The sequence below is a fragment of the Muntiacus reevesi genome, chromosome 5, assembly GCF_963930625.1.
Source record: "Muntiacus reevesi chromosome 5, mMunRee1.1, whole genome shotgun sequence".
Lineage (NCBI taxonomy): Eukaryota > Metazoa > Chordata > Mammalia > Artiodactyla > Cervidae > Muntiacus > Muntiacus reevesi.
Genome location: NC_089253.1, coordinates 31,864,406 through 31,935,886, shown reverse-complemented (window position 1 = coordinate 31,935,886; position 71,481 = coordinate 31,864,406). Strand labels below are relative to the sequence as shown.

Genomic DNA, 71,481 nt, shown 5'->3' with positions numbered 1-71,481 from the left:
GTTTGAACTTCTGACCTTGGCTGGGGCAGTTATAGGATAACCGAGGACCCCAGCCTCGTCCCAGGTGCGTAGGAATCAGACCCCCGGGGTGATGAGGATTTGTGTGGAGGAGTGTGCTCCTCGGGATAGTCAGAGGCTGGTGAGCAGTCAGGGAAGGGAGGGAAAGTGTGCCTTTCAGGCAAAGCCCCATCCCCAGCCTTAGCGGACCCTGGAGCGAAAGCCAGGAAGCCAGGAAGGGCAGGCTTCATCCTCCTGCAACAGAAGCCCCTCCCCACCAGGGACGGGCTGGCTCCCAGGCACCAGGTTCCCTGAGCAGGTGGAGAGTAGCCTGGGGGGTCCAGGCAGCCATCACCGGAAGGAGGAACCGAAGCTGGGGGAGGACAGAGCCGGCACCCCCTACTACTCACGGAAAGCTCCTGGCGTCAGACTGAAATGTTTCCTCCCCTTCGGTGTTCACAGTCCAGAAGAAAGACAACTGCATACCATTCACACCTATGTAAATAATGATAAGCTATGATAGACATTATTTAGAGCTTCCCGATGGCTCAGTGGGTAAAGAATCTGCCTGCAATGCAAGAGACACAGGAGACTCAGTTTCGATCCCTGGGTCAGAGAGATTCCCTTGAGGAGGAAATGGCAACTCACTCCAGTATTCTTGCCTAGAGAATCCCCTGCACAGAGATACCGCCAAGATGCTTTGGAATACAGGAGTAAGTGGTTAATTCTGCCCAGGGTGGGTGGGGAGGGTAAAGGTAGGACTCGCTCCCCTGTTAGAAAGCCTTCCTAAACTCATCTCCTTCCGGATGCATTAGGAAGCTCTGTCTGGCACCCGGTTTCTTTGCAGGGACCCCTTCACCTGCTCAATTGATCTGGAAGCCATGCACTTCTTTTAAGGAGCACCCTGAAGGTTCCAACTCCACGCTCTTAATTCCAAAAATCTAACTTTAATTTAAATGTTTGCTGTCCTCCCTATGCTCTAAGTTTCTTCTAACCATAGATTTTAATGTTACCAATGCCTAGCATTTTAGGTTTATTTTTCAAAACTCAACATGCTATGTTATTATTATCATCTGCTTTTAGAGCCAGTGGTTGCCTGCAGATTACCCACCTGCTCAGCAAGGTTTTTGCTCCTCTTTGCTTCTTTCACCCACAGCTTCCTTTTGTATCATTTTCTCCTTTTCTTTTAGATCATCCTGGAGTATTTCTTTCAACACATAAACAGCTGATCAGCTGTCACCTGTTTTTACCCTTACCCCTGAGCCCTGGTTTAGCGGGAGATGGAATCCTGGACTGTTCTCTCATTTCCTCAGCTCTTTGGAGCAGTTCTTTCCTTTTGTTCCAGCCTCTCTGACTGCTGTTGTTCCCTTGTAGATGTCCTGTCTTTTCAGTGTACCTAACTGTGGGATGTTTCTTCTAGTCTTGGTTCTGATACTTCACCATGCTGTGTCTAGAGTTGGGCTGTCAGGCTGGGCGACTAAAGGAAAGGAGTCATTTCTCTCTCCTGGGCACTCACACAGGATGCCTCCTCAAACTAAGGATCTGTACCTTTCATCCGTCCTGGGGCTTTCTGAGTCATTGTCTCCTCACTTACTGCTTTTTCCTTGTTCTTATTTTATTCCTCTACAGTTCTTATCCTCTCTGACAAGTCTTTTAACATCTTTTTCAAATTTTCATGTCTTTACCTCTCTGTGTCTGAACCTGCATAATTTCCTAAGATCTCTCACTTCATTAATTTTCTTTCAGTCAATTTTTTTAAAATTATGTTTTATTTATTTGGCTGCCCTGGGTCTTCGTGTTCAGCATGTGGGATATTTTGCTGTGGCGTGTGAACTCTCAGCTGTGGCAAGTGGGATCTAGTTCCCAGATCAAGGATGGAACCCAGGCCTTTTGCATCGGGAGTGCAGAGTCTTAGCCACTGGACCACCAGGGAAGTCCCCAGTCAACTCCATGGAGTTCTTTTTTTTTTTTTTCCTCCTAAAGGTTTCATTCCTACTAACTCTGCAAGTGCATGCATGCTAAGTCACTTCAGTCGTGTCTGACTCTTTGCAACCCCATGGACAGTAGCCCCAGGCTCCTCTGTCCAGGTAAGACTACTGGAGTGGGTAGCCATTCCCTCCTCCAGGGGATCTTCCCAACCCAGGGATCGAACCCAGGTTTCTCAGGTCTCCTGCACTGCAGGTGGGGTCTTTACCAATGAGCCACCACAGAAGCCCCTACTGACTCCCTGTGTAGCTCTTTCTTGTCTGCCTCATCTCTCCAGTGCCCTTGTGTTCCTCCATGTTTTCTAGCCCTCTTATCTCTGTGCGCTTTGTAAGGCAACTTATTCTGTTGTCCCTTTTAGATGATTTCGTTATCTCAGGGTTCAAGGCTGATTCCCCTGCTGGTCGCATGCTGCTTCTGTATGAGGCAGGCCGTCTCCTCCCAGGACTTGTAAATTATGATTTGCATCTTTGTGGGGTTGTTCCCTTCGTGGGGGCCTTTGTGCTCTCAGGACACACCAGGAACAGTTGTGGGTTTGCTTCAACTGATTGCCCACAGGTTTCCCCAGTGTGAGAACAATTTTTACATTAATTTGGGGCCTTGGGGATTCCCACACCCTGAGAGATAGTGTAAGTTCACACCCTACACCTGGAAATTTGAGTTTTTCACGGGAACCTTTTTTGTTTTTTTTTTTCCTTTTCCAGAGCCTACGGCAGAAAATGACGAATGGAGATTTTTCCTAGCCATCCTCCCACTGTTAGAGCCAGAATTTCAGGTCCAGAGTCCTGCTTCAGATGGGTCCTAGGCCTGTCCCCATCCTCGTGGGTCATGAGCTACTCCCCTGGCTTTGCATACCCTCCTCCTGTTCACTGTGCATTGGCTCCAGTTTGCAGACTTACTATTTTGGCTTTAAATTCCTTCCTTTTTCTGTCACTTGAGGATTTCTTTATTTCAAGCTCAATGTACATGTTAATTTTCATGTTATATTTTATTCAGAATCTCCCTGTGTGACGCAGCGGAGCAGTGGAGATCCACACTGGCTCATTCTGTGAGTTGCTAGACGCCTAAGGCACAATTATTTTTCCTTCTGTCTCTCCTACGGGACTGCAGGCTCCTGGAAGAAGGAAACTGTGCCTGAATTATCTCCAGTTCTTCGCTCAGTTCCAGGGACAAACACAGTACGAGAGTGACGTTTGCTGGACGGTTAGTTAAATGATGGAAGGTGATCATCAAAGGTCACGCAGGTCTTTTCACATCTCCAGGAAGAGTTCCTCAATCATTCCAAACACACAGGTATTATTTTATTCTGAAAAATCTTTACAGGTGATTCTGTAACATATGTTATGATTGTGACATCGATGTGCCTCAACACTCTTAACATGGCCATCACGCATGCAGCATGCCAGAGGCCCTCAGGAGATGTGACACAAGGCCAGCTCTGACCTGTGGCCTTCCAGCTACAGGCCGTGACGTGGAGGTGGTTTGCCGTGATTTCATTCACAGAAAGCACTGTGTGTTTGGTGGAGAACGTTCACCAGGCCTCCCTGGGAGAGCAGCTCGGGCTATGGGGACTTGAGGGGAAGAGGCTGCTGAGGCCTGAGGCCAGTAAGGGCAACCTTGTCCTCCTGGTGAAGCCTGAAGCGGTGGGGCGGGGAGGAGTGGAGGCTGAGGAGGGTGGAAGCCACAGGTTTGCTCCATGCTGTCCACCAGGATGGCACAACGCTCCCAAACCTGTGAGCTCATAGAAAATACAGAAACAAGATGATGAGAAATCCATAATCACGGCCTGATATTTAACCAAACTTTCCCAGATATTAATAGCTAAATTTAAAAAAAAAACCAAACAGAAAGTAAAGATATTGATGTTGTAAGTGGCACAAAAAATAAATTTAACTGTGTGAATATTCAAAACCTTAAAAGGGATTCCCAGGTGGCTCAGTGGTAAAAAACCCACCTGCAGTGCAGGAGACACAGGTTCGATCTCTGGGCCTGGAAGATTCCCTGGAGGAGGAAATAGCAACCCACTCCAGTATTCTTGCCTGGAGACTCCCATGGACAGAGGAGCGTGATGGGCTCTAGTCCATGGGGCTGCAGAGTGAGACACCAGGCAGGAACTAAACAACGACAATCCACAACCTTGCACCCAAGTGAGGCAGGAGACAGATGGGCCCCTGGAATCTGTCACCTGCGGACAGCTGCTGATGCTGCTAAGTGGCTTCAGTCGTGTCCAACTCTGTGCGACCCTACGGACAGCAGCCCAGCAGGCTCTTCTGTCCATAGGATTCTCTAGGCAGGAATACTGGAGTGGGTTGCCCTTTCCTTCTCCCACCTGTGGACAAAGACTCCCAAGACAAAGGGAATGACAGTGCAGGGGGAGCTGGGTCCCCTTTCCCAAGCCTTGAGTAGGTAGGAGTGTGCCCGGGAGGGAGTACGAGGCGCACAGGGGCCCGGCAGCACTGGCGAGGCCCTGGTCTCTCTCCGGAGCCTCCAGGAAGTAAACACTGGGAATACAACTCGAGTGAAGAGAAAACTAGCTCTCATTCGGAGGGCTGGGATAAAAATACCTCCAGTCTGTAAACACAGCAGCAGGACGGGTGTCTGGGAGGGAGCATCCAGGCTGCAGGTCCCGTCTGCCCTGGGTCTTCTCACCCTGGCGTGGCTCTAACCCAGATCACACGTGTCTCCAGTCTCGAAACATAGATTAGGAAAAGTGTCTTGCTTTCCCCAGAACAGTGGAAATATTCTTGAGGCCAAGGGGAGAGAAAGAGCGAGCTGGTCTGTAATATTTCTCAGCAGGTATCCTTCTGGGAGGCCATGGGGAGTGTTGTTTATCAGCCCCCCGCCCCCCATCCCTCTTCGTGCCCAAGCCCTGCTTCTCCACTTACTCAGAGAAGGCGCTGTGGCTGACACCCTGAGCCCTGACCGGGAGCTGGCATGCATCATCCTTAAGGCCCTCATCCTGGGAGAAGCCAATCCTACGTCAGGCTTTCATGTGGGCATGTCACAGTTTGTCCTTGGTGGTGGTGGTGTCATGGTTCCCTGTGTGCCAGTGAGCAAAGAGACCCTGGGTGATGCTGACCCCAGGCAGGGTGGAGAGGCTTCCTCTCTCACCCACGGCACATGTGATTCCTTTGCTTAAATACACACCCCACGCTGACACACTCTGGCTTGTGACGCTCAGCCTCCTTTGGGTGAAACATGAAAGTCCTGCTAAATAGCTTCTTACAAAGTTTCTCTCTAGGAAGCCACTTTAAGCCCAAATTTGGACATTCATATGACCTTTTTCAAGTGAACCACTGCAATGGAGAGGAATGTGCAAATAAATCAAGGTGCACAATTTTGCTACTTAATCCAACACAAGCAGCATGTCTGATTGTTAGCCCCCAAAACTGTGTTTGCCTCTAGGTGGGTGTGGAACCAAACGATACAACCCAGCCAGAGAGTGGGCAGAGGAAGGGTGTATTACTTTCAGGAAGTGAGGAGAACATGGGGGGTCTTTCCCGAAGCAGTTCCTCCCCAAAGAGCAAAATTGGGGAACTTTTATGCTGAAAGTTACATGCATCTTCATGAAGGGGCTTGAGCAGAGGAACTCAGCATAGAATTGGGGCAAAGTTCAGCAGAGTCCAAGCTGAGTTGATGGCAGCCACGAGAGTCTGCATCATCACACTGTCTCACACTGTCGTTCTCCTGGGTGGGTGCCTGAGTTCCTACAGAATTCAGAGGCTGTGTGAGATGGTTATGTATTTCCCTTGAAGAGGGACTGGGACTCTGTTTTATCACTAAACTGTTGAGTTTTGTTTGTTTTGCTTTTTGTAGATTTTTTTTTTAAGATTTTTTTTAATGTGGACCATTTTTAAAGTTTTTATTGAATTTGTTACAATATTGTTTGTATTTTATGTTTTGGTGTTTGGTTGCGAGGTGTGTGGGATCTAGTTCTCTGACCAGGATCCAACCCCGTCCTTGTGTATTGGAGGGTGAAGTGTTAACCACTGGACCACTGGGCAAGTCCCCTGCACTGTTGTTTCTTGGCTGCTTCACCTTTGTTTCTGCATTCCGTCTCTTCCCTTAAAAGCGTTGATTACTGAGACCTGTTCAAGGACAGGCACTGTGGCCAAGATTAGATCACAGAAAGGCTCAAGCCAAACACGGCTTCTTTTATGTCTAGAGGAGAAGGGGGCGACAGAGGATGAGATGGCCGGATGGCATCACCATCTCAATGAACATGAGTTTGAGCAAACTCTGCAAGATAGTGAAGGACGGGGGATCCAGGCGTGCTGCCGTTCATGGAGTCGCAGAGTTGGGACACGACTGAGTGACTGAACGATAACAATAACAATGCCTGGATTTCTTTCTCCAGGGACCACCTACCCTATCTGTTTACATTGTTAGAGGAAATGTCTGCTACTTGCTGACAAAAAAAAAATGTTGCCTGTCATTTGAGTAAACCGAGAACATTGCCCACCAGCAAGTCATCAGCCAGTGAAGCCCACTGGCAGTGAGCCTGAGAGGAGAGAGGAAACCAGTTCTCAGGCCCTCGATATATAAGGTACATGTCAAAGAAGTGATTCTGATGAGTGCAGACTCTTGCATCATCCCACATATAGAAAAGCACCAAAGTCATTAATTTGAGATGTCTGGTTTGTGTGTATGTATGTGTGTGATTAGCACTCATCTCTTGACATTTGACTACATGTGATTTTTTTCAGTAAAAACTGCTATACATCCTGACTCCCCTTGGCTCTCTGGAGCAATCCCTCAGACTATGAGAGGCTGTTTCCCTTGTTGTATCCTCAGTAAATCCCACCCCCCTGCAAAAAAAAAAAAAAAACCACAGTTTGCAACTTTTAAGTTGTATGCTTTTTTTTTTTTTTTTCAGTCTACATACTGTTTCCTGAGATTATGGGGAGGTGTCCTCCTACTCAAATAAAACTAAGGAAAGACATTGAAGAGAAAGAGAAGATGATAGTTAAGATAAAATGTGAGAAAACAGAGTTGGAAATATTGCAAGAGGGTAGGGCTTGAAGAGAGGGGGCCTGGAGCCAGTTACTGTTACTTTTTCAGAATTCAGTCACACTGAAGCCGAGCTGGACCCTGTGGGGCTCTGGGGCACAAAAGCCTTTCTGTGTCCTCCGTTCTCTTGTTTGTAGAAAATAGCTTCAATCAGCTTCCAGGAACCTTCCCTCATTTCTAATGGGCAGGTTCAAACAGTTGCTAATAGAGAAGGGAAGAGACGCAGAGAGGAGCGAGGAGAAGTCAAGGAACAATTAATTGTGCGGCCTTAGGTCAGGTCCTATTTCCTTCTCAAGGCAAAGCTGTTTTACAGGTACTGGAACCCCAGCCAGGTGGGAGAAGTTAACTGTGTGCTGCCCACACGCACTCAGATCCCTGACAGGTTGGATCTAGGTGGATGATGTTGACATCTGATTCAGTTCAGTTCAGTCACTCTGTCGTGTCCAACTCTGCAACCCCACAGACTGTAGCATGTCAGGTTTCCCTGTCCATCACCAACTCCTGGAGTTTGCTCAAACTCATGTCCATCAAGTTGGTGATGCCATCCAACCATCTCATCCTCTGTCATCCCCTTCTCCTCCTGCCTTCAATCTTTCCAGGCTTCACGGTCTTTTCTAATGAGTCATTTCTTTGCATCAGGTGGCCAAAGAATTGGAACTTCAGCATCAGTCCTTCCAGTGAATATTCAGGGTTGATTTTCTTTAGGATTGACTGGTTTGATTTTCCTGAAGTCCAAGGGATTCTCAAGAGTCTTCTCCAGCACCACAATTCGAAAGCATCAATTCTTTGATGCTCAGCCTTCTTTATGGTCCAACTCTCTTGTCTATATAAGAGCACCTAGTATGCTCAAAATCTTTCCTCACATGATCTCCAAAGTGACCATTTGAGGTGGATATTGTTATCCCTATTTTATAGACAAGGAATCCATGACTTACAGAAGCAACTTTCCCAAGTTTACAAAATCCAAGGTTTTGAATCATTGTCCATCAGATGCTAGAGCCCATGTTCCTCCCTTGGACATGCTACTTCCAGCATCTCTCCAGTCTGTTTGAAGGTGAATCTGTTTTTTAACATAAGTTCACGTGCTTGACTCACAGTGAGACCAAATCAACTGAAACATTGAAGTTTGGAGCAGAGAAAGGTTTATTGCAGAGACACACAAGGAGACAGGGCATTCATGCTCTAAAAAATCCTATGCTCCCTGATCATTTTGTAGGAAGAGTTTTTAAAGGCAAAGTTCGGGGTGAGCGCTGCAGTGTGTATGACTTCCTTCTATTTGGTTGGTGGGAAGATAACCACCAACCTTGTGCTGACCTTGTGCTCAGCCTGAAATTACCATCCTCTACCTGGGCAGGGGCCCTGGTTCTTGCTGAAGGATTCAAAGGTATGTTGTGCACTACCCGTAAGGAGGAACAAGGACCCTGTTTTATTGAGGTATTATTGTTTCTTGACTCCTCTTCCTTTGTTTCTGCATCCTCTCTCTTCCCTAGTTAGGAACTGTTTGAACCTGCCCTTTGGATTTCAGGGAAGGTCTAGACGGCTGAAGCCTTTTTCCTGCTTTGGATGAAGAATTTCCCTGCCATATCAGTAAACAAAGGATGTTTCAGCCATCAAGCTTTTGACCCATGCAGCCTCCCCAACTCTGAGGAGATTCAGGAGGGAGAAAAACAGGATACTGGCCCTAGATAGTTAAGAGACATATCAAAGGAATGATTTCAGTAAGTCAGGACTCTTCCCATATATAGAAAAGCCCAAAATTCATTAACTTGAGGTATTTGGCTTTTCTTTAATTAACAGTAATCTCCTGATGTTCTGACTATCTGGTCTTTGTTGCAGAAATGGCCTGCCAGAAATATCTGCCCTGGCTCCTCCCTGCCCTCTTTGGAAAGGTCCCTCAGAGCCATTAGAGGCTGCCTCCTGGGCTTAAGTCCTGAGCAAGTCCACCAAATGAAACCTAATTCTGAGCTTTAAGGTTGTGCTTTTTTTTTCCCCCAGTCAACACTACTGACAAGAAACGGGGGACATGGAAAGGCTTTTGTACCTGAGGAAACCTCATAGCATCCTGCTTGATTTCAAGTCTTGAATGAAAATTTGATTCCCCATTTACTACTTGATTTGCATTTTGTGTTGGTTTGAAAAATATTGCAAAGGCTGTTGTTCAAATTTAGCACAAATATATTTCATTCCCTGTGCTCTTTTTAAAAAAAATATTTATTTGTTTTTATTTTTGGCTGCATTAGGCCTTTGTTTGGAGAAGGAAATGGCAACCGACTCTAGTATTCTTGCCTGGAGAATCCCAGGGACAGAGGAGCCTGGTGAGCCGCCATCTATGGGGTCGCACAGAGTCGGACACAACTGAAGCGACTTAGCAGCAGCAGCAGCAGGCCTTTGCTGCTATAAGAAGGCTTTCTCTAGTTGCATTGCACAGGCTTCTCATTGCAGTGACTTCTCGTTGCAGAGCACAGGCTCTAGGGTGCACAGATTCAGTAGTTGTGGTGCGTGGGTCTAGTTGTCTCGTGGCATGTGGGATCTTCCTGAACCAGTGATCAAACCTGTGTCCAGGTAGATTGTCAGGTAGATTCTTAACCACTGGACCACCAGAGAAGCCCCTCCCTGAGCTCTTTTAAGACCCGTGTCTCTCCTTAGTAAGCCACCATTAGAAAGAAGCATAGTCAGTTGGATAATATGGTGATAGAAGCATAGACTCCACAGCCCTGTTCACTAAATGCTTCCAGAGCTCTGACACCCTTCTGCACAGGGTCAGAACTCTCCCAAGAACAGTGAAATCATCGGAGGAGATCATTTGACAGCCAAATGCATCCTACCATGTCACTAGTTAGTCTCCATTTCAGAATTCTGTCTCAGCCACTGGTCCCGACATGTAGACTCCATCTGTAGAGGAAAATCAATGTTTTACAATGAGGACCTGCATTCACTCTCATAGGAATCTCTGCTCCATGTAGAATATTCATTGAGCCTTTCTCTGTGATCTTGTTTTGAGTTTCAAAAGATTCCCTAAGACTGTTTAACAGACATAACAATTTCACAGTGCAAACACAGGAAATTCAGCAGTAGAGAAGAGGCATTGATTCTCAAAACTGTTGTTTTCACAATCAGATACTTTGTCATAGTTCGTAGGTCACCAAAATGGCAAATATGCTTGAGTGTATAATTAGGACTAAAGGGAATGGCAGAACAGAGAGAGAGCAGAAGGAAAAAAAGTCAGCGGGCCTAAGTAGAATTTTACTCTTTTAAATTTCTCTGTTGAGTTTATTTATGGGACAGAGGCTGCCACTATAAAATAGTTTTTACATATTTTTACTTGTGATTTTAGAACATGGTGATCTGGAGCAGAAAAGATTTAGGAAAGGAAAGACAATAGAGTCATAACAGGTGATTATTTTTACATTTTTATTCTGTCTTTATGGGATTTGAAGGAATATAATTAATCCACACTTAACAAAAGTGTGAACAAAGACTTATAAAGAAAATTGCCTAGTGATGGCAGTTGAAGAATATCCTTGACAACAACTTCAATCTATTTCATGTTTCTTGACATCCATAATTTAGTATATATGTAAATTATATATGTATATGCATACTTATAGACATATTGTTCTACTTTGTAAATACTAAAATATTAATACTTTAAAAATTAGGATGACTGTGTGGAAAGTGACATTCCTAAGTTAAACATTAAAAAAAATTAGTTGTTGGAAACTGCATTATTTTGCTAATAACCATACTAAGAATTTTGTTTTGAGTTTGTTGTTTCCTGGAGCATTAGAGATATACTATGTTGGGTGTAAAATAAGTTATTACAATCATTTCCCACAGTATTTAATGACACTCAACATCTCCTGCATCCTTGGGTCCAATTTCCAGTACATGTAATCCTTCTGTTCATCTTGTGTGCTTGTCCTTATAAAATTCTTCTCTCTTTTTTCCTCCCTAACCTTACCATTTCTCAATATTCAGAAATAAGAGCAAAGAATTATCTTGCTTTTCTGTGTGATAAACTGTCATGCTTATTGAACTAACATATCAATAAATATACTACCATGCTTTTGATCTAACAAACTTTTATTTTAGAAATATATCACTTTTATGTACTATATAATGCATGTATTCCTTGTGTTTTATATAGATTTCAGCACTTTCCCCTCTCATCACATTTAGAATCAGGCCCCAAGGGACTCGGATGGCAAAGAATCTGCTTGCATGAAGGAGACCTGGCTTCCATCCCTGTGTCAGGAAGATCCCCTAGAGAGGGGAATGGCCATTCACTCCAGCATTTTTGCCTGGAGAAGTCCGTGGACAGAGGAGGAAAGGTCACAAAGAGTGGACACGACTGAGCGATTAACGCTTTAACTTTTCTTTCCAAAAAAGGCACAGGCAAAAATGCTTCCAGGACAACTGGGCTACAATCTTATTTGTAAAATAAGAACTTCATTTCTCAAATTTTAACAGAGCATTCCTTTCCGGATCTGTAGTGACGGATTCATTTTATAAATGTGGGAATTAACCCGCCCATTCTTGAACGCGCTCTTTCACCTCCTCGCACCAAATTCTTTGAAAGAGACCGCAGGGGCCGGGTCCAGAGCATCCCTGCCTCCATAGCAACCAGACTCGGGCTTCCCATGCACCATGGCGACGGCTCGCCGCCGTGGTCGCTATGGTGACCGGGGCGGGCGCAGGACCGCGGGCAGGGCGCGTGCGCGGGGAGCGGGCCCGCGGCCCCTCAGCTGCGCTCGACATGGCGCTGAGGCGAAGGCCCTCGTTGGTCCTGCTGCTGCTGGTCGTGCGGGGTGAGTACGCAGGCCTCCGCCAGACGCGGCCCGAGGAAACCAGGCGCGGGGGGCGGGTCTGGTGGAACGGGGGCTCGGAGCTCAGGGCTGCGGGGGGGCGTCAGGGAGGAGTCCCGGGGTGAGGGGTCCGGCTCAGGTCCGGGGTCAGGGATGCGGGGGTCCCGGCGTTCGGGCTGAGCGGGGAGCGGTCCTGGAGGTGCGGGGTTCCAGGGGTGCGGGTCCCGGGCTGGGGGTGCGGGTCTGGGGTCGGGGAGGAGATCGGGAGGTGTGGAGGTCGGGGGTATAGGGGAGTCCCGGGGGGCGGGGGCCCCGGAGTTGGGAGTCCAGGGGATCTGACCTGGGGGGTTGGGTGCAGGGCGTCCCGGGGTGCGGGGTCAGGCCCGGGTCCTGTGGACCCGCGCTCGGTCCCTCTGCGCACAAAGCCGACTGTCCCCGGCCCCTTTTGTCCCGCCGGCCCCGAGCCCTGCAGCCCGCCCAGGAGTGGCGCGGGGGCCGCCGGGGCCGGGCGTTGGTCTGTCCGCCGACCCGCGCCCCGGCGGGAGGCCCTGGGCAACGGAACGGCCGGACCAGACGCCGGGGGCCGTGGGCGCGCGCTGGGCGCTCGAGAGCGCGGTCCCACGCAGTCCTCAACGCTGTGTCCAGAAAGCACTCTGAGGAGCAGGGGACGCCCAGACCCGGTCCCGGGCGCCGCGCCGGCTCGCCTGGGGCATCCGCAGGACTTCCCAGTTCTCCGGGTCACTTTGTCTGCTTCCTTGCCATCGTTATCCCATGGTGTTTTCAGAGTGTACACAGCGAGGCCCCAAGAGACTGTTCGGGGGTGGGGTGGGCGCACTAGGGAAACAAAGGCTTCTGTGTTGAAGGTTCAGTGAGGGGAGTGGTCCTCAGGGGTGGCGAGAACAGTGAGGGTCCCCGCGGAAGCCGGGGAGCAGGACTCGGTGGTGAGGGCTAAGTTCAGGGAATACGTGTCCCTATACTGCGCCTGAAAGTGGTTTCCATAAACGTGTGTTTGGGAGAGATGAATGATCAAAGGCTAGCCAGGGGACAAGGGTGTCGGGAATGTCCCCTCCCGGCTTTGTTGGTCACACGGACACTGTCCTATTCACAGACTGGAACAACTCCCCATTGTTGAAAAGATCTGTCCACGCGAAAGTTTGCAGTTTTTACCGCAGAAACATTTGGCAGTTTAGTTCAGGAATGAGTTTCAAGTCGGTGGTTTGTTAGTAAAACTAATGGATGATAAGGCCTTCACATCAGCTTCGTTTTTTCTTTTAATTTTAATTAAACAAAAAAAAGTTTTCTTTCTGGCCGAGCCACGCCTCATGGGGGAATCTTAGTCCCCATACCAGGGATGGAACCTGTACCCTCTGCATTGGGAGTGAGGACTCTTAACCACTGGACTACCAGGGAAATCCCAGTAAACTTATTTTTACTAACTTCTTATTTTGGTTTCCTGGAAACGCTACTTCTGTGATTTCCTTGATGTTAAAGATTGGAATATACCTGTGGAGCATAGGAGGACTAATCAGATTTTGCATAGTAGGATTAATGACAAAGAGTAAAGGTGGTAGGATGTATTAATAGGCTCTGAAGGGATGTAGCTCTTTTCTATTATTTTGTTTATGCTGTAAATATACAGTAATACCTTGAAAACTAGTCGTTCACAGGGCATCACAGCTGCATCTCTTTTATTTTTATGATTACGCTTCTTAATTGCTATTATTTTTGAGTGCTCTCATTAAAAAAAAATCTGGTTCCTGATATAATATATTCTTTATTAGTTGCCCTTTGCCAGGCTCTGTTATAAAAATTTAATATGTATTCATTTAACATTGATAACAACTCTAAGAGGTTGTTAGTATCATTTTGAGTACAGAGAGATTTAGTAACTTGCTCAGGGTGACATCCCTCGCCTGCCAGTTTGGAAATTGTCAACCATTTGTGTTAATCCTTTTTTGTTGTTGTTGTTACTTAAATTGTTCCATTTGACAGTGGAGTTCTTGCTATGGATCATTTTAACCAAATTATTAAATGTTCAATGCTGTGTGGTTTATAGATACAGTATTCTCTTGTTGAATTGGTGACAGGTGCAATTCCTCTTTGCAAATGTTATGCCACACGTCTTTTTTGAATGATTATGTGGTAATTGCCATTGGGTTTCCAAATCTTCGGATGTCCTAGAGAGATGCTTCGTTAGAGGTGAGAGAGTTACAGTTTGTATTCCTGGGGTAAGACAATTTGTTAAAGTTTAGCAAAATCTGAAAATCATAATTTCAGGAAATTTTTGAAAAAAGTTCTAAATTTTCCATTTGCATTTGTTGGGACTTCTGAAACATTTTAAAATGACCTCTTCTTTCATGTTGTTTTCAGTCTCTTGAATTAATTATATCTGGTATGATTGTTATCAGACATGTGTGTGCCCATGTGTGTTCAGAAAAAAAAGGACCACCTGCCATTAAGCATGCACTGCTTCAGACCAGCTGTTCATTCCCAGAGGACCTGTTGAAGGCATTTGTTCTGAGTGCTTCAGTCTGGGGAAACTGAGTGGGAAGCTATTAGAGATACTTAATCATAAGTAATTGCAGCATTATATCTAGACAGAAAGATCACACATGCCACCCCGACTCTGGGAAACTTTCTCTTAAGCAGCCTCACAGGGTAGGCTTAAATCATTTCTTTTGAAAGAAACCTGATGTGTCTTAACACCCACTTTTTGAGATGGCCATATAATGTGACTGTAGAGGCTGTGGATTTAGTACAGTCCAGCCAGCAGCTGTTAGAGATGTAATATTAGCAAATTCCTTCCCCACAAATTCTTTGCATTTTTTCACAAGCACAAGTGTGGTAAAACAAAGAGAAGTTTGTGTGTGGATGAAGTCAGGAGGTATGGAGTCTGCTTGATACCCTCATTGTGAAGTTGGACACTTCTCAAGATGTGCTTGTGATCAGGTGGTGAATGTGATGCTGTGAGGGCCGAGCACAGATTTCACATCTCATGTATCTACTTTCTGGATGCCCACAGTATATACAAATAGCTTCAGTGGATTCTAAAGCATTCCTGAAAGAAAGTTTTGGTAAGCACATTCTTTTACACCCCGTTTAGCAAGGACAGTATCCACTGTGGTTCTCTATATGGAGTTCTAAAGCCTTAGTTTACTGCATCTTTCCAACATGTTCTGACACACAGAAAGCCTTCTGAGAATTAACCTTTGTTTCTGATGTCTAGGAATACTGTCGAACTTTGTGTTGATGTGTTTTTCTTTAAGGAGTATCTACTATGTGTTGCAGGGCTTCCCTGGTGGCTCGGGGGTAAAGAATCCCTGAGTCTGAAAGATCCCCTGGAGAAGTAAATGACAACCCACTCCAGTATTCTTGCCTTGGAAATCCCATAGACAGAGGACTCCAGCGGGCTTCAATCCACGGGGTTGCAAAAGGGTTGGACACAATTTAGGAACAAAACAACAACTATATGTTATGTATTATATTCCTATGAGTAGTTAATATGTACAGCTGAGGTTTCAAAGCTTGTTATGTAGAAACATCAAACTTGTTAATAGATTGGTAGTGGTTTAGTCACTAAGTCACATCCAACCACTTATGACCTCATGGACTGTAGCCTGCCAGGCTCCACTGTCCATGGGATTCTCCAGGCAAGAATACTGAAGTGGATTGCCATTTCCTTCTTTAGGGGATCTTCCCAACCCAGGTATTGAACCTGGGTCTCCTGCATTGCAGGCAGATTCTTTACTGACTGAGCTACGAGGAAGTCGTTTTTTTTTTTTTTTTCTTATACCATCTTTCATTTTCAGGGTATCCCAAGGCTTCTGTGGTTCAGCCTGCTTTCTGCAGAATATTGCCCACATCAAGTTCTGCCATGTGCATGTTGTCTGCTTTGCCCATCTTCACTCAGTTCACAGTGATCCTTCCTATTTCTAAACAGCATAGCTTGTAGTCTGTACTAGTACAACAGACATTGACTGTTGTATCTGTAATACGTCCTTTGTGCTAGGCATGCAGACAGGAATAAGGCTCCTCAAGCCAGGATGACTGCCCACTGAATTACGTTGCGCTTTTGTTGTTGTTGGGTGTAAATGCATTTTATCTTCTCAATGTTATTAAAAATTCATTGGGAGCAGAGGCTGAATGGAATTTCTTTTGTATCTTTCCAGGGATGGAAAGTAAGTATTGTCTTTGTCACTTGAAAGTCAGTTAACCTTTCTTAAACACTTCCAGTGCATCCAAGCATTTTTTCATGTATCTTATCTCCAATGACCCCAGAAACTTTTGGAGATTCTTGGTTTTTACTGCAGTAGTTTTTGTGGAAGAATGAGGATGGTAAGTATTTCTCAACTTGGTTTACTTTAAACATCTTCTTTCACCCACTGTATGCGGTTATATGAAGTTAAGAAGGAGAACATAGGGAAATGCTTGTGAAGTCATTTAAGCGACACGATCATATACCTTATGATTCCAACAACACAAAACATCTCGGGGGGGATGTCTAGAGGAACTGAAAAGGTAATCAAAACTGAAAGATAATCAAAATGTTGATGGGGGTGCTGTTTTTCAGTGGTGGGTCTTATGGCTGTTTGTTTTCTACTTTTCCCTTATTTACCTGGCTGATTATTTTATAAGGATTTTTTAATATATATATATAATGGAAAAAATTTCATTTGGGGGTCCTCCAATAACATAGTGGACTTTTAAGTTTGACACTTGTTAAGGATTTTCTTTTAAAATGGGAAAACAGTTTAATGTGTTAGTCTGTGATTGTGGCTCCTTCTGGCTCCGGAGTTAATGCCAGCTGCAGAGCGAGGAGGAGGGGCAGCCTTGGAGCTCGGTTTGATCAGGCATCCTTTGTGACTCATCTGGGTTGGGGCGCCAGCTGTGGTGTCCTCAGCAAGTGCTTGGTGGGAAGACAGAGTGAGCTGATGAGAATACCTGCCTCTCCCTGTTTTTGAACCAACAAGTGAAATCATCCAAGTAGCCACTTTGGTCTGCCTGTTCGGCGCAAGCCCATGTTTAGAGGATCCCCTCCTCTGTGCCAGCCGGGCAGCTCCTGGGGGGCCTGTTTTCTTTGTCTTGGGTGATAGGAATACCAGGTCAAGTTGACTTCCTTGGGAAACTGACTCCGAAAGATGTTTCCTGAAGTCAGCCGAGAGCTGAAGGTCCCTTACCACGTCTTCCTGCCCGCCACGACTTCCTCCTTGGATGTCTTTCTCTAAGGGAAACTTTTGACGTCTTTTAGAATGAAGTGCAGCTGTCTGGAGGGTTATAAATAATGCCGCACAATCTAAGACTACTGCCTTTTCTTTTTTTTAAAAAATTCGATCCCTTGATCCTCCTCTAGAGCATCTTTATCAGGGTGCTGGAGCTTAATCAGCCAATCCATAATTATTTCACAATCTGGCATTTTCACATCAGCAAACCAGAGACATCTAACATAAGCGTTTCCCCAGACCAGAAGCAGTGCACAGTTTAGGTGGTTAACAAACAGAGCAGCCCTTCGAGTAAGTGTTTTACATGTACAGAAGTGAGAGCTCTTAACTCGGGCTGACCTGGTAGAGGAACATTTCAAGAAGCAGCACCCAGGTATGGGCTTCCCTGGTGGCTCAGAGGGTAAATCATCTGCCCGTGATGCAGGAGACCCAGGTTTGATCCCTGGGTGGGGAAGATCCCCTGGAGAAGGAAATAGCAACCCGCTCCAGTATTCTTGCCTGGAGAATCCCATGGACAGAGGAGCCTGGTGGGCTACAGTCCACAGGGTCGCAAAGAGTCAGACACGACTGAGCGACTACACACTTACTTAAATACTTACACCTTTTGGGGTAATTTGGTTGACTTAGTGCAGATTTGGGAGTAGAGGTGCTAGGGTCCAGGAAGGTGGAGGAAATGCCACAAGCAGAGGCGTTGGGAATGCGTGTGTTGTATTCTGGGACCAGTGAGTTATCATGATGATAACTGAGGACAGCTGCCAGTTATGGAAGGCTGTGCCAGGCACTGCTGACCGCGCCGCCTCACAGTAGTCTTAGTCCATCTCAGCAGGCAGTCCCTGTAGGCCTCACTTTGCAGGTGCTGAACCTGACACTTGGGCAGGTTGGTCACCCCGCCCCGGTAGCAGCTGGTAAGTCGAGGAACCAGATCGACAATGGAAGAGAGTGTCGCAGAGTAACTCGACAGAGACTGAAAAATGCTTTCAATGCCGGGCTGAAAAATGTGGACCTTGTCATGTAGGTTCTAGAAATTAATGTGGCAGTTTGGAGCAGGAAATGATCTGATCGAATGTTTTCAGGTGTGTTGGCCTGATACTATGTTCAAGAAGGCTGGAGAGGGAGAGTCAGTTAGAAAGCTTCCAGAGTAGTTCATGCCCATTCCCCTTAGGGGAAGTCTCTTGAATTCAGTTTTGTTCATATCTGAAAAATATATTTTTACCTTAGTTCTTGAGATGTAGATTTAGTGGGTGCATAAATTTAGGTTGACAGTTGTTTTGACTCGGAGCCTGGGCTTCATGATACTGATGCTGTCTGGTTTCCTTTGCTCCTGTTGTGTAGCTGCTATCAGGCCATCAGCCTGCCTTTCTCCACCTGCTTTAGAGATCTCGTCTTTTCTTTGGCATGCTGCAGTGTTACTGCATGTGTCTGGGAGGCATTTCTTTTTAATTATTCTCCTTGTTAATTTGTTATAAGTTGTGTATCTGTGAGTTTACATCTTTCTAGAGAATTCTCAGGGAGGGTCAGTTCAAACACTGCCTAGCTTCTATTTTCTTAATTCTTTCCTTGTAGAACTCTGATTAGATATATTCAGTCTTTCATCTTCCAAGACTGTTAACCTTTCTGTCATAATTTCATGTTCTTCTTTCTTTCTGCTGTTCTGGGTTATTTATTAAGATTTGTTTTACAACTGTGTCTCTTGCCAGCCATGCCTATAATCTGTTTAACCAGTGTATGAAATTTTTTTTTAACCCATTATATTCATTTCAAAATATTTACCTGGCTCTTCCTATAATCTAGTTTATTTTGCTTGCTCATTTTTCATTTCTTTTTTATTTTTAAACATTTCACACAAAGCTGTTTTATATTCTACATGTGAGACTTCAAATATCTGAAGTTCTCTGGAGTCTAAACCTGATGCTTATTGTTTCTCGTTACCGTTACTCGTAGTGGCTCCTCTTTCCTTGTAAACGTAAACTGACGTCTGGTTGATTGCAGTCTATACAGTTCTGGGATGCGTTTTGTGAGAGAATGTTCTGGTGCTGGGCGGCGGTCATCTGGGATGGCTTTCAGGGTCCCTGGCATTGTTTGGAAACTTCAGATTCAGCTCTGCCTTCCCGTTAGCCCAGCTGTGCAGTCTCTGTGATGACCTTCAGGGTCACGGCCCACCCATCCTATTACTTGCTGGGTTCAGCCTACAGCTATTTTACTTGTTTCCCATGAGCCCAGAGGTACAGTAAAAACTACAGTTTGTCTGCATGAGTTCTCCCTGGAGTGTTGTTAAACCACTGCTGTAAACAGGAACCCTGGCCTCCTCCTGAAAAACTTAAGTCACACACCATCCTCAAACTTCTATATGATGAAGGTAATGCTTCTGTTTTCATTTTTCAAGTATAAGATGAAGTTAAAATACTGGCTCTTTTTTGGGGGAGGGGAGCACATATGCCCCCACAGAGGTTCTGATAGGTTTAGGGGGAGGGGTTGAAGAAGCCTCGCTGAGCATCAGTGCTGCCAGGATGAGGCTGTAATGTCCTGTAGACACACACACACCCAACTGCACAACTGTCATCCCTGTCCGCGGGTGGGTTTATCTGAAGAGCAGTGAGCAATCAATGATTCGAGACCCAGTAACTTGAAATTTGGAGAATTACTGCTGTTCCATACTGGACAAGTGTTTGGTGGAGGAGCTCTCCCCTCTCCAAAGGGAAGGAGCTTCCCAGATTTTCAGATTCTTGCTGGATGAGGCGAGAGGGATAGCCCACCCGAGGCTATGCTGTGTACTGCCTCCCAGATCCTTTTCTGGGTGGAGGAGGGAACCTGTGTGGGTGTCAGGCATTCTGGACCCGCTTCCCAGCTTTGCATGTGATTCATTTGGGGACCTTGGGGAGATATTAATTATATTGGTTTTAATCCAAGTCAGTTGAAAGTAATTTAAGCAGCATTCCTCTCCCCCTCCCACCAACACATTCACATTTCTGTTCATGGATTCATTGAATTAGTTTGTTAATTACAAGTGTAAGTGAAAATTTTGAAAGCCTAGTTCATAGAATTGTCTTCCTCTTCTGAACGTTTAGAAGCTTTTAGAGCCAGGAAAGCAGTGCAGGGTTCAAAAGACACCAGTTTGATCCCTGGGTCGGGAAGGTTCCCTGGAGGAAGGCACAGCAACCCACTCCGGTATTCTTACCTGGAGAATCCCATGGACAAAGGAGTCTGGCGGGCTACAGTCATGGGGTCGCAAAGAGTCGACATGACTGAAGTGACTTGGCACACACACACAACCTTGGTTTTAAGCCCTCTTCTGCTCCAAGAGGTTAGGACAGTTCGTCTTTCAGAACCTCAGGTTTTTGGGAGTTTTTTTTGTTTTTTATTCTGCTGTGGCCTTACTTACTAGATCTAGTGTTTTGAGAGTTCCTATGTTTGTTTACCAGGAAGAAAGCAGTGGACCACTGTTTGGTTAGGCTGGTGATTACCGTTTGATATCATGCATCAGACTGTGGAGTTTTTGCTCTGACCACATTCGGTCTCCCTTTCAAGTCCACTGCTGGTGGAGCCCCTTCGCCATGAATCTCTGAAGCAGCAGTTCAGTAAGAACAAGTGTTCGTGTCTTTTATTTACCGGGTTCTGTTTTAGAGTCGTTTATGTTGCAGAGTCGTGAACACTGTAGGAGGTGATGGAACTCATGGCCCTTCCCTCCACATGGTACTTTCATGTACATATATGGACATTTTATATGCTGTTTTGGGGGGGGGGTTACAACCCCCAGAAAGCCACTTCAGGTGGAGCGGCCTGCTCAAGGGCACAGGGCATGTGTTCTTAGTTGATGCTGACTCTATGCAGGGTTTGGGACCAGCATACATCCAGGAGGGTTATTTTATTATTCTGCTGTTTCTTCTTCCCCTTAACTCTGTTCCAGCCCAAATTTTCTGTTAGGCTGTGTTACAGATGGTGACTGTTGGTGTGAAACATCTGGTCATAATCTCCATACGTTGAGAGTTTACCTCACTCTGGGGTTAGGTCAGAGGGAAGACTTGATTTCGATGGCTGTAGGGATGGTTTCTGCAGTGCTTCATCATGTTAGCGGAGCTCCAGGAGGTGTGCAGGATGAAGCCATAGGAAAAACAGTGTAACCCTCTCTGGACCCGCCCTTCCATTTCCCTCAGTGTCCTTGTCTGTCTGTCTCTACCATAGGCAGTGGGGATGAGGGAAGAGGCCTACAGGACATCTCATGACATCGGATGGGGATCTGGCCTTCACAGAAGCCAGAACCAACACCTTCCTGGTGGCCATGTGGCTAACCCCCTACCCCGACCCCCCACAGCATCCTCAGGCTGGTAGCTTTCCCCAGGAGGACTGTGTTTGTATGTGTGTTGTTTTCCCTTCAGTTCACAGATTTTGCTTTCTGTGCTGTTCTCATCAGGTACGCTTTCTCCGTGCAGAGTAACGCAGAGTAAATAAAACCTGTTAGGATTTGGTGCTTCTGTCCTCATGAGCAGCTCAGTTTTGACACTGCTTCTCATGAACCCTTGAGGAAGATGCTTTAACCGGTACTTGGAGGCTTCGACTTGGGGCGACCCGTCCTGGTCCTCCTGCCTGCCCCACCTCTGTGGGGACTGGGCTCTGTAGCCCTGGGCTCCAGTGGGGAGCTCTGCCTTTGTGGGGACTCACGGGGTTTGGGCTTGGGGTGACGAAGACGAGGCACTTGGGTGTCCACACCCGCCCTCTCCATAGAGGAGTTAGAGTCTAGAGAAGCGTAGCATTTTCCTTTTCTAAGATTACGGTTATGTCATAAAGAGAAAAATTGATCCTTACAGTGTATTTACTTAATTCAGCTTTATCAGGGAAGCACACAATTTGGAACGTGGTCTTGGGCTCTGTAAGGCATTTCATCACCGGCTTCTGAGTCACCACCTTATGTGCCGTGATTCTGCTTTATCATCACAGCCCATCCACCTCAATGCAGGTCACCCTCTTCCTGTTCAGTCCTGCTCGTTCCCTAGTATCCAGCTCAGCGTACTTCTCCATAAAGCCTTTCTTAGCTCTCTAGCCTGGAGCGATCTCTTCCTTTCTGAATTCACGTTCAGCAGGAAGAACATAAGCGAGAATGAAGTTTGAATCTCAGCTCCTCTGTACAACCTGTCCAAGTCAACATCCTTATCCATAAAAGAGTAGAAAACATATAACTTTGTAGGATTGTTTTGCAGCCCAGTGACTATGTATAGTGCTCCTATCAAAGTGTCTGCATGAGTGGTAACAAAAATTACACCAATTAATATGGTGAAATTACAATTACTAGTGTAAATTGCATATGTGCTTAGCAGAGGTCAGGCATAATGATAAGCTCTCAGCATTTGGTTGTAGAGATTTACTGTCAGTGCTAACTGTTGCTGCTAATACTATTACTATGTTGTTGTTTGGTTGCTAAGTCCTGTCCTACTCTTTGTGACTCCTTGGACTGTAGCCCACCAAGTTCCTCTGTCCATGGAATTTCCCACGCAAGAATACCGGAGGGGGTAGCCATTCCCTTCTCCAGGGGATCTTCCCAACCGAGGGATCGAACCCCCATCTTCTGCATTGGCAGACAGGTTCTTTAACGCCGAGCCACCAGGGAAGCCCATAACTATGTTACTGCAGTGCGTCTGATCCTCAGTTATTCAGAGGCAAATTGAAAGTGAACCTCATCAGGCCCCTTTCAAAGCCCCAACTTTCATCCTAGCAGTATCCTCAGATTTGCAGAGCATAGTCACCTTAGCAACAATCAGGTAAGAGTGTCCTCTTCTTCTCCTCTGCTGTCCTCCTTACGTTGGGTGGCCTTGCACTGGCCCAGCACAGGGAGATGAGTGTCTGTCCTTAGTTTTTGTTTGGGAAAGAGGCAGGGGCTTCACTGGCCATTTTAGATAGGGGATGACAGAGATTTCTGTTCGAACATATAACAGCCCAGACAGATGAGAAACCATGGCCTCCTTCGTGTATTCCTTTCCTTCCTTTTTGATATTATTTATTTATATAGCTGTGCTGGGTCTTCATTCTGGCTTGGAGGATCTTTGTCACGACATTTTTTAGTTGTGACCAGCGAGCTCTCAGTTGTAGCATGTGGGATCTAGTTCCCTGATCAGGGATGGAACCTGGAACCCCCACATTGGGAGCATGGAGTTCTAGCCACTGGACCACCAGGGAAATCCTTGTATGTTTCTTAACTGTTATTTTAAAATAATTTCGAGTCAGGAGACCTGGTTTCCACTTTGGTCTCTGATATGTTCAAGTGTTGAAGCTATACCTGTCTGCTAGTATATCTTAGTGACTGAGCAACAGCAGCAGTGTATCTGAGCCTTCTACCTGTGGAGAGGAGATAACATCCGGTTTTCAGGGTTTTTTCAGAGGTCAGCTGAGACTGTGTGCAAGTGGTCTGTACATTTTAAAATCTGTGCAGATGTAAACATTACTGTTCTCCTTTGTTTCCTGTGAGTCCTTGAGTTTCATTAGTCTTCTGGTTCTTTAGGCTACAATCCTAATTTAGAGGAACTTTCTCATATTGAAGCTTCCTTGATGGCTTATTTTGATGAGACAGCAAGTTTTTACATTTTTCTATATAGGAGAGACATTTCATTTAAAGTACAGATTGGTGTCCTGATTTTTTTCTTAAAAAAACCCCAAAAGTCTAGTTTTAAGTTTTAAGAGTAAAGAAGAAATTATCTGACTTTCTTGTATTTAAAAAGCGGTTCCACAATGTTTGTAGAGAAGATTAGATCTCTTTTGCCTGGGGAAATTTTTATGCCTGTGCTCGCACACTTTGAATAATAAAAAGTTTCAGTGGAAATTCCAGCATATCTTTAAGTGAAGAAGCTGCCAATATAAATCTGTGTGTTTACATTAAAAATAAGCATCTTTTTAGATGAATAAGTATGAAGAATGGATGAGTTCAGGAGAATGTCATGTGAGTAAACAGGCCTTTGTGTCCACAGGAATCCAACGTCCCGAGACGGGGAGCTGGGGTGACCGTGGGAGCCCTAGCTAGGGGCAGGTCCCGGGAAAGTAGGGAGAAAATGAAGAATAGCCCCTGGGGACTCAGCAAGTCACAAGCCTGGGCGAGAGCACATGTCTGGGGCCACGGCTGACCCTCTCCCCCAGTGGCCTCTCTGTCAGGGGAGGGAGAGTCAGCACAGTCCTGCCTCCCAGGGCGCCCAGCACTTGGCACATAGGAATGCTCCTGGGGACGTCAGCATGCATGTGTGTGAGATGGTGCACAGCCCGTGTATCTGTGTGAACAAGTGTACTCATGTCAGGTATACACACCGCGTTCTTGTTTAGATGGTGGTTGTAGTTTGACTTGGAACCTGCACATAATTTCTAATCCAGAGTGTACAGCTCATTTTAAATTGTTTTCCCCTGTTAAATTTTGCCACATGAGATGGGTCCTGTCATGTACAAGCTATTTTTCTGTTTCTAGAGACCTGTTGTCTTCTTGGGTTCTGAAATCACAGCCGTGTGATGAATGGAGGTAGGGGGAGGAGAGGCTGGGCCCCCGTCGCCCTGTGGCTTGGCTCGGGGAGCACCCTGGACCTGCGTTACAACAGAGGGAAATCGGCTGTGTGGGGGTCCTGGTAACTTGTGGGGTTGCTGCTGCTGCTGCTGCTAAGTCGCTTCAGTTGTGCCCAACTTTGTGCGACCCCGTGGATGGCAGCCCACCAGGCTCTTCTGTCCATGGGATTCTCCAGGCAAGAATACTAGAGTGGGTTGCCATTTCCTTCTCCAATGTATGCATGCATGCTAAGTCGATTCAGTCATGTCTGACTCTGTGCGACCCCATGGACAGCAGCCCACCAGGCCCCTCCATCCACAGGATTCTCCAGGCAAGAAGACTGGAGCGGGTTGCCATTTCCTTCTCTGAATTTGTGGGTCTACAGAAACAAAAAATGACATCCTTCTCCATTGAGATGAATTATCTCATAAGAACACAGAGATTCCTGCTTTATTGTTTATCTGGACTAAGAACAACACTTTTTTCCCAAGCTCAACTTTGCTTTATTTTTTCATTTTACAAAGTATTTATTTTTGACAAAAATAAAGAAGAGTGTGTATATATGCCATGTAATTTATTTTTTTTTAATTAATATAATTGGTTTATAATGTGTTAGTTTCACATGTACAGCACAGTGATTCAGTTATATATATCTATTCTTTTTAAGATTCTTTTCCCTTGTAGCTTATTATAAAATATCGAATATAATTCCATGTGCTATACAGTAGGACATCGTTGTTTATTTTGTATACAGTTTGCTTTTAATTTGTGATTTTTTAAAAAAATATGTATGTTTTATTGAAGTATGGTTGACTTACAGTGTTTCAGATGCACAGCAGGGTGATTCAGTTATACAAATACACATATATTATTTTTGAAATTATTTTCCATCATAGGTTATTACAAGATATTGACTATAGTTCCCTATGCTCTACAGTAAACCTTTGTTGCTTATTAAATATATATTTTTTAATTAAAAATCTAGCGTTCTAGTCATACTAAGTCAAACAAGTAGAATCAAAATATAATTTTTTTAGTTAGGCAAAAATTCTTAAGTTTTCTAAAATATGTATATGTATTTACATATATATATATACATACACAAAAGCTTTTATACTACACTTGATAAAAATTGAGAAGAAACATCAAAAAAAATAAAGAGATTGATAAATTGGAGAACATAAACTAAATGAAATAGGAGCACTGAATATGAAATAGAAAAAGTGAAACAAACTAGATAAAAGTAAAAGATCATCATATAGTCTAGTTGTTTTTAAACATGACTGCTCATTAGAAATCTGGAGCTCTGGAGAAAAAAAACAATACCTGAGCATTTGTATTTTTCAAAAAATTTCAAGATAATTCCGATAAGCATCTGGGTTTTAAGAAGTGATCACAGACCCCAGAGCTGGGTCGCCTCAGGCCAAACAACTGCAAGGGATGGAGTGCAAACCCACACATCAGCAGATAATTGGATTAAAGCTTTACTGAGCAAGGCCCTGCCCACCAGAACAAGACCCAGTTTTTCCCATGCCAGTCCCTTCCATCAAGAAGCTTACACAAGCCTTACTTAGCCTCATCCATCAGAGGGCAGACAGAAGAAGCAAGAAGAAGCACAGTCTCACAGCAGCTAAAACAACAACCATATTACAGAAAGTTAATCACAATGAAAAAGCAGAAAGTTTTGTCCCAGATGAAGGGACAAGACACAGCCCCAGAAAAACAACTGAATTAAGTGGAGATAAATAATTCAGAATAATGACAGTGAAGATCCATGATCTCAAGAAAAGAATGGAGGCAAAGATTGAGAAGATGCAAGAAATGTTTACCAAAGACACAGAAGAACTAAAGAACAAACTGAGATGAATAATACACTAGAAGGAATCAATAGCAGAATAACTGAGGCAGAACAGATAAATGACCTGGGGGACAGAATGGTGTAAATCGCTGCCACAGAACAGAAGGTATAAAAAAGAATGAAAGGAAATAAAGCCTAAGAGACCTCTGGGACAACATTAAACATACCAACATTCACATTATAAGGGTCCCAGAAGGAGAAGAGAGAATGGACCTGAGAAAATATTTGAAGAAACAATCACTGAAAACTTCTAAAACATGGGAAAGGAAATAGTCAACTAAGTCCAGGAAGCACCGAGGAGTCCCAAGAAGGATAAACCCCAAGGAGAAACACACTGAAACACATGGTAATCAGACTGACAAAAATTAAAAACAGATAAAATATTAAAAAAGCAACAGGGGAAAAATGACAAATAACATACAAGGGAACTCCTATCAGGCTATTAGCTGATTTCTCAACAGAAACTCTACAAGCCAGAAGGGAATGGCAAGATGTATTTAAAGTGATGAAAGGGAAGAATCTAAAACCAAGAATACTCTACCCAGCGAGACTCTCCTTCAGATTTGATGGAGCAATCAAAAGCTTTCCAGACAAGCAAAAGTTAAGAGAATCCAGCACCACCAAACCAGCTTTACAACACGTGCTAAAGGAACTTCTCTAAGCAGGAAACACAAGAGAAGGAAAAGACCTACAGAAAATAAACCCCAAACAAATAAGAAAACGGTAATGGGATCATACATATCGATTATTACCTTAAATGTAAATGGATTAAATGCACCAAACAAAAGACATAGACTGACTGGGTTGATGAAAACATGTGCATTTATACACTTCCACTTACCACATCACTCTGCTTGATGCCTCCCCCCGCAGTTGTATGTAATTATTTTATATTGTTAAGTTAATTATTTTCCCATTATGGCTTGCAGTTGTAATTATCTTTTATTGTTTGTCTGGCTATTGATTGTGAAAACTGATAAACATCTTTTAGTTATTGTGATTATATAACTATTACTCACTTAATACCATTGTTTCATGATTGGTCAACAGAAAAATAATAGAAGTCTATATCAACAAAAGTGAAAGTCTCTCAGTTGTGTCCAACTCTTTGCACCCCATGGAATTCTCCAGGCCAGGATACTGGAGTGAGTAGCCTTTCCCTTCTCTAGGGGATCATCCCAACCCAAGGATTGAACCCAGGTCTCCCACATTGCAAGCGGATCTTTACCAGCTGAGCCACAAGGGAAGCCCAAGAATACTGGAGTGGGTAGCCTATTCCTTCTCCAGAGGATCTTTCTGACCCAGGAATCAAGCTGGAGTCTCCTGCATTGCTGGCAGATTCTTTACCAGCTGAGCTATCAGGGAAGCCCTAAACTAGGCTCTAATAGAAAAACCTGTAATCACTTTTTAAAATTAAAAGGGAAAGAGTAGCAGTTGGATATTTTGTAGAATGTCCCTCAGAGATTTTCTGATGTCTTCCAATGATTAGACTTGTGTCATAGATTTTAAGGGGGTGGCTGGGTGAATACCACAGAGGTATAGCACCTTTCTTATATCACCATGACATGTCACTGATAATGCTGCCTGAATCTCTGGGTTTAGGTGATGGCTTCTGGGTTTCTACCCTGTGAAGTTACTATTTCTCCTTAACACTGCTCAGGTTCAGCCAGCCTGCCTCAAGGAGAGGGGTGTTAGACTTCACCTCCTGCGGGGCAGAATATCAAATAATCTGAGTTCATATGTAAAACCACCACAATAGCTATTAAATGTTTGGGGGATCAGATATTCTGAAACTGTCCAAATGTTCTGTTTCTCCTTTAAGTTTTCCCACTAATTTTAGCAACCATCAATGGATCTTGCCTGAAGCAACTATTACTCTGTTATTCTAAAGATGGTTTTCTGTTTCCCTCATTCATTCCACATTATTAATTGGGATTCTTCCATAAAGAAAGTTCTCTCTGTCCCATCTATTTGCATATTCATTAACATATGCATATCATATGGACTTGTGGATATTTATTTTATTCTTTGTGTTGTAATACAGTCTGTCATCTATTTTTTGTGCTCAGATCTTCCAGCTTTAGTCTTTGGAAGCTCTTTCAGTTTGGCTTCTGGTCCTTTGATATTTTTGTTTGTTTGTTTTAACACTTCCTCACTTTCTGGCACTACAAGATGTTCCAGGCTTATCTTGTAATATTTTCCCCACCCCAGCCTTAGAATTAGCCATTTCTCCAAGGAATTCTAGTTCCCTTCACCAGGGAATGGTATTTAGAAATCAGGATCTGAATACTGAGTGTGCTGTTTGTTATGGAGGTGTCAGGACTCTAGGCTCTTGGTAAATGGGGCTAGGAAGTGTGTGTGTTTATAGTGACCCATGTATGCGCACATGTTTGTATTTATTTCTGTACTTGTGTATATGAAATAAACATTAGTTTGTGTTAGTGCCTCTGACTGATCTAGCGCTACAGGGCTATTCTGGCTTCCCCTTGCATATTCATAACTTCTTTTTTTACTGACAGTGAGGAATTTGGCTTTCATTATTGATGGTGCCTTTATAGTGTTTATTTGTTCAACCCAATTATATGTGTAAAGTATTTTCAGAGTTGCTCACCTATACTGCTGTGAGGCGTAACTTTTATCAACTAGAGTGCAGTGTTTGTGCAATGTTCTTCTCTTGGTAGCCTTGTTGTATCCAGTCAGAACATATTTTCCACAGTTATTTTTGTCAATTCCTTTCTTCCCCTCCCCCTTAAGTGAGGTTGTTTTACTTGTAATACAGTTAGTTTCATTTGTCAGAGCCTGCATTCCATCCTGGTTCCCAGGACATCTTGTATGATATATATGTACACATATATATGTGTACCTGTATTTTTGTCTGCATCGGGTCTGAGCTGCAGCACGCTGGGTCTTCAATGTGTCAAACGCAGCTTTCATTGCAGTGCATGGACTCTCCATTCGCAGCGCACGGGCCTAGTTGTTCTAGTTGGCACGTGGGATCCCAGTGGCCTGACCACGGACCAGCCCCGTGCCCCCTGCATTGCAAGATGGATTCTTAACCACTGGAGCCCCAGGGAAGTCCCCGTACTTTTCAGTGTTCATGAAATATAAAGTTCACTCTTTGTGGTATACAGTTCTGAAGGGTTTGGTGAACTCTTGGCCATGGATGCACCATCACAGCACCACACCCTGTTACATCTGTCAGGCAACCCCTTACCTCTTCTTAAAAGTGAAGTTATTTATTAGAATAAATGATTTCATGGGTCCTTGTAGTGGTTTTTTTTTTTTTACTAAAATAAAACATGTTATGCTAAAGTCGTTTCTTCAGACCAGCTTTTGACATGAAATACCATGCAGGTCATCCAGAGCTGGAGTCCTTGTTTTGTTAGGTTGAAATTGTTAGCAAAACAAGTGAAGACGACCATGGCTTTACTCAATTTTTGTCCCGGAATGATAGTGTCTTTGATGTGGCTTCCCAGGGAAGAATTTCCTCTCCAGACAGGCATGTCTGATTTTCCTGTCCCTAGTGGAGCAGGTGAAGACCAGTTAAAAAAAAATCAGACCGAGGCCACCCCTGCAGATGTTTCAGCAATCTCTCGTGCTATTGGTCTGTATTCCATTTCCTCTTCTATCTACTACTTTTTTTTTTTTAACAGTTTTGTACTTTCTCCCTTTTTCTATGTTTATTTTTATGTGTATTTATATAGTAAACTTTATGTATTTTGTCCTGACTGTGCCTCTGTCTCTAAACTCTTGATTTTTCTCTCATACTGCCCTGTTTCTGTCTCCTTACAACTAGCTTTAATGTAAAATTAAAAATATTTATTTTTTTGCATGGACTGTATTTATTGAATGTATAACTGGTCTGAACTTAAAATATAAGTACATTGAATGTTTCACTCTTTGTTAAGAAAAAGCAAATTAAATTGCTTCATAATAATTTGTTCATTATATTTATGACTCAGTCGCCATCAGTAGAAAAAGGTTTTCATACACTGGTGTTAGAGAAGAAATAGAATGTGTTCTTCCACCTCAGGTCCAGCAGCATTGAAACCAGTGTGAACAGACCCCTCCACCTCCCCACCCCAGCATCTCCACCCCCACCCTGGTTGTGCCCCCCATTCCTCTGCCCTTCGAGGCTGACCCCCCAGGCTCTGTTTACTGGGTGGTTTGATGCTGAGGGACATAGAGGACCCAGCCATTCCTCCTCCCACTCACCAGGTTGCTTCCTTTAGTGATGGGACTCCTCCCACTGTGACCCTGGAAGGGCTCCCTGAACTGTGTGAACCCCTCTGCCTGAGAAGGGAGGGTGAGGGGAGGGCTCCCTCCAGGACATTAGCCCTTCAGACACTCTCCAGGTTACCGCTTGATGGACTTTCATCTGCTGTGACTTGGCCTGGTTAGTGGGACCTGTGGTCAGGAATCTTCCATGGCTTTGGCCTGGAGATGAGTTAAAGGAAATAGCAATCTGAATTGGCGTCAGCAGCTACTCGCTGACGTCTTGCTGCTTAGCAGAGCCTTGGAGCAGGATGTGATGGTGCTGAGACTCTGTCTAGAGTCACAGGGTGCACGTGCCATTCCCGATAAACCTGGGATTCAAGACAAGATGCTCCATGGCCAGGGTGTGAGTCAGGGCCCCCCAGAGAATTGCAGCAAACGGGGTGTGTGTGTGTGTGTGTGACTGCAACAGAATGCATTTCCTTTACCTATGTATGTTCTATACACATACAGAGATTTACTGTTAAGAACTGGCTCATGTGATTATGGAGGCTAGTGAGTTGAAACTCTGCAGGAAAGGCCTGCAAGCCGGAGACCAGGAGGGCTCCTGCCTGAGTGACTGGCATTTTTGATCGTGCCTCTTGACTGATTGGATGGGCGCTGCCCCCCTTCCCCACCATTACAGAGGACAGTGCACTGAAAGTCCACAATTTAATATTAATCACAGGTGGCACTGCTGGTAAAGAACCGGCCTCCCAATCCAGGAGACATAAGGAATACAGGTTGTATCCCTGGGTCGGGAGGATCCCCTGGCGAAGGGAACGACAACCCACTCCATGGAGTGGAGAATCCTGGAGAATCCCATGGACAGAGGAACCTGGGGGGCTACAGTTCATAGGGTCGCAGAGTCAGACACAACTGAAGCAACTTAGCATGTGCGCACACACACACACACAGAGACACACACACACACAAAAACACTCAAGCTGAAAGTTGGACCATCACAGTCAGATTTATTTGGAACTCCATGATGCTTGGTTGGGTCTCTTCCTACTTGATTTTTAAGGGTCTCTTTGGATCACCATTTAGTTGAGCCAGAGTAACAACAGGCCAGCTTTAACCAGAGCTTCAGCTGCCTATGTTCTCATCAGAGCCCGGGTCTGATGGTTTTACTCTGGATTCTCTGCTGTGTGTCTGGAAAATATCCCTGACATGGACCTTCTCACCCTGCTCTTAGATTCCTGTAAAACTTGCTTACGGAACCAAAGCAATGTTGAAAACGTGCTGTGATGGGAGGCCTTCTTCCTGGGACAGGCCCTGCTCAGCAGGCACACAGGCGTGGTCTTAAAGGGCGGATGTGCAGCCTTCTCACTGGAGGGCCCGCACTGCTGTTTATATTTAGCCCGGAGTCCTGGGACCTGCGAGGCGGCTCACAGTGGAGCCGCTGTGCGCCCGCGCGGCCCCAGGCCCGCTCGCTGGACTGGACAGAATGTCAGCAGCTAAATATAACTCTTTACAGACACACGCAGGCAGGCGAGTCCCGAGTGAGCCAAGCATCCGGCTTTAGTGGAAACATTTTCTAACAGTCTCTTTCCCCTGTTGGTTTACAGTAATGAATGTAAACTCAGATCAGTGTGATTTTTCATTGAGCGCTGTCTCTGCAGTGTAGATGGTTGCAGGCACTCAGAAGGCAAAAAGAGGGCCCCTGCCTGGCCCGGCCCAGGAGCCAGCAGGCCTGTCTTGCTGTTCAGATTGGTTTTGTTTCCATAGGAGGAGAAGACGGGCAGTTTGCACTTCGCCACCTGATGTGTATGAATATGGGTTGGGTGGTGCCTTTGGGTTTCATTTTCCCTCTGTCTCAGACTGCTTCAGGACACAGGCACCGGTGTGGGCTCTTGGGCAAGTGACCAGCGCAGGGCAGCCTCTGCGGAGTTAGCTGCCTGCGGCCGAGATGGCCTTCCCTCAGCAGTTGGTCCAGCTCACAGTCTGCTTTTCTGTGACTGTTTTTTATTGTCATCAGTTCCTTCGGCCTGAGGATCCAGAAGCACTTCGTGGCCAGTGATTCTTAAGAAAGCAAAAGGGGAGCAAGCCGAGTCCTCACACCCAGCAACAGGCCTGTGCTTCTGGGGACCAGGCTCTGCACTTGGGTTGGCCCTGACTTGACATGAGGGGCTTGGAGAGACGCAGACCCGGGCCCTTCCCAGCCTATTGAGTTAGAATTTGGGGTATGTGCTCTCGGGCCACGCAGGTAGAGTGGGAAGTGGGCTTTTAAATGGGGCCCTGAAGTAATCTCCCCACAGCCTGCCTGGTGTCAGACCCCCAAGCCTGGGGGTCTTGTGAAACAAAGTAGAAATATGTACTTGCTGCTCAGAGTTGTGACATTGTTCCAGACCAGGAGAGCGATGCAGGCATCCAGGTAGTGGGGGACGGGGACAGGAGGCTGCAGGACCCAGCGAGGCCTCCTCCCCACCTGCCCGCTCCTCTGATCCCCAGATTCAGTGTCCTGGCTTCCCAGAAGGAAGAGGGAACTGCTGGAGATGAGACACCGTTGCCATGCCTTCCAGAGGCTTCCTCGAGGCTGTTTCCCTCGCCTCTTGGCTAAGGAAGGTCCTGCAGAATGGAGGAATGTGAGCAGGGCTTCAGGGTCTGATTCAGGCTTCCTTCAGTCCCAGATCCTCTTCTCACCTGCTGTTGCTCTCTCTATAAATAAGGGACTGAGCAGTGAAGTAGGGGCTGGGCATTGGAACTCCTGGCTTCTGGTTTTGGTTCTGTGCTCATAGATGTGAACCAGCTGGGCGCATGGTCACCCGGCCCCCGACGGGACCTGGGAGGGGGCAGTGCTTTCAGAAGATGCTGGAGCCAACTCACAGGGTGAAACCCCGGCAGCACCCAGGCCTTCCCACCCCTCCTGCTTGGCTCTTTCCTTGGCAGGCTGGGCGTCAGTCCTGTTCTGAGAAAAACCCCAGCGGTTCAGTTCTCCTTCTCAGCAGGTGATGGTCGACCCGCAAGCAGCCCTGACCCCACACTTGCCGCTGGTGCGTGTCCAGGCCTCACTCCTCCCCCTGCTGACCCTGACACGCATTCTCCATCTGGCAGCCTCGCCCCCGCCCACCCGGGTCTCTCAGGAAGAGCACCCGTTTCCCTTGCAGACCACTGTCTAGAGGGGTGGGGTCCTTGTCCTCTGGAGCTCAGTCTCCTAACCAGATGACACTGGGACTTAGACACGGACCTGGCCCTCTGGCTCCTACTCTGCATCTGCTGAGCTGGCGCCCCAGCCAAGGGGCAAAGGAGGGTGTCCAAGCGGTGACTCGTGCAGTGAAACGCCTCTGTGCCCGCCCCACCGTCTCTCTGAATTGTTGAATGGATGGTTGTGACCTGGAGCTCAGAGTACAGGTCTCCACGTGTTCTTACCTGTGTTGTCAGCTGAGTCCCAGGGTTAACAGGAAGGCCGTCTCTGGGGATGGCAGATTTTCCTAGAGGCCAAGTAGCCGAAGGACTCTTCATAGGTGGTCAGTGTACCTACTTAATCTTTTCACCCAAGAAAATCAGCTAAAATATTTTGAAACCATGATAACCGATTACAGCATTGCTTAAACTCATGGAGAGTCAGGAGCTAATTTTGAAAGATCACCATGCAAATAGCATATTTTGATTTCTTCCATTAGCTTCACTCAGCTAAACTTGATCACCATGTTGTTATTTTTCTTATTTTACTCAAGACTGGAGAAAGCCTTTAATGTTGGGAACCATAGGTTAGATAAACAGCAAATCCAGCGAAGTGAAGCCTTGCCTGGCTGGTAACTGAACCCAGAATGTCCATGCCATCCTACTGGGAAGGTGCCAGGTCAGAGGGAGGAATGACAAGAAGCCCCGTGTGGATCTGGGAGATGATAAAAAGATTAACAGTGACTCTAAGCAAGATAAAATTCTTTAAAAAAATTTTTATTGCAGTAACATTGATTTATAACATTATATAAGCTTCACATGTACAACATTATACTTCTGTTTCCACTACAGCTGCTCACCATCAAAAGTTTAGTTTCCATCTGTCACTGTACTGCTCACCCCTACACCTGTCGCCATCCCCTCTGTAACCATTATTCTCTCTTCTTGATCTATCTATTATCCTTTGGTTTGCTCATTTATTTTCTCATTTCCTTTGCTTGCTTTTCCTATTTCACCAGTGACTGAAATCACACAGTACTTGTCTTTCTCCATCTGACGTTTCACTTGGAATAACAACTCGAGTTTCACCCATGTTGTTGCAGATGGCTAGATTTCATCCTTTGTATGGCTGTGTAATATTCCATCCCACTCACAATTATACATACACATACCCGCCGCCACACACATCTTTTATCTGTTTTTTCATTTTTCCACTGATGGCCACTTAGTTTGTTTCCATATCTTGGCTACTGTAAATAATGCTGCAGTGAACATTGATGTGCGTATATCTTTTATAGTCAATGTTTTGTTTTCTTCTGAAAAATATCCAGGAGTGGAGGAATTGCTCAGTCATATCTAATATTGAGTAGAACCATTGTTGCTTCCCTGGATAAATCCCACTTATTCGTGATGTTCTTTTCAGTGTATTGTTATATTCAGTTTGCTAATATTTTACTGAGGTTTTTTGCATCTATGTTCCTCAGAGATATTGGCCTGTAATATTCTTTTGGTGCATTACCTTTGTGTGGTTTTGGTAGCGGGGTGATATTGGCCTTGAAAAATCAGTTAGGAAGTCTTCCCTCCTCTTCAGTTTTGCGGGTAATTTAAGAAGCACAGGTATCAAATCATTGACTGTCTGTTAGGATTTACCAGAGAAACTGTCTGGTCCTGGACTTGTGTGTTAGGGGAGGTTTTGGTTACCGTTTCAATCTCCTTACAAGTGATTGGTCTATTTAGATTTTCTTTCTTCATGATTCAATCTTAGAAAGTTGTACGAATTTAAGAATTTGTTCATTTCCTCTAGGTTGTCCAGTTAGTCGTTGTGTAGCTCTTCCTAATATTCTCTTACAGTCCCTCACAAATACATACTTCGAGGGAAAGTCTGAAAGCTCTAGTGTCTTTGTTCTGGGGCTAAGAAAGAGAGTGCACTCTGGAAATTCTCCTCTTTTCTCTGGATTCCTTCTGGCGAAGGTCAGACAGAGAAAGCCGTCACCCTGCCGTATCCTAAGAGACTTGGTTTTGGGAATAGGATGTCTTCCGTCCCCTGTGGCTAGTGACTGCAGCCTCCATGAAGGAAAATCTGGCCTCAGGTGCAGGCTCTCTGCTGTTTCAGAGCCCCATCGTCTCTGACTTGACTTTTCTTTCTCCTCTCAGGCTGCTTGATCGGGGCTGTGAATCTCAAATCCAGCAACCGAAGCCCAGTGGTTCAGGAATTTGAAAGTAAGTACGAGGGGGGCTTGAGGCAAAGGGGTATGACTCAGTGGTCTGGCGGCTGATGCAGAACAGGCACACGGACACGCTTGCCTGAGAGCCCCATCAGCAGCCCCCAGTGTGCGCGCATGTAAGCGCGGCACGGCTTCGGCGGCTCTCGGCAACTCAGCGGGCTCCCTGCTGGCCACCACCTGGTCCCTGGCGCGTCTTCATTTACATGGCCAAGAGCATTCTGACGTAGAAGCACAGGACGAGGGGGACATGCACTCTCTTTGCTAATCATCTTCATTGTTTTTCTGGCTAAAATTAAATTCTCTTGAAGTCTGGCGCTAACTGGATCTTTAATCTACACGACAGACCTAAATAGACATAGCTCGTAGGGTCTGGGTATACAGGTGAATCTGAAATTGTTCCATGTTCACAGAGAGTTTTTTTTTTTTTTTTAACCCCTTTCTCATTAGGTGTAGAACTATCTTGTATCATTACGGATTCACAGACAAATGACCCTAGGATTGAATGGAAGAAGATCCAAGATGAACAAACCACCTATGTGTTTTTCGACAACAAGATTCAGGGTATGATCCTGTGGTCCTCTCCTTTGTACAGAAGGCCCAGGCATGCACTGCAGCCAAGACTTGGCTCTGCATGGACCTACATCTGTAGCCGGGATTGGTTTTCTGTCTGTGTTCCTGTGGAGAATTCAAGCATGCAGAAGTGGTGAGGATAGGGGTGGAGCCTCCCTGTAGCTGCCTCTCTGCTTCAGTAAATATCACCTCCTCAGGAGGACTTTAGTCCCCACGCAGCCATCTCTTTGAGGTGTCTAGTGAACGTTCCCCGAGGCCACTTCCCTATCGTGAGCCATGACTTTACAAGTTCAGTGACTTCAGCAGCAGGGGGACAGCAGTGACTACTGCACACACCTGGATGCCGATCACACCTCACAGGAGAGCAGTGTGGGGGTGTGGAGTTGTGTCCAGCTCTTTGTACGGGGGTGCTGGCCCAGGAGCACGCGGGGCACAAAGACATGGAAGCATAGGGAGCTTAATGATGTACTCTGCATATAAGTTAAATAAGCAGGGTGACAATATACAGCCTTGAGGTACTCCTTCCCAATTTGGAACAATATAACTGTGTGGGGGGGGGGGTTGTGGGGAGCTTGTGCTTTTGGCGTCATATCTGAGAGATCACTGTCTAGTCCAAGGTCATGTCATTCACATTTCTTTCCTCCTGAGGGTTGGAGTTGTAGCTCATGCAGTAAGGTGTGTGTTGTGTATGGTGTGGGCTGCAAGGTCGAGGTCCAGGTCGCTCTTGCACAGGGGTACCCTATGATCGCAGCACTGTCTGTGGAATACTCCTTGTCTTTTAGTGCCGGACGACTAGTTTTCTGTTTTAACGGGGAAGCCGTGGGGGAAGCCAGGCATCTGTAGGGAGTCCCTCAGTGCCTCTCCTCTCCACAGGAGACCTCACCGACCGTGCAGAGCTGCTGGGGAAGACGTCTCTGAAGATCTGGAACGTGACCAGGACAGACTCGGCCCTTTACCGCTGCGAGGTGGTTGCTCGGAACGACCGCAAGGAGATTGACGAGATTGTCATCGAGTTGACCGTGCAAGGTGGGGGTGCACGCAGGGCGGAGGCCCCTTGCCCTCAGCTCTGCGTCTGCTGGTGGAAACGACCAACTTCCTTTTTTTCCAGAGCCACGTCCCTGTGGGTGTGGCAGGACCCACAGGGGCTGGGCAGGGAGGGCTTTCGAGAGCGATAGGCTGGGGGCGGGGAGGGAAGTGGAGCTTCTGCCTCGGCCCTCACAAGCCAGAGGCACTGGGAAAGCTGGGGTCTCCGCAGGGGCTGCGTTTCCTGCTGTGGTGCAGCATTCTGGGTGGGCTCGGGTAAAAGCAGGCCTTGCTGCTGGTTCTCACCCCCGCCCACGCTCCTCCCACAGTGAAGCCGGTGGCCCCCGTGTGCAGAGTGCCACGGGCCGTGCCCGTGGGCAAGGCAGCCACCCTGTCATGCCAGGAGGGCGAGGGCTTCCCGCGGCCGCACTACAGCTGGTACCGCAACGACGTGCCGCTGCCCACAGACTCCAGGGCCAACCCCCGCTTCCGAAACTCCTCTTTCGTCTTAAACCCTGAGACGGGCACTCTGGTAAGAGCTCCAGGAAGAGGCGCGGTGTGGGCGTCTGAGCTGTGGGCAGAGCACCTGTGAGCAGACAGGAGACCAGAGCTACAGACCCTCACGTCAGGGACCACCACTGCCCCACCCCCGGCCCTTTATAGACAGGAAAACCTGTAAGTGGGTGCAGGAGGGTGGGCAGAGCTGCGGGGACAGTGGCCGAGGGGGTTTCAGGGCACCCTGCCCGGCGCCATCTGGAGCAGAGTCAGGAGGCAGTGGGCCTTACTCGCTGGCCACATGGTGACGTTGTGACATCGCTGGTGTGTTTGGGCCGCTCGCAGTGTTGTGGACAAGACTGAACCACACTGTCGTGTTTGGGGCCAGCCCCTGGTGGGGAGGTGGGACGGCGCAAGAGCCCTGTCAGCAGATCTCCCTTCACGCCCGACCCCCGGCAGGTGTTCAGTGCCGTCCACAAGGAGGACTCGGGCCAGTACTACTGCATCGCATCCAACGACGCGGGTTCGGCCCGCTGCGAGGAGCAGGACATGGAAGTGTGTGAGTGTCTGCTGAGCCTCAACCTGGGGGCTGGCGGGACGGTCATGCTTGCTGGTGCCCTCAGCTCAGCACCCTTTGTGCTGGCCGCCTCTCTGCGGGGCGCACGGGCTCCCCGGCGTCCGCTGGGTCTGGTGAGAGGACCCTCTGAAGGGCTGACCCACAGGTTCTCTCCTCAACCCACAGCTTTCACTGAAGTATCCTGAACTCCATTTCTTTGGTAACTGATAGAATCATGGAAACGTAAGGTTGTGTAGGGTCTCCAGGAATTTACCCAGTCTGACCTTTTTGCAGTAAGCGGAAACTAGGGCTCACCCCAGTACTTTATGCTGTTGGGGTGATTCTTCCTCTGGGCTGTCAGGGCTCAGTGGAGGGGGGCAGGGTCCAGGGCCCACCCCACCTGTGGAGCTGGTCCCCAGGGGACTCCCCAGCTGCTGCCAGATTTGGGGAACTGCTCTTGGGCAGGAGGAAGATTTCTGGGTTGTGCCCCAGAGTTCCTGACCCAAGAGACAGAGCTTGGAAACTGACGTTACGAAATCAGAATTCAAATGCATCTTTAAGTAACTGCATGCTCACGATCAAGAACCCTGTACCAGACGAGGGAGAACTGCAGCAGCTCCCAGCCTGGACAGTGTTGGTCGATACACCCCTGCGTGGTTTCCACTGTGCTTTTATCTGCACAAAGGGTGCAGCCCCAGGTCCCACACTGAAGCACAAGAGTGCAGCTGAGGATCTCCTTGAGGGACGGCTGGTGGCTGCAAGGCCACGTTCTTATCTCCTATTTGCCCTTTTAGTGACCCCTTGAAGCTAAATAATCTGCAGCAAAGAGAAGCCCTAGAAATTTAGGGGTTTTTCTTCCTTAGGACTGTGGTTCCTAGTTCTGTCTCTGTAGGGGAACCGTTTCTCAGTAAGAAAGCTCTAGGATTTGCCCCAGAGGCTTGTTACTCCCCATAGCGCAGGCCATGCTCCGTGGCTGCACCGGCTATGGGGCAGCAGGTGGGTGTCACAGCCTGTGGGCAGAGCTGCTCCAGGCCGGGGGAGGGGTGGAGGGGGGAGAGCATCTTCTCACCCCTCCCCTTCTCCAGATGACCTCAACATCGGCGGCATCATCGGGGGGGTCCTAGTCGTCCTGACCGTCCTGGCCCTCATCACAGGGGGTATCTGCTGTGCCTATAGACGTGGCTACTTCATCAGCCACAACCGCAACGGGGAAAGGTGAGCCTGTCCTGCGTGAACAGCGTGCCCTGAGCATTGCTGTGGCTGATCAGGCATCACCCAGCTCCTCTGCTCTGTTTCAGCTACAAGAACCCAGGGAAGCCAGATGGAGTTAACTATATCAGGACAGATGAGGAGGTAAGGAAGCCTGGAGACGGTGTCTGTAGCAGGGAAGATGACATCCCCCTGAAAACCGAGCTGGTCCCTAGGAGAGAAATTTGAGTTTTGTCCAGCACACGAGCCCCTCAGCATGCCCCCTTGGCAGCGTGCTCGTGGGGCATTCGGTCCGCAGGCCTTGCGGCCATTCCCATCCAAGAGCACATCGAGGGAAGTGGTGTCAGGCTCCTTTCCCACCTGCTGACCACCCTCTTACCTTCTACGTTGGCCTTTCAGGGTGACTTCAGACACAAGTCCTCATTCGTGATCTAGATGGTGGCGCGGCTGTGTGCACACGCAGACACCTCCACGGGGGACCCTGCCAGGAGCAGCCCCTTGAGGGGCGCCAGATGGGGCTAGACACGCGCACAAAAGCTTTTGTTTTGGCCAAAGTTGACCGCTACTCCTTTCTTACTTTTTAACAAGCTACACGAATAAAAGAGTTTTCCTGGAGATGGGCAAGTCACCACAAGGCGAGGAAGTGGCCAGGTTCGCCAAGCCAACCCCGTGGGGTCTGCCGGCCTCAAGGTGGGCAGCTCGGGCTCAGGAGGCATGGTGACCTGTCCCGTGGTGGGGCCATGCTGGCATGAGCGTCCAGGGCTGGCAGCCAGGGTCGTGGCCCGAGCCTTGGCTGCAGTGATGGGGCTTCACGGTGGCCCCGGGGCCACTTCATCCCCAGGCTTTGCCAAGATAGTCCTGGTGTCCATCTGGGGGATTCTTTTTGGGTCAGCATTTTATAACAGCAGCCCAGATCAGGACAGTAAACAGCTTGTTAGAAGGAGGGCTCTTCTTAGCTGTGGGAACCCTGCTCATCCACAGAGGGTCCCAGCATTGGAGAGCCTTCATCTTGTGCTGAATCTGAAATGGTACTGACATGATGTTCTGCTTTTCTATGGGTGTTTATTTTATAAAATTTTACAGTCTAAATTTTTGCTAGAGATGTATTTTGATTATTGAAAATTTCTATTTAAATTGTAAATAAGTTGTCGTACGCCGTTAAATACTGTATCTTTTTTTTTTTAAAGTTCAGCTTAAGGTAGGAGCCCAAACTGCTCCTGTTCAATTGGAAACACCACTGGTGGCTTAGGAAACCTTTAAGAAAACTCCAGCTGAGCAACCTCACAGTCTATTTGTGTCTGTGCAGAAGAGATACAGGGCTCCTGGGTGACCTTCCAGCTGTGTCTTCCCTGGGCCTACCCCCACCCCTACCCCAGGCCCTGAGACACAGATGTGCAGGCTGCACGTGTGTTCGGAGCGGTGTTGGCTCCTAAGTCTCCAGGCCAGCCCTCCCTTCCTCATCCACCTGATACCCCAGCACGGGCCGTGGGCAGAACAGCTCTGATGGTGCCGTTCACCTGCCATGTGGGTCCACCCAGGATAGCGCCAAGGGGGCTGGAAGGGCCCCTGTGTGGCCCCCCAGCCTGGCTTCCCTGGGCCCAAGCTCTCTGGCTATGCGTGGCTCAGAAAACACCGCAGCCCTGCTGTCAGGCCTTTAAATTCCTTCTACTTACTTGGGCTTTCCTTGTGCCTCAGCTGGTAAAGAATCTGCCTACAGTGTGGGAGACCTGGGTTCAATCCCTGGGTTGGTAAGATGCCCTGGAGAAGGGAAAGGCTACCCACTCCAGTATTCTGGCCTAGAGAATTCCCTGGACTGTCCATGGGGTCACAAAAAGTTGGACACAACTGAGTGACTTAGACACACATACACTACTTACTCATGCAGTTCATGAGACTGCCCAGGGCCAAAGGCAGTTTTGAAATCAAACCTGTCAACCACATTTACATTTGTTTCAAGACAGCGACCTCCTCTGTCCCTCTGCCTTGAAGACAGCGCAGGTTCCGTCTCACCTCCCAGGAGGCTGTTGTACGGGGTCGTGAGGCCAGCCTCTGATGATAGCAGGAAGGGTGGCCAGGCGACGGCCCGACTGATGGTGGGCAAAGCATGAGCCTGGGTCCAAGACAGTTTCCTGATTGTGATGAAGTCTTTGTCTACCCAACCCGCTGCCTGCTTCGAGGGGCGTCAGGAACACCATCCAGAGGCCTTTGTTCCTTGCGAGCAGGCATTCCCAGCCTCAGACATGCCGCTGCGTTCACTCCCGACGTGAAGCCGTTTGGAGCAGGAGCTTCACAGAAGGATGCTCCCACTCCTCTGTGTCACCAGACGGTTTTCACATAGAAGAACATAGTCATCATGAGGTTAAACATTCAGTGTCGTAATTTTTTATACTTTGGGTTTTTTTAATTGAACACTAAGACTGTGTTGACCTTTCTTTCCTAAATGGTGTGGACACTCTGCCACGAGAACTGCAGCAGCGGAGGCAGCCCCTCATCTTGCTGGGGTAGCGTCTTCTCTGAGTTTGTGACCTGAAAGCGCAGACCTGAGAGGACCCTTCCTTCTCAGCTCCTCTCGGTGGAGAGGGAGGCGCCCTCTGTCCTGGGGGCAGCTCCGGTGACAGGGTGACCTTCTTGGACCCTAAAACCTCCACCCCACTGCCCTGTGCCCTGGCTCTGACAGAGGAGAGGGGAGTGAGTGTGGGTCAGGGAGGTTGCTGCCCGTCACTGCAGACATGCAGACAGAAAAGGAGCCTCGGGAGATTTTATGATGTAAACGTGGCAGGAGCCTGGAGTCCTCACCTGCCGCTGTGGCCTCGGTATGGCTGCAGCTGTGCCCGGTGCCACAGACTTGTGCTACTAACACACCTGTACATTGGTGTTTGTTAAACCTCATTTATAAAAGCTTCTAAAAAAAAAAAGCCGCTCGGCCTCTTCATTTCCCTCCTTCCTGCGTCGTGTCAGGCACGCCCTGGGTTCGAAGCGCTCGCTGGTCGGAGGTGAGGGCATTGCCCCAGGGGCCGCCCTCTGACTCCACTGTGCATACATGCAGAGTGTGCTGTGCAGATGTGCACGCATGTCCACTCACACGTGGGAAGCCAGGGGTCAGGACAGCGTCCATTCTCTCATCCTGCCACCACTCCACGTGCCCCCCACACAGAAACCCTGTGCTTTCGCTCCTGCAGAACTGGGATGAAACCTGAGCCATCCGGGTTTCTTTCCTCTCATTCTTGGACAGAGCACACACCCACCAGTGTTTTAAGGAGACTGGCGGTGCAGAGGAGCCTAAGGCCCCCTCCACTGCAGAGACAGCCCTCAGTGGACTGAACGTAAAGCAGTGCTCCTGTTGCTCTGGTAAAAAACAGGTTTTCTCTAAGCAGGGACTGCAGTCTATGCTAAGACATCTGCTGTGGGGGAGGTAGAAGACCTGAAACAAAGCAAGCTTGGGTCCCTTTTCCCTAAGGGGAAAGATTTGTTTGTATGCTTCTCAGACATTCTGTCTGTTAAATGACTACTGCTAAAAGTACTAGGAGGCTGTACCCATGCTTAACCTTTATGCATTTGAAGAATCTTTAAAAAGCGAAATTTACAAATAATAGAAAATATTATAGTCAAGATTTTGACATCAGACATAGGAAGCTATGTACTGACTATAAGGAACTGCCTACAGTGACAGCTTCTGGGGAGAGGCAGGCAGTTGGGCTTCTAGCAGGTCTTGGCAGCATGATCTCTGGACTGGATCAGAAGGGACTGGCCTGTGAGGGGACGTATTGGCCCAGGTGAGACCATGTAGCTGATTTCTGAGCTGAATGTGATGGTCCCTGGTGAGGGGAATGGTGAGCAGAAGGTTGGCAGAGGCCTTCAGGGAGAGAAGCTGGGGCGGGTGGAGCATGAGTGGGTGTGTCCAGCTGCGCCTCCCGCAGCAGTGCCAGAGCCTGGCGTCCCTCCTCCGGCTCCCCTGCAAGACTGGACGGCTGCCCTGACTGCCTTCCGAGCACCAGTGCTCACAGCCTCAGCAACTTTTTACATAGTACTGACGTTATATTAGGCATTATAAGTAACCTAGAGATGATTTAAAGTACTTGAGAGGTGGTGTTGGTTATATGCAAACACTAGGCCACTTTATATGAGGGACTTAAGCACCCCCGGATTTTGCTCTTGAGAGGTGTCCTGGAACCAATACCCTGGTTCACCAAGGCATTGGTTCATCACCAAGGGACGATTGTACATGTTCAGTGGAATATCCTTCAGCCTTAAAAGTAGAATGATGCTTCTTGTTACATGGATGTACCTTGGAAACCACACCCCCCTGCCAGAAATAGTTAAGACATAGAAGAAAGAATATTGTAGGGTCCCGCTTAGTGAGGTCCCTCAAGTAGGCAAATTCAGAGACAGTGGCCTGGAGGTTGCCTGGGGCCGGGTTCTGGAGAAGTAGGAGCTGCTGTATGCTGGGGACAAAGTGGGACGATGAACAAGTTTTGGACATGGATGGTGGTGTTGACTGTACATGTAAATATATTGCCACTGGAGTTATATACGTAAAGGTGGTTAAAATGGTAAATTTTATGTTGTGTGTGCTGTACCAGGATAAACAATATTTTTAAATAGTGATAATGGTGAAGATGTGGGAAAATGAAAAGCAGTGGGAATACAAAGGCAGGGCCCTCATGTCACATTCAGTTGTAGGAATCTCCCGAGATAAAAATGCTACATTTGATAAAGGGGAAATCTTGACGTCACCCTGACTGACTTTCTGTCTTCACTAACCTTCAGTTGGGTAGCAGAGCAGACTCCCTCATGGTTCAAGAGTCCAAAAGCCAGACCTCAGACAGGACTGCTGAGTGACATGCACTGCAGATTATCCGTGACCACACAAGCATCCCCTTCATACCCTGTGGTCACGAATGCAGTTACACCAGTTGATGTTTTACCTCACATATTCATTGAAAGAATTCAGGAGGCTTTAAGTAAAAGTCGTTAAGTAAATTTAGTTATTAGGTATATGCTTTCTGGTGTATGGGCTTCCCTGGTGGCTCAAACGGTAAAGAATCTGTCTGAATATCAACACTTTTAAAACTGTTACATCACTTTCTTGCATACTCGGTAGATTCCAAATGCCATACTGATTTGAGGATCATCATTTTAGAGATAGAGACATGTTCTCCAATTTATTGTTGGAATAATGATAGATTCACAGGAAGTTGCGAAGTTAATACAGAGTGGCCCACGGTACCCCCCCACCAAGTTTAAGAACAAAACTTTAGAAAGAAAACTTTCCTACAATGAATTTTTGGTCCAGCACAACTCTGGAAAACAGCTAGTTTCTCCCCATGCCACAACATACAACAAGATTTTGTGCTCCTGGCCATTTGTCCCAGATCAAAGGAAACATGTTCATACAAAAGTCTGCACACAAATGGATGCAACAGTTTTATTCATCATAGCCCCTGCCATGGGTGAGCATTTAAAGTGTGGGCGGGTGGCCACGCGCCCTCTGAGAACTTAACAGTCTCAGTTTGGTTTTCTTTTCCAGCTCTGGGGGTTGAACATCCCAGGGGCCCTGTTGCACTTGCCTCTTGTGGGAGATGTTGCATTCCCTTGCAGGGACTATACCTGTGTGGGTTGGAAAGCCTCTGAGGGCCTGGGTATATCGGAAATGGGACCTGGGGTGGGACCCCCCCCCAGGGACTACTTTGTCCCCCTGATCTGGGGCTTTCGATGCCATCCAGCTTCCCGGGGGCGCGCGTCCTGGTCCTGGTCTGGAGGGACTGGTTTCTGACTTCCTCTGCTCTCCGGACATTTTGCTGCTGGTCCCTGGTCAGGAGAATGGTTTGCAGAAGGTTAGCAAAGGCCTTCAAGTAGAGAAGCTGAGCAACGGTGGGTGCACATCCAGCTGCGGGTCCACCAGGCCCACGGCGGTGCCAGAGCCTGGCCTCCCTCCTCAGGCTCCCCTGCAGGACCCGACAGACTGCCTTCCAAGCGCCAGCGCTCACAGTCTCAGCTCCTACCCAGCCACCTGTTGTGCCCGAGGGCCCTACCCGCAGCCAGAGCCCCCGAATCCCACCCTCTCTCTGCCATTTCTCCCCGTCCCCTGAAGATGCTGCCCTGCCCACTGCCCCCTCCGTTCACTGCCACCCACCCTCCCACCGTGGTCTGACTTGGACTTTTCATCCCAGCAGCTGTGTAAGCCACTCAGAACCGTTGTCTCCGGGAGGGAGACAGGCACCTCCCTCAGGGGAGTTGCAGGGTTTAAATGAGATCATTCTGGTTACATCCTCACTCGGTGGTGCTCGGTCAGCAGAAGGTGAGTGCTGAGGACACAGAACCACGACTGCCATGTGCTGGTGGGGCTCCCGCATCACCAAAGGCATCTGTGTCCAAATCCACCTGTGCTCAGAGGGGTCGCCCCTCCAACTGGGCTCCACCTGAGAGCAGATGCCAGTGTCCCAGGATGCCCCCACCTCGTCCCCACCACCTCTGTCACCATGCCCGCCAGGCTCCATGTGCCCCCTGCACTGTGACCGATGGGGTCTAGGGAGAAAACCAAGTATTGTCTGCTTAGAAACCAACACAACAGTCACAGCACTGAGCTCGCCAGTGAAGGGGGAGCAGTTAGCGTTTATTTATCAGTTAGTCTAACAGCAGGACCCTACAGGTCCTTCCCAGAATGCACCCCTGCCCCATACCCTCCGCCTGCCTTTCGTCCGTAGAAAACTTTAGTCAAAGGATAAATGTAATGAGGTGAGAAAATGCAGAAAGTCAACCAAAACAATCACAGTTTAGCCATTAAACAAAGTCAAGGACTTGAGCTCCTCCTCAGGTGCTACAAATAATATTCTGAGCCATGTCCTTTGAGCTGTTTTGCAGAGACCGAAACCCCCACCAGGTGGAAGAAGTTAACTGTATACTGCTTACAAGCACCTGCATAGTTTGGAACCAGGTTGAGGATATTGGTTCCTGATTACTTCACCAGTCAGAAGAAGGTCTACAACCTGGTTCCACACATCTGTCGACCCCACCCCCCCATCACCTGGTCTTTAAAATGGTCCCTGAAAGCCTTTGGGGAATATTTGGTGGAAAGCAGTGAAAAAAGTGGTAAAGTTGGCTTGTAACTCAATTTTCAGAAAACTAAGATCATGGCATCTGGTTCCATCACTTCATGGCAAATAGATGGGGAAACAATGGAAACAGTGACAGACTTTATTTTGGGGGGCTCCAAAATCACTGCAGATGGTGACTGCAGCCATGAAATTAAAAGATACTTGCTCCTTGGAAGAAAAGCTATGACCAACCTAGGCAGCATATTAAAAATAGAGACATTACTTTGCCAACACAGGCCCATCTAGTCAAAGCTATGGCTTTTCCAGTAGTCATGTGTGAATGTAAGAGTTGGACTATAAAGAAAGCTGAGTGCCAAAGAATTGATGCTTTTGAACTGTGGTGTTGGACAAGACTTGAGAGTACTTTGGACTGCAAGGAGATCCAACCAGTCCATCCTAAAGGAAATCAGTCCAGAATATTCACTGGAAGGACTGATACTCTAGGTGAAACTCCAATACTTTGGCCACCTGATGTGAAGAACTGACTCATTTGAAAAGTCCCTGATACTGGGAAAGATTGAGGGCAGGAGGAAAAGGGGATGACAGAGGATGAGAAGGTTGGATGGCATCACCAACTCAATGAACATGAGTTTGAGTAAGATCCAGGAGTTGGCGATGGACGCACCCTGGTGATGGCCAGGGAAGCCGAAGCCTGGCGTGCTGCTGTCCATGGGGTCTCAAAGAGTCAGACATGACTGAGCGACTGAACTGAAGTAAAAGCCTTTGGGGAATATTTGGTGGAAAACAACTAAATTCTGTAAAGCAATTTCCTTCAATTAAAAAAAATAAAATCAGAAGAAAGAAAAAAAAAAAGGCTTTGGGGCATCTGAGTCCTTTAAGCACAAGCTGCCTGAACTCCTGGCCAGGTCCTATGATAAATGCTGAACTTTTCTTTCCAACACCCTGGCATCAATAGGTTGGCTTTTTTTTTTTTAATTGGAGAATAGTTGCTTTACAGTGTTGTATTGGTTTCTGCAATACAGCAACATAAAACAACCACAAGTATACCTATGTCCCACCCCTCTAGGTTGTCACAGAGTACTGAGTTGAGCTCCCAGTGTGGCTTTATTGATTCCCCCACCCCCACCCCAGCAGACTCAAGTTTGGTTTGGTAACAGCTGGTGCAGGTACTAAATTAATCTTCACAAATGCCAGGGAAGGAGAGTTTAGAACCCCCATTTGACCTAAGCAACCGAGGCTTTACAAGGTTAACCAACTGGCCCACGATACTCAGACGTTCAGTGTTAGATTGAGACTCTGGTCCCACGTGTGACTGCAGAGCTCAGCTTTGGGAAAAGACCACCGCAAGGACAGGTAAGCTCTTCGGAAGCCGAGGGGAGCCACTGAAGGTTCAAAGACCTGGTGGGTTGCCGGCCTTGTCAGAGTGGTCCTAGAAGGGGCGTGCGGCCGAAAGGGCCAGCACCAGAAGGGGCAGGAGGTGCCCCCAGTGCCGAGGCCGGCCCCAGAGAGGACGCGGGAGAGCGGTCACCAGCACTGCTCTTCATTGACAATGGGCACCCGGGGACAGAGGGGATTCTAAAAACTGTAGGTCCCCATGTCCTTCTCTGAGCAGTTTCATGTCAGATTGTGCCGGGGGTAAGTCCCGTGTGCCTCCAGATGCTGGAGCAGGAGACTAGAACCTTGGGAAGAAGCAGAGGAGGCCAAGGGTTGCTGAAGACCTCCACCTCCTACACCTGCCCTGACGCCACGTGTCCACTGTGGTGGGGGGGAGGTGCGGGGAGGCGGGGACTGGGGGGCCTGAGCTTAGTGGGGGCTGCGTAGATGAGCGAGGGAGGCCAGGGAGCAGACAGTGCAGCAGAGGACGGAGCCCTGAGTCTCCAGGAAGGCCTACGATCCAGCTTAGCGAGAGGCTGCATTGACTTATGTCAAGGGGCCTGTGGGGTGCTGGGGAGGCCTCACTGCAGGGCTGGCCAGCGGTCAGGTGAGGCTCATCACCCTTCAGGGCTGTGCCTCTGCCTCTTTCTCACGCATCCCAGGCCCCTAGGCTCAGCCAGTCACCGTCTTGGTTCAGACTGGGGCTTCTCCTTCCTTGGTTGCTTTACTTTTGATGCCGGCTCTTCGTTATGGGCCCTCTGCCTGCAGCACTGGATTGCCACCTCTGGTTGAGCACTCTGCATGTGTTCTAGTTTTCTGTTGATTTGCCATCTCCCCGGGGTGGGGATGAAGGGCTCTGCATCCCCTGAGACTTCATCTCTTTGTCCTAGATCTCTGAGTCCTGAAATGTGCTAAATCCACTTAAACATCATGTGAGGTCTAAGTCAGTAAAACTGCCTTTAAGGTATTTCTTTTGGATTCCAGGTACAGCTGTTTCCTTCTACTGATGAGATTAACCTCAGAATGCTCTGACTCCTGTGTGGGGAGTGATGCTGGTTCAGGTGTGGGCATCGGGATTTGCCCTGTGGGGGCAGCCTGGCGGGGACTTGGGCCTGCGTGGCCCTGACTCCCCTTGCCCACCAGCCCCCATGTGGGTGGCACCCTCTCCCAGAACCAGGAGGCCTATCAAGTCCAGGGGCCATACCTCTTGGACATAAACACAGACATAGATGTGAACCAGCTGGGCGCATGGTCACCCCGCGCCCGACTGGACCTGGGAGGGGGTAGTGTGTTCAGAAGATGCTGGAGCCAACCCACAGGGTAACCCCGGCAGCACCCAGGCCTTCCCGCCCCTCCTGCTTGGCTCTTTCCGCAGCAGGCTGGGCATCAGTCCTGTTCTGAGAAAAACCCCAGCGGTTCAGTTCTTCTCAGCAGGTGATGGTCGAGCTACAAGCAGTCCCAGCCCCACACTTGCTGCTGGTGCATGTCCAGGCCTCGCTCCTCCCCCTGCTGACCCTGACATGCAGTCTCCATCTGGCTCCCTCGTCTGCACCCACCCCAGTCTCTTAGGAAGAGCACCCGTTTCCCTTGCAGACCACCGTCCAGAGGGGTGCAGTCCTTGTCCTTCCGGAGCTCAGTCTCCTAACCAGATGACACTGGGACTTAGACATGGACCTGGCCCTCTGTCCCCTACTCTGCATCTGCTAAGCTGGCGCCCCAGCCAAGGGGCAAAGGAGGGTGTCCAAGCGGTGACTCGTGCAGTGAAACGTCCGCCCCACTACCATCTCTCTGTTGGCTTCTGGCTAAGGCCAGGCTCTCGGGCCCCACAGATCCCTGTGTGTATGATTCTGTTGTCTGTGTCTGAGTGCAGACCTCCTGGCTGGAGGCCTGTCTGAATTCTCCAGGTGGGATCCCAAGCTGGCCCCCTTCCTCACAGTAGCACCTTGACCCCCTGACTCGGCACCCAGATTTGGCAAGGGCACTGCCGCGTGGTCTGAGACATGCAGTGGAGATGGCTCAGTGACCAGTTAGGACCACAGTCAGCCTTGGTCAGGTCTTCCCGTAGGGAAGACGCTGCTGCTTATGGCCAGACGCTTATACCAGACGCTGCTGCTTATGGCCGGGCATGTCCATGTGCCACCTGTCTGAATCTTGGCTCTGTCGCTTCCTCCCCAAGTCCTGCTGCTTATGCCGTGTCAGCCTTACAGAGAGGGGGTGGGTGCCCGTGGCACTCTAGTAACGTGCTGTGGTTGGCACCATGGAGCCTGGCCCTGACACGTCATGGAATAGCCTTGCCTTTAGGGGACCATTTTAGTGTCCTTTAGCATCAGGGAAATAAGTGGTTAGATTGTAGAGGAAGAATTCTGAGACTTTTCCATCATCGGCCACATTTCCTGTCACATGTGCACCACATATAAAACCAGCCACGTTTTAAGAATTCTTTGATGACGTCGTGGGGACAAGAAGGAACTGTAGAAATACAGTGAGGCGGAAAGAGTGTTGGACTTGGAGTCTCAGGACAAGCTTCATCCTCTGCGAAGGCCAGTCCCTCACCACTGCTCCATAGCCTGGGGATACCACGCACCATCACCGTCTTTAAGGGTGAACTGAGGAAGGGGTCAGAGTCATCCCCACCTCTAATGAGGTGCCTGTGTCGCCTCTGATGGACTTGGTTTCAAGAATAAGAATGCCATTGTAATAAGCCACTTCAAAGCATGATGCCTCTGGAGATATGAATTAAATATTTTTCGAGCAATTAGGCCCCATGGAGAATGGAATGACCACTGCTGCTCCTAGAATAATATGAAGAAGGTCACAGAGGACAGGAACAGGAAGACAGACCCGCGATGTTGGCCTATGTCCTCAGCTCCTAACCTGGCCTCTTGCCTTGGTGTGTGGGCGGCGTGGCTGGTAGGTTAGTATGAGCTACCTCTGGGCAGAAAGCACATACTGACTCTCACAGTGAGCCAAGTGGTGGTTGTTTTTGCTTGTAAAAATAAAATCAGAGCCTTTTGGGTGTTATTTACAGGAAAAGAAGAAAGAGAGGGAAAAAAAAAAGATTTCCCTCCTGGGTTTTAGCCTTGGCTCAGCACCAAGCTGATAAATTTTTGTAATTATTATCAGCTGGAGAACAGGCCACTTTGAGGTCAGGTTTTCTCCTTAATGTAGTTGGAAATGCCATTCTATAGGATTTCATAAATCCTTTGTCATCTCTGCTCACTTTCAAAGACAGGCCACCCAGGAGTGGACTCCATGTGTGCATCTTCAGAACTGATCTGACCCCCAGCTGGGTTTAAACACCACTGAACCAGAAGACCAACAGCCTTTGCCAGCTGAGTGCGAGCATATGTTGATGCTCAAAATTTAGAATTTCTGCATTTGGTGTAAAGTCAGGAATCATCACTTTGATGTTTTCTTTATTTTTTTTTTGCTGCCTCTCAGGCCTCTGCTTTTCAGTTCCTCTTGTTCTCTTTCTTCCCCTCCCTTTTCTTTTTTTAGCCTGCCTCAAATCCTCCTTTCTCAGACATTGAATTTTCTTGGGATTCTTATTCGTACTATTCCATTCATGGTATCCAGGGTTAATATAATTTCTGATCTTAGGGTTAGAGCCATTAAATTTGAAACTTAATGTTCTTGGGCCACTAGAAGGATGTTGGTTCCTATAAAGAAAATATAATGATAACAATGATAATAAATGACTCCTCTTCTAAGTGTTTATCATCAATTATTGGTGAAATGAACTTTCCAGGTGGCTCAGAAGTAAAAATCTGCCTGCCAGCAGGAGACTCAGATTCAATCCCTGGGTCGAGAAGATCCCTTGGAGAAGGAAATGGCACCCCACTCCAGTATTCTTGTCTGGGAAATCCCATGGACAGAGGAACCTGGTGGGAACAGTTCATGGGGTGGCAAAAGAGTCAGACATGATTTAGTGACTAAACAGTAATTACAACTGGTGAAATATTCTGATAATATTTTACAGTTGGAAAAAGTGAGGGCTACAAAATCACACTGAGACTCGACAGGGATATTAAAAATAGTGTCCAGATTTCTCGTTAGCTCATAGCTTTAGCATATGGAAGAGCTTTGAAAATGAAACTTTTAAGCCCAAGACTGATCAGTCCCCTGTCCTGGACAGATCACATAGTTCTTCCGGATTGAAAACACATTAGTCAGTCCCACTTAAAGCAATGAAGCCCGGGAAATCATGGGACCCAAACCTGCCAGTTTCCCAATGTACATTTCCCAGAAATGACACCAAAAGAGCAAAGACGGTGAGTGGGACAGTTCTCAGCTTGGATCCTGGTGCTCTGGCCAGCTTTGTCATGCTCTGCAGGCTTCTTTCATGATATTTATCACATTGTGTTGAAATCATGTCTCTTCTTCACTGGCAGTCAATAACATTTCCAAAAGCCCTTGCATCTCAGGTATGATGGTAGGAAACTGGAGGTGCAAATATACATAAGAATGGATGAAATAAAAAGAGCAGCAGTGCTCATTTGGAATAACATCAGGAAGAGTTAGAATAGGAAACTCCAGGCCTTTGTCCCCCAACAGAAACATTGAAGAAGCAAACTGGAGCTGAACCGACTTTGTAGTCCTGGAAGTAGTCAAAGGTTCACAGTAACCAAGTAAATGCCCGATCAAGAACAAAGATCTTCAAAATGGTAGGAAAGCTTCATAACACGTGTACTCACCCTTAATGCCTCGCCCGCTTCTCCTCCTCCCACCAAAGTGGAGGGAGCAGAGCAAATCCTGTTTGTAGACTATCGTGTCCATTGTTCTTAGCTGCTTGGGGATAGTGGAGGATGGACATCAGTCTTGGTCTCCATGACTTAGGATGTGGGTGGGAAAGGCAGCAGGCACTGCTTGTGAGTGCTACAGGGGGATGACAACACCTCAATGGCCTGAAAAAGACACTGGTGGAGGTCTGTCTACAATAGACCACCTGAGGCTGAGGAGAGAAGCTCTGGTAAGACAGGATACTAGGGTGAAAGCAACCACGTTGGAGCTCATGGTGAAGCCTGCACTCAGAGCAAGCCTAGCTGAAGCGGGAAGGAGGAGAAACGCCCTCCGTCTTTGCAGAGCCAGTTTGCAAAGACTTGAGAGGGGGATCCTCCCTCTCTTCCTCTCCCCTCATTTTTATTTCAGCTCTTGGCAGTCAAGGGAATCTTAATTTGAAGATGAGGTAAAGAAACCTCAGTGATCATGCTCAAAAGGAAATAATGTATGAGAAAAATGTTTGGAACTCAAGACAAATGGACTCCTCCAGCCCTCAGAAATAATTTTGAATACACACAGCAAACCCTGGGTAGGGAGAATTTGATTTTCATAGGAACTGTTTCATAACAGAGGTTAGTTTTCAACAAAAAAGTCACAGCATACAAATAAGATAATGTGGCTCATTCAATGGAGCAAAATGAGTGAATAGAAACTATCCCAGAGAAGGCCCAGATATTGGACTTACTAGACAAAGACTAATATCATTTGTCTTACATATGCTCAGAGCTAAGGGAAGACATGGAAAGGAAATTAGGAGAACGTTGTATGAGCAACAAAGTATAAACAAAGAGAAATTATAAAAAGAAATCAGAAATTCTGGACCTGAAAAGTATAGTAACTGAAATGAAAAATTCACAGGACTAGATAAACAGCTTGTTTGAGCAGGCAAAAGAGAGTCAGTGAACTGGAAGACAGGAAACTTGACATTATCCAGTCTGGGAGCAGAAAGGAAAAAACATGGGAAAGTGTAAACAGAACCCGGGTCAGTTTGCTAGGATCCCATAACAGTATCAGGCCAAGTGGCTTAAGCAACAGAAATATGTTTTCTCACAGTTCTGGAGGGTAGCTGTTCAAGACCAAGATATTGGCAGAGTTGATTCCTTCTGGGCTTCTCCTTGGCTTGCATTTGACCACCTTCTTACTGTGTCTTTGCATGATATTTCCTCTGCACACACATCCTCCCTTGTGTTCTAACCTCCTGTTTTCTTAAGAACACTACTCAAATTGGATTAGGGTCCCTAAGAGCCTCGTTTTAACTTACCTCTTTACAAACCCTATCTCCACATACTGTCACATTTTGAAGTGCTGAGGGTAAGGGCTTCAAGATAAGAATTTGGGTAGCAGGGGGACATAGTTCAGCTCATAACAGATCCCGAGGGAATCACAGTGCACCCAAAAGCTTTATTTTAAGTGTTATTTTTAGGATTTGGCTTGCCTACCAATAGCGTAGGAGTAGACCCTTTTTTCCAGGACCTGTCACCCAGGTATGACATCTCAAACCTCAAAAACTCTTACCTGTTGATATGACTATCAGTTTCATTTTAGCTCAGTTTGAATAGAGAAGGAAAAAATCAGGGGGCCTATATTTTCAGGTTTCTTCAGGGAGAAAAATGAGACTGTTAGAAGATGAAGTATATGCAGCTTATGGGCTCTTTGAATCACTAATTGTTTGCAGGAATTTTCTTATTTTTTTTCAAGTGTGACTTTTCATTGATAAGAAATAACATAAATAGAAGAAACTAATTTGAAATGATGGCTTGCTTCTACCTAGAAAATCTAAATACCAAGGAACCAATGGGAACCACAAAGATCAGGGTGGCAAGCTTTTAAGAATATTTTAGGTTTGCAAATAATAACTAGTATGATTGCAAGTTCAACAATATATTTTTATTCTGATAAAGATTATCCTTTTCCAGAAAGCTTCCAGTATGGTTGCCTCCTGCTGGAAGCCTGGAATGCTGGAATCAGGCCACTTCCTGTCTTTACAGGACACTGGGCTGCACTGTAAGAAGTTCCTGGCTCTCTCCTGGATCCTGACCATCACGTGGTCAGAGAAATTGGTGACATTTTTCTTTTGCCTGCTGCAATGACACAGATTATTTCAGTTCCCTGGTATAGGTGAAGTGTGAAGCCCAGTGACGATTTCTTCAAGAAATGTACATCCTATTTCCCACATGTGGGTAAGCCCCCTCCAACAATGAGTGATTCTGCCTGTGTGTGACCTGTACCTCCTGGGAGAGCAGCTTTAAGCTAGTTAAAACCTGACCAGGTTCAGTCTACATGGTGGATTTACACCCCTAAGTCCTGTATACACTGATGATGTAGAGATGAGACCCTGGGCTTTCTACAATGAGAACATTTACACCTGACCCTATTTTGTGCGCTAGGACTGGAGACCTGGCCTGGCCTCTGTCCTGGAAAACTCCGTGTCTGCGTCTGAATGTCAGAGCTCAGATGTCGGGGGCCTGGAGCTGAGATGGGCTTCTCTGGGTAACATGCTCTTCTCTGAGGGGGTTCCATGGCCCTCCCAGAGGGCAGTGCTGCAGTAGCCTCTGAGTTTCTCCCCTGCCAGGTTCACCCTCCCTGGGGCTCCTGGAGACGCCTCAGGTGGGCTACCTGGTAACCATTCCAATTTTCCAGCACCTTCACATTGAGTAGGGAGGCAGGTTCACCTGATGAATTGATTCCAGGGATCAGAGATCAGGCAAGAAGTCAACGGGCAGCAGGTGAGGTTGCCGCTGTGATCTTCATCAGATTGACTGCTTCTACTCAACAGAAACCAGACCTTCCCCTCGTCTTCCTGCCTTGCATATGTTGTGTTTTCTCAGCATTTCAGTGGGACAAGAAAGGACCAAGCTTGCCAGAACTAAGTAGTGTGTTCAACATTATCATGACAGCTATAAAAACAGTTAATATCACACAGAACCAAAGGGAAAAGAGGAGGACTTCTCTGGAAAAGTGTGGGGAGAGGGGACTGACCCTGCACTTCTTTCTACCATCCCAGGAGGTTACCACAACCCACTCATTTCTACCTTAAGGACCCAACCAGAAGCAACTGGTGTCCTATCCGAGGGTCATGCCTCCCCAGGGGCAGGGCCTGGGGAGGTGGTGTCACCTTGGAGACTGTGGACATGTGTCCCCAGGTGCCAGGTCTGGGGATCGTGTGGGTCTCATCCCAGCTGCATGGGTCTGGAACCTGTACCTGGAGACCCCTGTCTGCTCTTTACCTGCAGTGTGTCTTGTCCCCTCTGAGATTCCCAGCATCTGAACTGAGGATGGTGCCCTGATTAACCTGTGATCCTTTTCCTTCTCGTCATCTTGTTGCATTCATTTGAGGCCAGGCACTTTGGAGTGAGTTGCTGCTGGGTTCTGCTGAGTGAGAACCTCTGGTGATGTGGCAGTCATATCATAGCACACAGTGAAAGTCACTCAGTTGTGTCCGACTCTTTGTGACCCCATGGACTACACAGCCCATGGAATTCTCCAGGCCAGAATGCTGGAGTGGGTAGCCTTTCCCTTCTCCAGGGGATCTTCCCAACCCAGGGATCGAACCCAGGTCTCTCACATTGCAGGTGGACTCTACCTGCTGAGCCACAAGGGAAGACTGTATCATAGCATATCACATATCTAATTCATAGGGCACCACAGTCTGCTTTCCTCTAGACTGAGTTCATGTAATTTAATTTGTAATTTATTGATTTTTTTATTGGAATAGAGTTGATTTCCAATTCCAATGTTTTGTTTGTTTTAGGTGTACATGAACTTGATTCAGGAGTACATAGACGTTTATCTATTCTTCTGTTTGTTTACTTATATAGGATGCTGCAGGTATTTTCCCCCATGGAGTTCCCTGTTCTATTCAGTAGGTCCTTTTTCATTATCAATTTGATATCTATTAGTGTGCATATGTTCATCCCAAACTCTTAATTTAGCCCTCCCTTCTAACTTTCTTTTGATAATCATAATTTGGTTTTCTCAGGCTGTGAGTCTGTTTTTGTTTTGTAAATTAGTTCATTGGTATGAAGTTATAGATTCCACCTGTACGTGATATCTTAAGGTATTTGTCTTTTTCTCTCTGACTTATCTCACTTAGTATGAAAATGTCTCAGTCCATCAATGGTGCTGCCAGTATCCTTATTTCATTTTGTTTTATGGTTGAGTATTATTCCAGTGTGGGGCTTCCCTTGTGGCTTAGCAGTAAATAATCCACCTGCAATGAAGGAGACATGGGTTCAATCCCTGGGTCAGGAAGATCCCCTGGAGGAGGGCATGGCAACCCACTTCAGTATTGTTGCCTGGAGAATTCCATTGACAGAGGAGCCAGGGGGGCAGCAGTTCATAGGGCTGCAAAGAGTCGGACACGACTGAAATCCCGGAGCACGCACACACAGTATTCCAGTGTATACATGTACCACTTGGTCTTCACTTTTCTGTCAATGGACACTTTGGTGGATTCTATGTCTTGACTATTGTAAACAGTGCTGCCCTAAAAATGGAGGTGCACGTGTCATCCTGAATGGTGATTTTCTCTGTATCTAAGCCCAGGAATGGGATTGCGGGATCACTTGTGATCTCTGTTTAGCGTTTCAAGGAACCTCGGTGCTGTTTTCCACAGTGGCTTCATCATTTGCATTCCCACCACGATTGTAGGAGGACACCTTTTTCTGTACATCCTCTGCAGTATTTATTCTTTGTAAATCTTTTTGATGATGGTCATTGTGACCAGTGTGAGGTGACACCTTATTGTAGTTTTGATTGATGTTGATTTAATAATTATCGATGTGGAGTATCTTCTGATGTTTCCATGTGCTTTTATTCTTTTTCACCTTGTGAGTGCAATTTACCTCTAGAAACTGGCTTCTTGAAACGTGGTTGTTTGGAATTCTTTAGCGATGATTGACTCAGGGTACTTTTCTTAAGGGCAGGTGTCATTTAAAGCCCTGTTGGACTAGTTTGACCATTAGGAGCCCTTCAGCATCTGTTTTGTGGCTTCCCTGCTGGCTCAGTGGTAAAGAAACTGCCTGCATTGCAGGAGACGTGGTTTTGATCCTTGGGTTGGGAAGATCACCCAGAGAAGGAAATAGCAACTCACTCCAGTATTCTTGCCTGGGAAATTCCATGGACAGAGAAGCCTGGTGGAGCCACAGTGCATGGGATGGAAAGAGTCGGACACAGCTGAGTGACTAAGCAGCAGTACCCGTTTTAAGGTATATATGTTGATCAGAACCAGCTAATTACTCTCTGCCCTCTACTATATTTCTTCCGGTAACCATAAGTTTCCTTCCTAAGTCTGTGAATCTGTTTCTCTTTATAATGAAGCTCATTCTTGTCCATTTTTAGATTCTACCAGAAGTGGTATCATATGACACTTGTCATTCCCCCTCTCACTTCACTTAATATGATCACCTCTAGTTTCCTCCCTGTAACTAGAAATGGCATTATTTCATCCTTCTTTAGGTCTGAGTAATATTGCATTGTGTGCACGTAGCCCATCTTCTGTATCCATTCATCCATCTGTGAACACTTAAGTTGCTCCCGCATCTTGGCTGTTGTACCCAGTGGCGCCATGATCTTTGGGTGCAGATGTTGTTTATAAATTTTGGTTCTCTCTGGATCTACCCCAGGTATGAAATTACTGTGTCAGTTGGTACTTCTTTTTTTTTTTTAAGAACGTCCTTAATATTCTCCCTAGCAGGTGTACCGGTTTACGAGGGTTCACTTCTCTCCACACCCTCTTTAGAATTTATACTTGTAGATTTTGAGATGGTCATTCTGATTGATGTGAGGTGATACCTCACTGGATATCTGATTTGCCTTTCTTTAAGAAGTAGTGATGCTGAGCATCTTTGCATGTGCTTTATGGCCATCTCTATGACTCTTTTGGGAAAATGTGCATTTAGATATTTGGATGACTTTTTATTAGGTGGTTTTTCTGTTTTGTTTTGTTTTGTTTTCTGTTGAGCTGTAGGAGTTGTTTGTATGTGTTAGAGATAAATTCCCTGTGAGTGTCTTTGGTTGCAAAAATATTTTCTATTCTGAGGGTTGTCTTTTTCTTTCACTGATGGTCTCCTTTGCTGTGCAAATGCTTTTAATGTTTATTAGGTCCCATTTGTTTACTTTTGTTTTACTTCTCATGAATCTAAAAGGAGGATCACAAATACTGGATTTTATGTCAAAGCATGTTCTGCTTTTGCCCTCAAGAATTTCACAGTAGCTGTTCTTTCATTTAGATCTTTAAACTATTTAGAATTTCTTTTTGAGTATGGATTTAGGAAGTATTCTAATTCACTCATTTTCATTGCTAAGAAACCTGACCATGTCCTCCATAGTGGCTGTTCTCAGTTCCCATTTATAGCATCAGTGTAGAAAGGTTCCTTTTCTCTACACCCTCTCCAGCATTTATTGTTTGTAGAGTTTTCTGCCTATGGCCATTCTGGGTGGTCGTTCAAGTTTTGATTTGTGTTTCTCTCACATTTAGCCATGTTGATATCTTTACATGTGATTTTTTTTAAAAGCAATATGAGTTAACTTACTTATTCAAATTGGGTTTTTGAACACCTGCCCTGTTTTGAATACTTTTCTGATGACCTCCCCTAGAGCAGTTCTTGAGGGCAGGTGCTTTTTACTTACAGCCCCACAGGCCTTGTGAATATTAAGTGCCCGTCAGCAATGGTTTCAAAGTTGCTGTGGAAATGGTCACAGGGCAGCATGTCTTTATGCCCAACTCTGCTTACTGGGGGGACCAGAGCCTTAGGGAAAGTCCTGCTCCTGGATTGTCAGAGTGGAAAGTGACAGGAGAAACACCCAAGGTTTGTGTCCCATTCCTTCTTCCTTCCCCCATCCCCTGGACAAATCCCAGTTCCTTTAACACCACTATGTAGAGGGTGCTTTCATCCATAGGTGGGGAAACCCCCAGGAAGGAGGCTGGTGGTGGGAACCCCAGCACCAGGAGACATGGAGCCTATGGGGCTTTTCAAAGCTCTTCCAGCCCAGAGGCTCCCCATCCTTCGGGTGCAGTAGGCATAGTTTCACTGCAGGAGGACCCCCTGGATCTGGAGGTTGTTGGCCCGTGCAGAGGGGAACAGGCATGCCAGGTCCATGGGGCAGGGCTCATTGCCTTGTACATCCTCCCTAGCTCCATCATTCCCAAGACAGGCCATCCTTGGGAACCAAGCCTGCCCAGGCTTCAGGGATGTGCCAGCAGCCCAGGTCTCCAAGGCCTGAGGGAAACAGAACCAGTATTCTCTTTTTATAATTTGTATTTGTGTATAGGTGTCTTATAAGGTCATAGGGTGTGTTTTGTACAGCAACATGATTCCCTTTGCATAGATGTGGACGTGTCCTTCTTTGGGTTCCCTTTCCATAGAGTTTATTATGCAGTGTTGATTAGGGGTCCTTGCTGATCATTTTATAAAGAGTGTGTGTATGTTCATCTCCACCTCCTCATTTCTCACTGCCCATCACCTTTCCCTTTTGGTAACCATGAGGTTGCTTTGCTATGCCGTGAGGCTGTTTCTGTTTGGAAAGAAGTTCATGTGTGTGCATTTTTAGAATTCACCTCTAAGTCATATCATGTGATACTTGTCTTTCTTTGTCTCACTGCACTGATTATGATCCTCTCTACTTCCTTCCTTGTTGCTGGACATGGCATGATGTCACCCTTTTCATGGCTGAGTGGTGTGGCTCTGTGTGTGAGTACCCAGTCTTCTTTGCCCATTCATCTGTCCTTATCCACTTAGGTTGCTTCCATGCCTTGGCTATTGTTCATAGTGCTGTCACAAACGTTGGGATGCACCTGTCTTTTCAAATTGTGGTTTCCTCTGGATCGATGTCCCAAAAATGGGATTGCTGGGTCCTGTGGTACTTCTCTATTTTGTTTTTAATGAACCTTTGCTCTGTTCTCCTTCGTGGATTTACTGACTTTTGTTCTCACCAACAGGGAGGAGGGTTGTTTTTTCTCCATACTCTCTCCAGCAGTTATTGTTGTAGATTTTTTGAAGCTGACCATTCTGACCTGCATGAGTTGATCTCACATTGTACTTCTGATTCGCAGTTCTCTAATACTTACAGATGCTGGGCATCTTTTTATGTGTTTCATGGCCATCTCTATGTTTTCTTTGGATAAATGTCCATTTAAATCTTGTGGGTTGTTTCTTGATATTGAGGTGCATAAGCTATTTGTATGTCTTGAAGATAAATTCTTCATTGATTTCTTTGTTTGCAAATATAGTTCCATTCTGAGGGTTGACTTTTTGTTGTGTTTATGGTTTCTTCTGCTGTGCCAGCGCTTTTAAGGGGAATTAGTTCCCATTTATTTTTGTTTTGTTCTTCATGATTCCAAAAGGTGGGTCCAAAAAGAACTTGCTGCATTTTATGTCAAAGCATGTTATATACTCTTGCCCTCAAGAGTTTCATTGTATATATCCTTTTATTTAAATCTTTAATTTAATTGGAGTTTAATTTTGTGTATGCTGTTAGGGAGTATTCTAATTTAAATCCTATTATCATTTCTTAATTTCTAATTTCATTAGACATTATTTCATTCATTTCTAATTTCAGTCCTCTTATCATTTCAAAAACCTGCACACCATTCTCCATAGTGGCTGTTACTAATTTACCTTTTTCAGCAACTGTGTAGGAGCGTTCCCTTTTTTCCATACTTTCTCCCGCACTTATTGTTTGTACTGTTGGACAATGGTGATTGTGAATCATGTGAGGAAATACCTCATTGCAGTTTTGACTTGCATTTCTCTAATATTTAAAAAGTTGACATCTTTTCATGTGATTTTTTTAAATGGGTGTGAGTTAAACTTACCACCTGAAACTGGCCACTGAAACTTGCCTTGTTTTGAATTCTTTTTCGATGACAACCCCTAGGGCTTTATCTCAAGGGCAGGTGTTTTTTACCTACAACACCACCTTAACCTGCCTCCTGAGAAATCTGTATGCAGGTCAAGAAGCAACAGTTAGAAACAGTTAGAAATGGACATAGAACTGACTGGTTCCAAATCAGGAAAGGAGTACATCAAGGCTGTATATTGTCACCCTGCTTATTTAACTTATATGCAGAGTACATCATGCAAAATGCTGGACTGCATGAAGCACAAGCTGGAATCAAGATTGTTGGAAGAAATAGCAATAACCTTAGATATGCAGATGACACCACCCTTATGGCAGAAAGTGAAGGAGAACTGAAGAACCTCTTGATGAAAGTGAAAGAGGAGAGTGAAAAAGTTGGCTTAAAACTCAGAAAACTAAGATCTTGGCATCTGGTCCCATCACCTCATGGGAAATAGATGGGAAGACAGTGGCAACAGTGTCAGACTTCATTGTTTTGGGCTCCAAAATCACTGCAGATGGTGACTGCAGCCATGAAATTAAAAGACACTCCTTGGAAGGAAAGTTATGACCAACCTAGGTAGCATATTAAAAAGCAGAGACATTACTTTGCCAACAAAGGTCCATTTGGTCAAGGCTATGGTGTTTCCAGTGGTCATGGATGGATGTGAGAGTTGGACTGTGAAGAAAGCTGAGTGCCGAAGAATTGATGCTTTTGAACTGTGGTGTTGGAGAAGACTCTTGAGAGTCCCTTGGACAGCAAGGAGATCCAACCAGTCCATCCTAAAGGAGATCAGTCCTGGGTGTTCATCGGAAGGACTGATGCTGAAGCTGAAACTCCAATCCTTTGGCCACCTGATGCGAAGAGTTGACTCATTGGAAAAGACCCTGATGCTGGGAGGGTTTGGGGGCAGGAGGAGAAGGGGACGACAGAGGAAGAGATGGATGGATGGCATCACCGACTCAATGGGCATGAGTTTGAGTAAACTTCGGGAGCTGGTGATGGACCGGGAGGCCTGGCATGCTGTGATTCATGGGGTTCAGTCTTGGGCTTGATTCAGTCGGACACGACTGAGCGACTGAACTGAACTGAATGCCCAGCGCTACTGCTTCTCATGGTGTTGTTACAGAGAAAGGCCACAAGGGGGCAGCACTTGTTCAGGCTTCAGTCTTATTTTCCTATAATTTCCTGAAGTTGTATGTTGGCATATAGTTGATTTCTGATATGGTGTTTGTTTCAGTTGTAAAGATATGTGATTCAGTTATACATAGATGTTTGTTTGTTCTCTTGTGGGTTCTTATTCCCATATAGGTGATTACAGTGTGTGCATAAACTTCCCTATGCCATTCAGTAGTTACTTTTGATCATCTATTTGATATCTATTAATGCATATCTGTTAGTTTCAAACTGTTAGTTTCTCCCGCCTGTATTGGGGTTGGGGGCTCTGAAGGGAAGAGACACTCTTCCCTGTGTGGAGGCACACAGCCTGCCCCATGCTCTTAGGTCGCTCAGCTCCAGGACCCTCAAGCCTCGATACTCAAGCCACTCAGACTCCAGGTATGTGACACCAGCCCACGTCACTATGGCCTGAGCGGGATACAGTCAAGTTTTTTTTTTTCTGTTTTTATCAAATAATATAGGTGAATTACAATCTTGTAGGTATTTTTTTCTTTTCTTTTTCAATCTACTGCAACTTGCTTCGCTTCCTCATAGAAGCGAATATATGTACACATATATGTATGTGTATATATATATTTGGTTTATTTTTCCATGTAGGTTATTACACAGTATTGAGTAAGTTCCATTGTGTTACACACAGGGTCCTGGTGACGTTTTTATAAATAGTAATACACATATGTTAGTTTGAAGCAGCTTATTTCTCCCTGCCAACATCTTATATACTTGGTGATTGGAGTTTCTTTTCTAAGTCTGTGAGGCTATGTCTCTTGATAAAGAACTTTATTTGTATCCACTTTTAGATTACACCTAGAAGTGACCTCAGGTGATACTTGTCTGTCCCTGTCTCCCTTACTTAACTTTGAATGATGATCTCTACTTTCTTTCCTCTGGCTAGATTTGGCATTATTTCCTACTTCTTTATGGCTGAGAAATTTTGCACTGTGTATATGGACCCATCATCTGTATTCATTCATCTGTAATTTCTACAGTTAGCTTGTGTCCCAGGTTTGGATATTGTACCTAGTGGGGCCAAAATCAAAGGTTACCCATGTCTTTTAACTTGTAGGCTTTCTCTGGATTTATGCCCAGATGTGGGATTACTGGGTCTCCAGGTACTTCTATGCTATTTTTTAAACAAACCTCCATACTGTTTTCCCTCATGGATGTACCAATGTACATTGTGAAAACAATGCAGGAAGGTTCCCTTTTCTCCACGCCTTTTCAAGCACTTTTCCTTTACGACATTCTGAGGTGGCCCATCTGAACTACGTGGGTGCTCACCTCATTGGACTTTCAATTTGCGTCTCTTTGTTAGTGATGCTGAGCACATTTTCATGTGCCTCAATGCAATCTGTAGGCCTTTGCTGGAGAAGCACCCATTTTGATCTTTGACCCATTTTGTTCTTGGTTATATGTGTTGTTGATATTAAGTTGCACGAGCTGTTTGTATGTTTTGGAGATGAATCCCTTGTGGGTATCTTCCTTTGTAAATATTTCTTCCTATTCTGAGGATTGTCCTTGTCTTTCCTTAAGAATTTTCTTTTGGTATGAAAATGCTTTTAAGGTCAATTCTGTTCCGTTTTCTGGTTTGTGATTTATTTTTCATTATTCTAGGAGGTTGAGAGAGTTAACTTTGGCAGGTTGATAAGGGGTCCAAGCCTAAGGCCCTTTTAAGGAGGAGGTAAACATTCTTTTTCACATTCTTTTGACTTAGACATGTAGGCCTTGTAGACAGTGGTATCTCTTGTTCAAGGACATGCTTTTTTTGAGCTCAGGATGTATGTTATGGGAGAAGGTCCAGGTAAAACTTCCACAGCCTTGAGCTCTGGGTTAACCCATTCCTTCTGACTAATCTCATGCCGATGCCATCCCAGGATGTATGTTACAGGAAAGGGTGTGGGAAAAATTTTCACAGCCATGAGGTATTTTTTTTTTTCCTCTTCTCAACAGCTAACAGAAAAGTATACAATGCCCTGCTTAAAACTAACAAGGAAGTAATCTGCCACTTCTGATGTCTATGTCAGAAGCTTTTTTCTGCCATTATCAGTTTAATAAAAATTCTACTATACAAAGCTCTGCGTGACTGAGACTGTCTTTGGTCCCTGAGTTAAACCTTATCCATTGGAGGCCACCAATCTGGCGGAACACTGTAAGCTTTCATCCATCAAGGAGAATCCAGAAAGAACTTGCTGCATTTATGTCAAATTGGGTCCTGTTTATATTTTTCTCAAGAAATTCACAGTAACCATCCTTACATTTAGATATTTAATCAATTTGGGCTTTATTTTTGTGTATGGTGTTAAGGAGTTTTCTAATTTCATTCTCACGGTCAAAGGAATCTTCACAGTGTCCTCCAGAGTGAATGCTACCAATTTACACCCCAAGCTCCAGTAACGGAGGGTTCCCTTGCCTCCAGCACTTGTGGTTTGAATGTTTGACAGTGGCCATTCTGACCAGTGTGAAGTGACACTTCGCTGTCGTTTAGCTTTGCGTTTCTCTAATATTTAGCAACGTTGATATCTTTTCTTGTGATTTTTTTTAAAGGGTGTGAGCTAAACTTCTGTCTTGAAATTGGCTTCATTAATGCCTGCCTCGTTCTGAATTCTCTTTCAATGACAACCCCTAAGACATTCCTTAAGGATATTTGTTTTTTCTTACAGACCTTGAATCCTTGTGAATACTAAATGACCTGCAACACCAGCGCTAAATGTTGTTATTACAGAAGATGGCCACGTGGTGGCAGCATTTCTTTATGCCACACTTCTTTGTTGTTTTTTTTTCCTGTAAATTCCTCATTATTGTGCATTGGAATAGAGTCAGTTTCTGATGTTTGTTTCGGTGTACAGGAACTTGAGTCAGCTCTACGTAGACATTTATCTATTCTCTTTCTGGGTGGTTTTCATATATAGGAGATTACAGTGTGTTTGATAAACTTCCCTCTGCTTTTCAGTGGTTAGTTTGGATCATCTATTTGATATATATTAATGTGAAAGTGAAAGTCGCTCAGTCGTGTCCAACTCCTTGCAACCCCATGGACTATACAGTCCATGGAATTCTCCAGACCAGAATACTGGAGTGGGTAGCCTTTCCCTTCTCCGGGGGATCTTTCCAAACCCAGGGATTGAACCCAGGTCTCCTACATTGCGGGCGGATTTTTTACCAGCTGAGCCACAGGGAAGCCCAAGAATACTGGAGTGGGTAGGCTATCCCTTCTCTAGTGGATCTTCCTGACCCGGGAATCATGTGTATATGTTAATTCCAAACTCTTAATTTCTCCCCCCTGTATCTCTAGGTTGGGGACTGCAGTGGGTAACAGACACTCCAGGTTCTTTACACCACCAGCCGCATGCTCCTAGCTCCCTCGGCCCCAGGACACTCCAGCTTTGGGACCCAAGCCAATCTGGCTCCAGGGACTGACACCGGCCCTGGTCACTATGGCCTGAGGGGAAGAGAGTCAGCCTGTTGTTGTATATAGGTGAATTACTATCTTGTAGGTGTCTTTTGTTTTCCTTCTCAATCTACTGCAGCTGGTTCAATTCCACATAGATGTATACACCTTTTTTTTGGTAGGTGTCTTATTCTGTATAGGTTATTAACCTGTGTTATGTAAGTTTCCTTCTGTTACACAGCGGGTCCTGGTGACTTGTTTCATAAATTGTAGCGTGCATATGTTAGTCTGAAACACCTCACTTCTCCCTGCCCACATCTTACTTTCTGGGTGACTGGAAGTTCTTTTCTAGGTCTGTGAGACTGTGTCTCTCTGGCAGAGATGTTCACTTCTACCCATCTTTAGACTACACCTAGAAATGATATCATATGATACTTGTCTCTCTCTGTCTCCCTTACATCACCGGAAATGATCATGTCTACTTTCTGCGGGTGGACTTGACATTATTTTCCACTTCTTTATGGTTGAGAAATATTCATTGTGTATATGTACCCCACCTTATGTATCCATTCATCTGTCCTGGTACGTTTAGCTTGCTTCCTTGTCTTGGCTTTTGTACCTCATGGAACTGAGATAGCAGGGGTAGGAATGTATTTTCAGTTTTTTTCTTTTCTCTGGATTTATTCCCAGGCATGGCATTGCTCAGTCCTAAATTACTTCTAAGTTATTTTTTAGTGACCCCACATGCTGTTCTCCCTACTAGATATACCTATGCACATTGCAAGCAGCGGTGCAGGAAAGTTCCCTTCTCTCCATGGCCTCTCTAGCATTTATTCTTTAAGATGTTTTCAGATTGCCATTCCAACAAATACGAGTGCTTACCTCATTGGACATTTAATTGCATTTTTCTAATAATAATTCATGATGCTGAGCATCTTTTCATGTGCCAGCTGAAATCTGTAGGTCCTCTTTGGCAAAATATCCATTATGATCTTTGGCTCATTTTTTTCTTGGGTTGTATGTATTTTGGATGTTGAGTTGCACAAGCTCTTAATATACGTTTTGGAGATGAATTCCTTGTGGGTGTTTCCAATTGGAAACATTTATTCCTACTCTGAATGATATCCTTGTCTTTTCTCTGGAGTTTTCCTTGCTCTGCAAATTCTTTTAAGGTTAGTTCAGTCCAGTTTCTGACTTATGGTTTATTTTTAATTATTCTAAATGGCGGCTCCACAAAGAACTTGCTGCAAGTTACGTCAAATCGTGTCCTGTTTATGTTTTTTCAAAAATTTCTTGTTAGTACTTGTTCCTACATTTAGATGTTTATACTGTTTGGAGCTTACCCGTCCTTACATTTAGATATTTATACTATTTGGAGTTTATCTTTGTGTATGGTGTTAGGGAGTATTCTAGCCTCATTCTCATGGTTGAAGGAACCCTGGCGGTGTCCTCAGAGTGACTGTTGCCAGTTTACATCTTAAGCATTAGCAGAGGAGGGTTCCCTTTGTCTCCACACCCTCTCCAGCGCTGTTTGTTTGCAGAGTGTTTGACAATGACCGCGCAGACCAGGGTTCTGTGATACCTCATTGTAGTTTAAAACTTGCATTTTTCTAATATTTCGTGATGCTGACATCTTTCATGTGACTATTTTTTTAAAGGGTGTGAATTAAACTTACCTCTTGAAGTTGGCTTGTTGAATGGCTGCCTTGTTTTGAGCTGTTTTTTGATGACAGCTCCTAGGATATTTCTAGAGGGCCCGTGGATCCTTGTGAATATTAAATGCCCAGGAGCACAGAGCCCATGGTGTTGTTACATAACATGGCCACCAGGTGGCAACACCTCTCCATGCCACAATTTTCTTTTTTTTAAAATTCTGTAATTTCCTTGTAATTTTATATTGGAATATAGTTGATTTCTGATGTTGTTTGTTTCAGGTGTACAAGAACTTGATCCAGTTATACATACATAGATGTTTATTCATTTGGGTCCTTTTTCACATAGAGGTGATTATAGTGTGTTCAATAAATTTCCCTCTACTTTTCAAGTTACTTTTGGATCTTGATATATATAAATGGCATATGTTAATTCCAAACTCTTAATTTTTCTCCAGCTGTATCTCAAGGCTGGGGGTTCTGCAGAGGGGAAGAGACACTCCAAGTCTATTTTGGAGGCACTGAGCTCCCTCAGTCCCAGGACACTCCAGCCTCGGGACACAAGCCAATCTGGCTCCACGGATGTGACACCAGCCCAGGTCCCTGTGACCTGAGAGTCAGAATTTTTTTTTCTTTTTTTAAGTTTTTATCCTATCATTTGAATTGGAGTATATAGATGAATTACAATTTTGTTGGTATTTTTGTTTTCTTCCTTTTCAAGCTATCGCAACTAGTTCACTTCCACATAGATGTACACATGTTTTTTAGAGGGGTTCTTCTTCCTATAGATTTTACAGAGTGTTGTGTATGTTTCCTTGTGTTACACATGGGGTCCTGGTGACTTTTTTTTAATAGTAATGTGCATATGTTAATCTGAAGCAGCTCACTTCTCCCTGCCCCACACTTGCCTTTCCAGGTGACCAGAAGTTCCTTTTCTATTATTAGTCTGTAAGGCTGTGTCTCTTTGGGAAAGAAGTTCATTTATATCTGTTTTTACCTAGAAGTGATATCATATGATACTTGTATCTCCCTGTCTCCCTTACTTTACTTGGAAAGATCATGTCTACTTTCTTTTCTGTGGCTGGACTTGGCATTATGTCCTACTTCTTTGTGGTTGAGAATTATTGTGTTGTGTATGTCCTCATCTGTATCCATCATCTGTCATGCTACAATCAGCTTGCTTCCTTGTCTTGGCTGTTGTACCTAGTGGGGCCGAGATAACAGGGACACCCACGTCTTTCCAATTTTTGATTCTGTCTGAATTTATGGCCTGGCATGGGATTGCTGGTTCCTGCGGTACTTCTATTTTATTTTTTAATGAACCTACATGCTATTCTTCCTACTGGATGTACCTATGTACATTGCAAACAGCAGTGCAGGGAGGGTTCCCTTGTCTCCACACCCTCTCTAGCATGTACTGTTTAAGGTGTTTTGAGAGGCCATTCTGATCAGTATGCGTACTCACCTCACTGAACTTCTGATTTGCCTTTTTCTAATAATTTGTGATGCTGAGCATCTTTTCATGTGCCCGTTGCCATCTGTAGCCCTTCCTCGGAGAAATATCTGTTGGTCCTTTAATGGACTGGAACCTGGTGGTCAGAGTCGACGATGAGAAAGTGAAAGAAGGAAAGAGGCTAATATTCCATGGGTTACGCAGCCAGCTTTTGTGTTCCAGGGAATCAGCCAGAAATAGGGAGATAGAGAGAGAAAGAGAGAAAGAAAGACACGGAGACCCAAGCTCTGATGGAGCAAAGGTGCTTTACTGAATTCTGTAAGAGTATATATACCAGTAGCTTCTTTAGATAAAGATCAAGAGACCAGACTTTACAAGTTTACCAAGGAAGCAAGGAGCAATAGAGGCCATAAGGCCAAGAGGCAATCCATATCAAAAGAGGGTTGTAAATAGTTACTTATCATGTATGGAAAAACTAACGAAAGAAATGCATGGATTCCTCAGCCCCAGGGGAGGCTTGCATCTCCTCTTAATTCCTGAATATTCAGGAATTAAAAAGGAGCAGAGGATTCATGACAGATCCAAAACAGCACACAGGAAGCCTCCTGTTAAATGCTTCCTGACAAATATCCATTTCAATCTTTGGCCCATTATTTCCTGGGTTGTATGTATTTTTGATACTGAGTTGCAAGATCTGTTTGTTTGTTTTGGAGCTGCATTCCTTGTGGGTATGTCCAATGGGTTATATTTTTCCTATCCTGATCCTTTTCCTTGTCTTTTGTTAATGGATTTCATTGCTATGCAAATACTTTGAAGGTTAGTTCGGTCCAGTTTCTGATTTGTGATTGATTTTTCATGTCAAATCATGCCCTCGTTATATTTTTCTTAAGAATTTCATAGTACCTGTCCTTACATTTAGATATTTATACAATTTGGAGTTTATTTTTTTGTATACTGTTAGGAGTAATCTAATCTCATTGTCATTTTTATGGCTGAAGGAAGCTTCACAGTGCCTTCCATAGTGGCTGTTACCAATTTATATCCCAAGTATCAGAAGGAGGGCTCCCTTTGTCTCCACACCCTCTCCAGCACTTATTGTTCACAGAATGTTTGACAATGGCCATTCTGACTGGTGTGATGGGATACCTTGCTGTAGTTCAGATTTGCATTTCTCTAGCATTTAGTACTGTTAAAATCTTTCATGTGATTTTTTTTTAAAGGATGTGAGTTAAACTTACCACTTGAAATTGGCTTCTTGAACTCCTGTCTTGTTCTGGATTTGTTTTTGATTGCTACCTTTAGGACATTTCTCTAAGCCAACTGTTTTTTCACTTTCAACCCTTGAATCCTTGTGAATATTAACAGCTCAGCAGCACAGCTCTTCTTGGTGTTGTTGCAGAAAATGGCCAAAAGGGAGCAGCATGTCTCCATGGCACAATCTCTCTCCCCCCACAACCCCCCCCACCCTCCACCACCCCCATAATTTCCTTGTAATTTTATATTGTAATATAGCTGATTTCTGATGTTGTGTTTGTTTCAGGTGTATAGGGACTTGATTCAGTTATATATAGGTGTTTATTCTCTTTTCGGTCCTTTTTCATATATAGATAATTACAGTATGTTCATAAACATCCCTGTGCTATGAAGTATGAACTTTGATCACCAACATACGTTAATTCCAAACTCTTAATTTCTCCCGCCTGTGTCTCTAGGCTGGGGGCTCTGCAGTGGGGAACAGGCAATCCAGGCTCTTTGCGGAGACACCCTACCTGCCCCATGCTCCCAGCTCCCTCAGCCCCAGGACACTCCAGCCTTGGGACGCAAGCCACTCTGGCTCCAGGGATGTGGCACCAGCCCAGGTCACTATGGCCTGAGGGCAATAGACTCAGCGTTTTTTTTGTTTTTATTTTTTTCTGTTTTTTTCC

The 71,481-nt window shown here is 46.1% G+C and overlaps 1 protein-coding gene across 1 annotated transcript; it reads left to right on the top strand.

Annotated features, from left to right (window-relative positions):
* Positions 1 to 11,704: 11,704 nt before the first annotated feature.
* On the top strand, positions 11,705 to 41,443 carry JAM3 (junctional adhesion molecule 3). The gene is made up of 9 exons (XM_065937401.1): positions 11,705 to 11,798; positions 35,914 to 35,979; positions 36,432 to 36,545; positions 37,428 to 37,580; positions 37,907 to 38,109; positions 38,532 to 38,631; positions 39,714 to 39,843; positions 39,927 to 39,981; positions 40,237 to 41,443. The coding sequence occupies exons 1-9, from the start codon at positions 11,747 to 11,749 to the stop codon at positions 40,270 to 40,272; spliced, it is 909 nt and encodes a 302-aa protein (XP_065793473.1). The 5' UTR covers positions 11,705 to 11,746; the 3' UTR covers positions 40,273 to 41,443.
* The last annotated feature ends 30,038 nt before the right edge of the window (positions 41,444 to 71,481 follow it).

Coding starts and splice junctions, on each gene's coding strand:
- JAM3 (XM_065937401.1), top strand. CDS start 11,747: ATGGCGCTGAGGCGAAGGCCCTCGTTGGTCCTGCTGCTGCTGGTCGTG. Junction 37,581..37,906: donor CATCGAGTTGACCGTGCAAG/GTGGGGGTGCAC, acceptor CTCCTCCCACAG/TGAAGCCGGTGGCCCCCGTG. Junction 38,632..39,713: donor GGAGCAGGACATGGAAGTGT/GTGAGTGTCTGC, acceptor CCCCTTCTCCAG/ATGACCTCAACATCGGCGGC.